The sequence below is a fragment of the Aulonocara sp. 'chitande type north' Nkhata Bay genome, linkage group LG3 (assembly GCF_057382095.1).
Source record: "Aulonocara sp. 'chitande type north' Nkhata Bay isolate Kocher_YH1m ecotype deep benthic linkage group LG3, A_spYH_male_GT1.1, whole genome shotgun sequence".
Classification (NCBI taxonomy): Eukaryota; Metazoa; Chordata; class Actinopteri; order Cichliformes; family Cichlidae; genus Aulonocara; species Aulonocara sp. 'chitande type north' Nkhata Bay.
In genome coordinates, this window is record NC_141346.1 from 10,599,959 (window position 1) to 10,672,047 (window position 72,089).

A 72,089-nucleotide genomic window follows, 5' to 3' on the forward strand; every position below is an offset into this window, starting at 1 on the left:
TCCATCTCTCTGCCTATGTCTGTTCGTGGGTCGTCTACATACACTCCACAACCGAGACAGGAGAGGAACCTGATAACAGCTGAACGTTCTTTTGTTCACACGGAAAATAGGTGTGAAAGGCAAAATTATAAATTGTTTCCAAAAAAAATTAAATAAAGCTGTTTTATTAAATGAATATATACATAATGCAAATGTGCTCATAAATGAGTTGACTCTGTGTTTTCAGAGTTAACAGATTCATTCAGCGATATTGTCTGGATCTGAAATATTGCAGGTACACGCAGAGTGCAGAGGATTTTTACACATACACTGATAATTGTTTTCTATAAGTCTCTGGGTCAGGAAGTCCAAACATGACGTCCTGAACTGGGCCTTAGAATAAGCTGAAGGATAACATTAGATAATCAAGGCAGGATGTGTTTTTGTGTCCATGTGTTTCTGATTCCAGGAGGAGCAGATACCAGGTGAGGTCGGATGTGGACGGGGAGGATTCGCAGCAGACTGCCACGTTGGATTTGGGAGAAGATAATAATATTTTGTCATTGTCAAAGTATAAAAGCTGTACAGCCCATTTCAGGGTTAGGGTTGGGGTCAAAGTGAAACTAGAAATATTTAGAATCACAATGAGTTCAAAGCGTGAGGAGGTCTGATGTTCCAACAGTGTTCAGGATGAGAATTATTACCTGCAATGCTCCAGTTTGACCTCATGGTGGCAGTGCCGTCTCACTGTTATAATGGCTACACTCAGACTACAGGAGAGAACAAGAGGCTGTACTAAAACTCTGATGTTTTATCGTGTGTTTATGACATCATGCTGACGTCAGCCTGATAATACCTGTTGATTCAACTAAACAGCCAAGGTTTCCAAGGTTCTTAAATGAACCACAAACTACAGGGTAAGAGTGAGCTGCTGAAAGTCAGATCTGTTCTTCAAAGCAGACTTTCAGTTTTATTACAAACTAAGAGTCGGATCAGCACAAATACTGACACAGAGATGGCTGCTGGCACTGCGCTGCTCTGCTGCACTTTGCTGTTTGTCCTTGTCTTCGTCTCTGCAGGTGAGATTGAACTAAACTGAGGTTCTCTCTGAGATAACAAGAAGTACAGGAGGATTATTTTCATCTGGATTCAGTTTGTCTGTGTGTGAAGGAGACACCAGGCTGGGTGGACACTTAACATCTGTAATCCAGCTGTGACAGAGACAAAGAAGTGTAATGTGTGTGTCAGTGTGATGTGTTGTAGTGTCAGGAGTCAGGATGCAGCTGCAAAGCTTCTTGTTCAGTGTATACAAACAGCTGTAGCTCCATAAAGGCAGCATGGAGAGACTCACAGTGTCTTATAATGAGAGGCTGCTTTCTCTCACACATTATGTTCACTTATTATCAGCACATGTTGTTGTTCTGTGGAAGCTAACATCTTGTAGTTTCTGACACTTTGCATGTTTAGCATGAGGCTAAAATTCCCCCTCAGTGGGTCACTGGTGACCTGCTGGATGTTCAGAGGTTCATTAAATCCAACATGACTAAAAACTCAAATGTCAAAGTGTTGTTTCCTCTTTCAGAGCAGAAAACCATCACAGCTGAGTCTGGACAGGACGTCACTCTGACATGTCGAGCTCCAAACAACAACATTAGAGTAATAAAGTGGGAGAGATTTGACCTGGGAGATGATTATGTGCTTTTGTACCAGGATGGTCTCCCTGATTCAACACACCAGCATCCATCTTTTAAGAACCGGGTGGATCTGCAGGACAGACAGATGAAGGATGGAGACGTGTCTTTGATTCTGAAGGATGTGACAGTTCATGACGCTGGAGCATACGAGTGTCGTTTCTTCATGGAAGAAACTCGCTCATGGAAGTCCATCAGCAGCCTCAACCTGATTGTTACAGGTGAGTGAGTAGAGTTGAGTGTGTGTGTGATCAGAGGTGAAGCTGCTTCCTGGTTGTTGATGTGTGTTTGTTGTATGGATGAGCTGGTGGATGTCAGAGGTAGACAGATGTTTCTCCAGCTGTTGTCTTTGTGGCTGGTAGTCTAGAGTTGTAGAGCAGCATTGTTTGGTTAGAGCAGAAACAAAGACATTTATGAATCCGTCTCTTCTTCTCTTGCTCTCTAACTCGTCTGTAAACATGTGTGGGGAAGCTCAATGTTAAAGCCTACAGCTGGAGGGGGAGGGGAGGGGTGAAGCTGGTGGTGAGTCTGTGAAAGTGAATCACAGTCAACTACAGCCCCTTAAATTGCCTTATTACACAATGCTGAGAAAGCATTCGAACGGGTGGAGTGGGATTATCTGTTTTATACTCTAAATAAATTTGGATTTGGCCCTAATTTCATTTCATGGATTCAGTTACTTGACTCCTCACCTATGGCACGTGTTAGAACAAATTTGTTATTCTCTTCTTATTTCCCACTTCTCCGTGGTACGAGACAAGGATGTCCCTTATCCCCTCTCCTTTTGCGTTATCAATTGAACCATTGGCGATTAAAGCCAAGCTGACAGCTGACAGTTGCATTAAGGGCATCTTCAGAGCTGACCAGGAGCACAAAATATCCGTATATGCTGACGATCTCCTGCTGTATATGTCAGAGCCTTTATAACACTGAATAAGCATATCCCTGCATTTATTTGGAACGGCAAAAGTCCATGAATTCGTAAAGATTTCATGCAGAGGACTAGGCCAATGGGTGGATTAGCCTTGCCAATTTTTCAGTCTTATTATTGGGCAGCAAATATTCGAAATATGCTGGATCAGTAATTTTACAACAGAGACTCCAGCTTGGCTCCAAATTGACTCATCCAATTGTGGCAAAATGTGCCTATCAGCTTTGTTGAGTTCAGCTCTCCCATTAGAACTGTACACCTATAAATGTAACCCTTTGTTGTATGACTCGCTCAGAATCTGGGTGCAATGTAAGGTTTGGGTTACACTATCAGCTCAAATCATATGTTCCCACCCTCAATGATGGATTCTGCCTTTAAAATATGGGAAGGTAATGGACTTAGAAATATCAAAGACCTTTTTGCAGATGGAATTTTTCTCATTCACGCAGCTCCTGAAGCAGTTTAATGTTCCTCGCAAACATTTTTTCCGCTATTTACAAGTTCACCACTTTGTAAAGAGTCGATTTCCTTCATTTCCAGAAGTACCTGAGGAAACTTCTTTGGATAAAATTATTAATATAAACACTCATAAGAGAGGGGCGATTAAAGAAATGTATGCTATATTATTAGATCTTCAATCTCCTTCTCTCTCCATCCTTAAAGCTCAGTGGGAGAAAGACCTTGGGATGACTTTAACAGATGAGCTCTATGTTTTCTCCATAGGGTACACTCTTCTTCTATATGTGCCAGACATGGGCTGACCCCCTGTGTAACAGATGTAAAGCAGAAACAGGTTCACTCCTTCATAGTTTTTGGCCCCAATCTTCATAACTATTGGGTGTCTACCCATACGGAAAAGATGCATATAAATCTTATAAAGTTTGTATCTGTCTTGTGTGAAGCTTGTATGAAAAGCATACAAGAGTGAAAACAGATTAAGATCCCTTGAAAATCATATAAATGAAACTTGTATGTTTTGGATATTTACTAAAACAATATAAGAAAGTAATGAGAAAGTGGCCACTTTCATGAGTAAATCATATAAGCCTTATATGATTGATTGTATGAAGTAGGCCACATCTTATGCAAGTCTTATAAGTTTTTTCTATTTCTTTTCCATATGGGTATATTTAACACCTTTTCAGACATATATAACGTTAATTATGATCCCTCTGCTCTAATCTTTGGGGTGATACCTCAAAACATCACTTTGCCAAAATACTATTCAAATTCTTTGCTTCACTCATTGCAAGGCGCCTTATACTTTTAAGATGGAAGCAGGAAGCTCCTCCCACACATGAACAGAGGCTTGCAGAGCTCATGAAGTTTTTGCATTTAGAAAAGATGAGATATACACTGGTAGGTTCAACCACCAAATTTCTTGAGGCATGGCAGCCTTTTCTAATGTACATGGAAACATTTAAAATGACCACATTGTCATGACCAGATACCATCCATCCATTTTATTTTTGTTGTTGTTGTTTGTTTGTTTTTTGTTTTGTAGGGGTTTCTTTAGTTTGTTTGTTTGTTTTCTTTCTGTTATCTTTTGGGGTATTGTAAAAACTGAACAGCAAACTACTGTATGTTCAAAGTTTTGCTATTAACATGCTGCTGTAACTGAAAATAAAATGAAAAAAATAAATAAAACTCAAATGTCAAAGGAAATAAACAAAATATTTAAAGTCAACCATTCTGATCATAATTGCACTTTGACCTTTAACCTCTCTGCTCTGTGTTGTTTCATCTTTCAGATCAGAAAACCATCACAGCTAAGTCTGGACAGGACGTCACTCTGACATGTCGAGCTCCAAACAACAACATCTTCGCTCTAGAGTGGGAGAGAGCTGACCTGAAGTCAGGAAATGTTCTTTTCCGAGTTGGTTGTGATATTATTCTAGATGACCAGCATCCATCTTTTAAGAACCGGGTGGATCTGCAGGACAAAGAGATGAAGGATGGAGACGTGTCTTTGATTCTGAAGGATGTGACGATTAATGATGCTGGAACATACGAGTGTCGTTTCCTCATGGTAGAAGCACGCTCATTCAAACACAGCTTCATCAAACTGGTTGTTGTTCCTCCAGGTGAGTGAGTAGAGTTGAGTGTGTGTGATCAGAGGTGAAGCTGCTTCCTGGTTGTTGATGTGTGTTTGTTGTATGGATGAGCTGGTGGATGTCAGAGGTAGACAGATGTTTCTCCAGCTGTTGTCTTTGTGGCTGGTAGTCTAGAGTTGTAGAGCAGCATTGTTTGGTTAGAGCAGAAACAAAGACATTTATGTCTCTTCTTCTCTTGCTCTCTAACTCGTCTGTAAACATGTGTGGGGAAACTCAATGATAAAGCCTACAGCTGGAGGGGGAGGGGAGGGGTGAAGCTGGTGGTTGTGAGTCTGTGAAAGTGAATCCTGCCGGTGCCATAGCTGCTGAAAAAGTACTTAGTGTAGACACAAAACGTCCATCAGCTTCAAAGCGTGTCAGAAAAATGTCCACATGGTGACTGATGGATGAGAGAGGTCCCATTGTTGTTGTTGTGCACAAATCATTGAACAACACAAACACTTAGAGCTGCTTTCAGTGCTGCCTGTTTTGTTACTGCACACATTTCTGATGGTCCTACAGTCCAACGTAGCAAACATCTCCCTGAAGCCTCTTCTTAGAGACCAAAGGTTGGATCAGAGCGAGCAGCTGAAAGGACACATCTATGAATGCAGTCAGAGACTTTCTCACAACCTCACACTTCATCTGGTCACATTTACACTCAGGTTCTCTGTTAGTCACTGAGATTACAGACTCGCACATTTAAAATAATCTGAATGTTGGATCAGATGAAGTTAATATTTTTTATTTCTTGAACATATGTTTAATTAGCATGTTGCTAAAGCTTTAAGTAATGCACTGGTGACCTGGTGTATGTTAACAGGTCAATTAATCAAATCCAGAATAACTCAAATGTAAGCTAAACAGCATAAATATTAAACATAAACAACATCATATTTCCCCCATGGCACAGTCCACTCAGCACTTCCTGGAGTTTCTCATTTGATCGTTCATCGACACTCATGACTTACAGAGACTCTGATCATCAAACACAGGAATAAAACAAGCAGTGAGCACAACAAAGGATTATTAAAGAAGGACTATTAACTCTATTCTAACTCTAGTAACTCTACACCAGGAAACCACCAAATCTTCTGCAAACGTGATTTTAACCAGTCAAAATGTTTTTGGATATTTATTCAGTGTAGAAACCTAAAAAGTCAGTTTTATTTTTAGATGTTTGGTTGTTTTGAACAATTATATCAAACTGTAAGTATGATGTTTGGTATATAGTATTATATATTGCATGGTATTGATATATTGCACTGTTTGAAGTGCTTCGTATATAAAAGTAGTAAACTGTGTACACAGTGTTTGGTGTGACAGAGCTGTTGTCACTGAATCACAGGTTCAGATGTTTCAGCCTCATAATAAACAAACACGTTTTCAGAGAGTCGAGGATTTGACCTTCCAAAAGTCTCAGACATGTTTTAATGAGCTCTCACAGTCTGCAGCCAAACAGGTCAAATTATAAAGAACAGCTGGATCAACCCAACATGACCTCTGACCCCGAAGCAGCTGTTAGACCTGTGTATTTGAAAAAAAATATGATTTTTTTATGGTGAAAGCAAGATTCCAGACTGCAGTTTTGGTCAGATCATGTTTTTAAATAAAAAGCAGAAAGATCAACATTAACATTTTCTCACTTTATAAATATTATGAATGATTTTCGGGTAATGGAGGAAATGAGTGTGCCGACTAGAGAAAAATCCACCGAGAGCGTGACCGAAGGTTACCGAAGAGAAAACAGATGATGGTTCCAATGAGATTGTCGAACGGAAGAGCCATAGAAGTTCCGTAGTGTGAAGGTATTTCGGCTTTTTCAAGTCTGACAAAAAACAGAGTAGCGCGCACTGTAAATTGTGCCGAAAGCAAGTCTGGAAATACAATAAAGCAGTGCATGCTCATCTCTGACTGGAAGCGCTAATTCGTCATTCGGCTTTTGTCAGACTAAAGTAACTGTTAAAACTGTTTGAAAAGCTCAGCTATACAACAAGGAGAGATTGAGAATTTCCTTTTAGTTCTCAGTTTATTTGATATTGACAAAACTTAGTCAATTTTGTCTGTTCTTCTGTTAAACAAACTAAGATTTATTTTTAGAATTAATATTTTGTTTCTAAGTGGTATTGACAATTTAGTCTGTTTTGTTTGTTCTATTTTGAAACTTAAACGCTTTAGCGGCTGCCTTTTGTGTAGTTTGCAATATTTGCCTTTATTTATCTGAAAAAGTCTCATGTTCCTTAAGTACATCTACCCTGTTGAACTTATTATGAGAAATAAATATTTAAATCCAAACAAGCTGCTGATTATTTCACATTTTACTTGTGAGCAACGGCACATTTAAATCTTTTTTTTTTTTTTTTTTTTTTTTTTTTTTTTTTTTTTCTTTTTAAATGACAAATGGCACATTTAAATCTTACAAATATAGTTATTTGGCTTATATCGTGATTAGGGGTGCAACGATATTCTTATCGATATTGAACCGTTCGATACAGTGCTTTCGGTTCGGTACGCATATGTATCGAACAATACAATTTTTTTCAATTTTTTTTTTTTTTTTTTTTTTTTTTTTTTTGTGTCCCGTTTGGATCTATAGCCATCAGAATTGTTGTCTTGAGGCCAAGAAAGATGCCAAGAGGATTTATTTTAAGTGGATCATCATATTGGTCCATTTGATTGACCTTTATTATAATTATGAATTTATTTTATTTTCAGTTGCAAACGGGACAGACATGACTGTGGGATAGGACAGGGGGAAAGAATGAAAGAAAGAGGGGGAGAGAAAGAAAGAAAACCAAAGGGGAGAAAAAAAAAGAACAATACAAAATTTGTAATTTATTTTATCAACTTTCCTTCTGACGATGCTGTCTGTGTTGAGCGTTCAGTGAATCTGCATTTGACTACTCCGCCTAGGCTCGAGAGTGCAGCCTAGGCGGAGTAGTCGAACGCAGATTCACTGAGCACTCAACACAGACAGCATGGTCAGAAGGAAGAGTGCAGGGCAAGCTAGCGAGACAGAAGTGGACCTCCCCACCCTCATTCAGATCTGGCGTTTGGAATTATTTTGGTTTTCATGTGACGTATGACCCTGAAGGTAAGCGAGTCATGGACTAAAGTAAAACAGTATGTTGGATGTGCCATGCAATGCTCAATTACATGGGTGGGAGCTAGTGTGTTAGCGCAGTTAGCTCGTTAACGTGTTGGCCGTCTAGCCCCTCTGTATAGGGTAGCTCGTTAACGGAGATTTGCCATGTTGTGGCGTTAAGGTTATTTCAACGAGATTAACCTGAAAGCACTAGTGGGAACACAACGAATATGACTGCACATTTACACCGACATCATCCTAGTGCAAAGACAAAAACAACAAGCATGCATGCTACAAACTTTAGCCGAGTCATTTAGACAGCTGTTAGCACAGGATTCTCCTTATTGGAGACCTGATATGTTTAATATGCTGCTGAGAATATAGCCCAGAAGAAAAGGATAGTATAGCTTGTATTTTGGAAAGAGACATTTCTCTGTAATAAACTCTCTTTTCCAAAGATGAGTGATTCCTCAATCAGATACAGGGCTCGCAATATCGCTAGCCCGACGTCCCGGGGCTATCTCTGCCCTGCCTGTCAGGCTATTGTAGGAAGGAGAAATATATGTCAATGCTTTTGCATTCTTTCAGAAATGTAGCTGGGTAATTATGTCATTGGGTGAGCCACTGTCAATATGTGACATATTGAAATCGTGTTTGAATTTGCGCTTGTTTTTTTGCTTTCACTTTGCAATCGTGCGAACTGTGTATAGAGAGCGACAGCACTGCTCTGTGAGTGATGATAATTTGTGCACCAATTCCTCTGACATCGTCTTATTAATTGTTAGCTTACTATGCAAACATGACAAGTGAAATCTCCCGCAGCTTAAACATGTGAGAGGTTGATTGCGCAGAGAATCGCTGAGCTTATGTGAGTGCGGCAGGATATATATTTCACTACGATGACCTGGATGACTGAGAACCTTCACAGACAGATATATATTTTAGTTCTGCTGAGCCAAATAAGACAGGTCAGGGTGAAGAAGTGACAGCCAAAGAAAAGCTTACCACAAAACGGAGAAGTTATGACAAATCAGACTTATAAGGCAAAAAGAAAGTGCAGCTTTATGGTTTCATGGACAAAAGAATTTCTGTGGCTGCAATATGACGAGCTAAAAAACAACACGCACAAGGGTTAGGGTTAAATTTAAAAACTGTACTTTTATGTTAAAATATATATTTATAATTTTAATAAATGACAAATTAAAAAGGCATGAACATTTTTTTTGTATCGAAAAAATATCGAACCGTGACACCAAAGTATCGAACCGAACCGAACCGTGAATTTTGTGTATCGTTGCACCCCTAGTGTATATGTGTATATACAGGGAGTGCAGAATTATTAGGCAAATGAGTATTTTGTCCACATCATCCTCTTCATGCATGTTGTCTTACTCCAAGCTGTATAGGCTCGAAAGCCTACTACCAATTAAGCATATTAGGTGATGTGCATCTCTGTAATGAGAAGGGGTGTGGTCTAATGACATCAACACCCTATATCAGGTGTGCACAATTATTAGGCAACTTCCTTTCCTTTGGCAAAATGGGTCAAAAGAAGGACTTGACAGGCTCAGAAAAGTCAAAAATAGTGAGATGCAGCAGTCTCAAAATTGCAAAGCTTCTGAAGCGTGATCATCGAACAATCAACCGTTTCATTCAAAATAGTCAACAGGGTCGCAAGAAGCGTGTGGAAAAACCAAGGCGCAAAATAACTGCCCATGAACTGAGAAAAGTCAAGCGTGCAGCTGCCAAGATGCCACTCGCCACCAGTTTGGCCATATTTCAGAGCTGCAACATCACTGGAGTGCCCAAAAGCACAAGGTGTGCAATACTCAGAGACATGGCCAAGGTAAGAAAGGCTGAAAGACGACCACCACTGAACAAGACACACGAGCTGAAATGTCAAGACTGGGCCAAGAAATATCTCAAGACTGATTTTTCTAAGGTTTTATGGACTGATGAAATGAGAGTGAGTCTTGATGGGCCAGATGGATGGGCCCGTGGCTGGATTGGTAAAGGGCAGAGAGCTCCAGTCCGACTCAGACGCCAGCAAGGTGGAGGTGGAGTACTGGTTTGGGCTGGTATCATCAAAGATGAGCTTGTGGGGCCTTTTCGGGTTGAGGATGGAGTCGAGCTCAACTCCCAGTCCTACTGCCAGTTTCTGGAAGACACCTTCTTCAAGCAGTGGTACAGGAAGAAGTCTGCATCCTTCAAGAAAAACATGATTTTCATGCAGGACAATGCTCCATCACACGCGTCCAAGTACTCCACAGCGTGGCTGGCAAGAAAGGGTATAAAAGAAGAAAAACTAATGACATGGCCTCCTTGTTCACCTGATCTGAACCCCATTGAGAACCTGTGGTCCATCATCAAATGTGAGATTTACAAGGAGGGAAAACAGTACACCTCTCTGAACAGTGTCTGGGAGGCTGTGGTTGCTGCTGCACGCAATGTTGATGGTGAACAGATCAAAACACTGACAGAATCCATGGATGGCAGGCTTTTGAGTGTCCTTGCAAAGAAAGGTGGCTATATTGGTCGCTGATTTGTTTTTGTTTTGTTTTTGAATGTCAGAAATGTATATTTGAAATGGGTATATATTTGTTTTTTGTTAAGTTGCCTAATAATTATGCACAGTAATAGTCACCTGCACACACAGATATCCCCCTAAAATAGCTAAAACTAAAAACAAACTAAAAACTACTTCCAAAAACATTCAGCTTTGATATTAATGAGTTTTTTGGGTTCATTGAGAACATGGTTGTTGTTCAATAATAAAATTATTCCTCAAAAATACAACTTGCCTAATAATTCTGCACTCCCTGTTAGAGATGGCACGATACCACTTTTTTATGTCCGATACCGATACCGATATCATAAATTTGGATATCTGCCGATACCGATATGAATCCGATATAGTGTTTTTTAATCAACAAAGCTGTTTTTTAAATATCTTGCTGCATTTTGTATAAGTTCATACTCAAGTTTAAAACAAAACTACACTAAAGCTATTCTGTTATACCTGTATGCAAAAAAAAATATTTCATAGTTCAGCAATACTGATCAATCTAATAAACTTAAACCTACACCATCCTCCCTATTCTGGTATTTTAAAGAGTACTTAGCATAAATATTAAGCAACCTAACTAATAGGGTTCCAACTCCCAGCAACAACAAAAATAAATAAATAAAAAATAGGGAACCACCCCTCACACTCCACCTCATGATGCTTAATCGACGTAATCAACCTTAATTTGATGCAGTATGAAAAAAAAAATGCACAGAAATCAATTATTTTTCAAGAAATATTAAATAGATTCAACATCTTTCTTCAACAAAATTGCAGACTGCACAGATGGTACCTTCCCAAAGGAAAAAGTACTATAGCTTACTAGGGTATATATATTAGACTTAATAGTCACTATATACAGTAATGGACTTCTATTCATTTTGCATCAAATTAAAACTTTGGGTGTCAGATAATTATTTATTAAAAGCTAGACATTTTAAATGAGAATAAGAAAGAAAAGTATGTCTTTGTGCCCCCTTTTCCCTGTTAATGCCCTATCGGCCCCCCTGGCTAAACTTTGCTAGATCCGCCCCTGCACAGTTACCAGCGTCAGCTATGTAGAAAAAGATCCTGGAGTAGAAAGTAATATTAAATAAATTCTAACAACAGCTTATCAAGCTTAAACGTGCTGCTGTTGTTTATCCGCTGGTTTCCTCTTTCTGGTGCAAAGTGGGCCAAAAGCAAACTAGAGACACGGACTCGCGACAGAAAAGCCGATCAGCTGATCGTTAAGCAGTTTCATGATTGAAGTAGCAGCAAGAAGAGGCAGTCGCTTGTTAAGCTTAATGCAGGAATGCTTTACAAACATTCAGAGATGGACTTACACACTTGCTTTACTTCTCTCGGGATAACTTTGTCGGAGATGAAATGCCGGGTTGCTAGCGAAGCTCCAAATGCTATCCAGACCACCGACCGGTCCTGCATGCCACAGCCGCTCTATCACGTGATGCATACTGCTCTGACGTGCTAACGTTCTGAGGTGAGTTACGGCGTGTCGCAAGTTTTGTGAGCTGCTTTCGTGATATTTAATGGATCGGATTACATTTTTTATTTTTCTCCGATATCCGATCCAGTAATTTAGAATCAGAATCAGAATCAGAATCAGAATGGGTTTATTGCCAGATGTTGAGGTTTACAACATTAGGAAATTGCTGCGGTGCTTCAGTGCAAACAATAAGAATTAAAGTGCTATGTAGAAAGAAAGATATGTGCATGAGATATACATGAGATATATACATGAGAATAAGAATTATGAGTGCTACGTAGAAAGATATATACATGAGTGCAGGTGGTGATCAGTGCCAGACATGAAATGATGCAGTGACACAGCGTAGGGTCATGTGTTAGTGGCGGGGACAGTCATGTGGTTATTGTTCATGTGTCCAACAGCAGAGGGGAAGAAACTGTTCTTGTGGCGAGAGGTTCTGGTGCGAATGGACCGGAGCCTCCTGCCTGAGGGGAGCAGGTCAAACAGACTGTGTCCAGGGTGAGAAGGGTCAGCTGAGATCCGGGCTGCACGCCTCAGTGTCCTGGAGGTGTACAGGTCCTGCAGAGATGGGAGTCTGCAGCCAATCACCTTCTCAGCAGAGCGCACAACACGCTGCAGTCTCTGTTTGTCCCTGATAGTGGCTCCAGCGTACCACACGGTGATGGAGGAGGTGAGGATGGACTCGATGATTGCAGTGTAGAACTGCATCATCGTCCGTGTTGGCAGGTTGAATTTCTTCAGCTGCCTCAGGAAGTACATCCTCTGCTGGGCTTTCTTGATGACGGAGGTGATGGTGGGCTCCCACTTCAGGTCCTGGGTGATGGTGGTACCCAGGAAGCGGAATGAGTCCACAGAGGTGATGGGGGTGTCAGTCAGGATGATGGGGGGGAGTGGGGCTGTGTGCTTCCTGAAGTCCACAATAATCTCCACTGTCTTCTGGGCATTCAGCACCAGGTTGTTGTGGCTGCACCAGGACACCAGACGTTCAACCTCCCTCCTGTAGGCAGACTCATCCCCGTCAGAGATGAGCCCAATGACGGTGGTGTCATCTGCGAACTTGATTAGCTTGACAGACTGGTGGGTGGAGGTGCAGCAGTTGGTGTACAGGGAGAAGAGCAGAGGAGAAAGAACACAGCCCTGAGGGGAGCCGGTGCTGATGGTCCGGGAGTCCGAGACATTCTTCCCCAGCCTCACGAGCTGCTTCCTGTCCGTCAGGAAGTCAGTGATCCACCGGCAGATGGGATCAGGCACATTCATCTGGGAAAGCTTGCCTCGGAGATGGTCTGGAAGGATGGTGTTGAAGGCAGAGCTGAAGTCCACAAACAGGATCCTGGCGTAGGTTCCTGGGGAGTCCAGATGCTGCAGGATGAAGTGTAGGGCCATGTTGATGGCGTCGTCTACAGACCTGTTGGCTCTATATGCAAACTGCAGGGGGTCCAGGAGGGGGGCCGTGAGGGTCTTGAGATGGGAGAGAACTAGGCGCTCAAATGACTTCATGACCACAGATGTCAGAGCCACGGGTCTGTAGTCATTTAGTCCAGTGATCCTAGGTTTCTTGGGGACAGGGATTATGGTAGAGGACTTGAAGCAGGCAGGCACATGACATGCCTGCAGTGAGGAGTTGAAGATGCCAGAAAACACTGGGGCCAGCTCGTTTGCACAGTGTCTGAGGGTGGCAGGAGACACACCGTCTGGGCCGGGAGCTTTCCGAGCATTCAGACTCCTAAACAGCTTCCTCACATCTGCTTCATGAATATGAAGAGTTGTGGTCGGAGGAGGTGGTGTGAAATCCTCTTTTGTGTGGGGTGAGGGGGCGGGTGTTGCAGGTGAACAGTTTGAAGGTGGTGATGGCTCTATGGAGGGGGGAGAGGTGGGGGAATGAGTGTCCAAAGTGCCTCTATTGTTGGGGTCGTTGGAGGTGTGAAGGCTGCCTGATGGCTCGTCAAAACGACAGTAGAAGTCGTTGAGGGTGTTGGCCAAGAGCAAGTCGTCAGTGGAGTGGGGGGTTTTAGGCTTGTAGTTTGTAATATTCCTAAAACCTTTCCACACAGAGGCCGAGTCATTCTCTGAGATCTGCTGCTGCATCTTCTCAGAGTGCTGATGTTTGGCAATGTCCACTTCCTTAGTGAACCTGTACTTGGCCTCTCTGTAGCAGTCCCTGTCTCCGCTTCTGAACGCCTTACTCTTTTCCAGCCACAGCTTTTTGAGTTTAGGGGTAAACCAGGGTTTGTCATTGTTATAACTCACCCTGGTGCGTGATGGCACAATGCTGTCCTCACAGAAGTGGATATAGGAGGTGACAGTGTCCGTAAACTCGTCCAAGCTGTTAGAAGCAGCCTTCATTGTGTCCCAGTCTGTGGTCTCCAAACACGTGCGAAGCTCCTCCACAGCCTCGTTGCTCCACAGTTTCTTGGTCCTCACGACAGGTTTGGAGAGCTTCAGCCTCTGTCTGTACGCGGGGATTAGGTGGATCATGACGTGATCAGAAAGTCCGAGTGAAGCGCGCGGCACCGCGCGATAGGCCCCGCTGATCGTGCTGTAGCAGTGGTCTAATGTCCTCTCCTCTCTGGTCGGGCATTTAATATACTGCTTGTATTTCGGAAGCTCATGGCTCAGATTGGCTTTGTTAAAGTCCCCAAGAGCAATGATGAGAGAGTCCGGGTATGTCCGCTCCGTGTGGAGAATCTGCTCTGCGAGTGCGCACTGAGCTGGTCAGTATCGGACCGATACCGATACGTAATATCGGATCGGTCCATCTCTACTCCCTGTATGTGTATGTATATATGTTAGAGTTAGTTGCTCACAAGTAAAATGTGAAATAATCAGCAGCTTGTTTTTATTTAAATATTTATTTCCCATAATAAGTTCAACAGGGTAGATGTACTTAAGGAACATGAGACTTTTTCAGATAAATAAAGGCAAATATTGCAAACTACACAAAAGGCAGCCGCTAAAGCGTTTAAGTTTCAAAATAGAACAAACGAAACAGACTACTAAATTGTCAATTCCACTTAGAAACAAAATATTAATTCTAAAAATAAATCTTAGTTTGTTTTACAGAAGAACAGACAAAACTGACTAACTTTTGTCAATATCAAATAAACTGAGAACTAAAAGGAAATTCTCAATCTCTCCTTGTTGTATAGCTGAGCTTTTCAAACAGTTTTAACAGTTACTTTAGTCTGACAAAAGCCGAATGACGAATTAGCGCTTTCAGTCAGAGACTGAGGCTACGTCCACACGTACACGGGTATTTTTGAAAACGGAGATTTTCCGTTTTCGTTTTAAAAAATAATCCCGTCCACACATAAAGGCAGAAATGAAGGAAAACGCTGCTATGAACATGCCAAAGCAGCAGGTGGAGCTAGATTCCTAACCGTGCAGAAATGTTGGCCAATCAGAAGTCTAGAAGCCTCGGTGGGAAAAAGTAAACAAAGCTGCGGCATAGAAGCAGAACCGAGTCGTATGTGTGGACGGACAGTAACTGTGTGTATATGTAAGCATTTAAACACTGCAGAGAGTAGAATTAACAGTAACAGTATTGTAGAAATTCATTTCACCGAAACAATAACGTGGCGCACAATGTGACGCATGCACCAGTTTATTGTATTTCCAGACTTGCTTTCGGCACATTTACAGTGCACGCTACTCTGTTTTTTGTCAGACTTGAAATAGCCGAAATACCTTCACACTACGGAACTTCTATGGCTCTTCCGTTCGACAATCTCTCCGGCATTGGAACCATCATCTGGTTTTTCTTCGGTCACGCTCGGTTGAATTTTCCAGTCGGCACACTCATTTCCTCCATTATGCGCTGGCTCCATTACCTGCTGGCTGCTTCCCAAACAAACACACGTGCAGCTTGGCACTTGTGCTGTACGTAACAAGTCACGTGACGTGACGCTGCGGCTGTGATTGGTTCGGCTCTGCGCTACTTAATTTGGATTGGCTGACCTTTTTAAAAAAAAAAATTAAAAAAAAAGGACAAGAGCGGCGAGGTCTATCGCGATAGCTTAATTTCTCTATCGAGTAAAAGTTATATCGCGATACATATCGTTATCGTTCTATCGCCCAGCTCTAATATATGTATTTATGTATATATATGTATATGTGTGTGTATTATGGGTGCAACGATACAGAAAATTCTCGGTTCGGTTCAATACTTTGGTGTCACGGTTCGATATTTCGAGCCCGGTGGTGCCTGTCATATATATATATATATATATATATATATATATATATATGCGCAAACTGACAGACGTATATAAAGGTTGTAAGTTGTGTACGCAGTGTAGTTTGCTTGGTGTGACAGAGCTGTTATCACTGAATCACAGGTTCAGATGTTTCAGCCTCATAATAAACAAACACATGTTCAGAGAGTCGAGGATCTAACCTTCCAAAAGTCTCAGACATGTTTTAATGAGCTCACAGTCTGCAGCCAAACGGTCAAATTATGAAGAACAGCTGGATGAACCCAACATGACCTCTGACCCCGAATGAGCTGTCAGACCTGTTAAGTAGTACTTTTTATTTTCATATTTTTTTTTTTTTTTTGGGTGAAAACAAGATTGGAGACTGCAGTTTTAGTCAGATCCTGTTTTTAAATGAAAAAGCAGAAAAAATCACTAGTATGAACATTTTCACCCTTTATACATGTTGTGAATTATTTTTTTAACCTCATCTGCTAAAACTAGAAGAGGAAATGGATTCTGTTCTGTTCTTCACTCATCACCTACCTGACAGCTGACACCTCACACCTGTTTCTCACCTGCAGGTCAGACAGGAGGATATCCTGTATGGAAGATTGGTCTGATAGTTGGTGGGATTCTGGGAATTTTGCTTCTTCCTTGTGTTATTTTTCTGATCTACAAAAAAAAGAAGACAAATATAAAAGGTGGCAAACAGGTTGGAAGTTCTGTTAAGTATTCACAGACGAACTCTGATCCTGCTGCTGTTCAAACAAAGTGCTTTCAAAGAAAGAAAGATGATCAAGGACAGTTTGGATGTAGAAATGTTATATAAACTACATTTACTTGAAGTTTAATGGACTTAAGTTAACTTAAATTAAATAAGATAGGATAGCACGGTGGTTAGCACTGTTGCCGCACAGCAAGAAGGTCCTGAGTTCAATTCCACCATCAGGCCGGGGTCTTTCTGTGTGGAGTTTGCATGTTCTCCCCGTGTTTGCGTGGGTTCCCTCCAGGTACTCCAGCCGGGTACTCTGGCTTCCTCCCACCGTCCAAAGACATGCAGCTTGTGGGGATAGGTTAATTGGATAATCCAAATTGTCACTAGGTGTGAATGTGCGAGTGAATGTGAGTGTGAATGGTTGTCTGTCCCTGTGTGTTGGCCCTGCGACAGACTGGCGACCTGTCCAGGGCGTACCCCGCCTCTCACCCTATGACAGCTGGGATAGGCTCTAGCGCCCCCGCGACCCTGAAAAGGATAAGCAGAAGTGAATGGATGGATAGAGGATAGGATAAAATAACTCTTTATTGTGATTGCAGTCATACTTAGTACAATAGTACTAAGAAATTAGAAAACTGTCCCACATCAGCACTAAGCACAACTAAACACAACACAGGAAACTATAAAGTGGATAAAAACTGCAAAAAACGTCTAAAAAGATAGATTAAAAAATGAATATTCATTGCACATTATTGTTGGCCTCCAGCTGTTTTCACTGATTAGGGTTATTGCTTAAAGATGTTCTTTAGTCTGTTTGTGCGCAATCTCAGCAGCCTGAGTCTCCTGCCAGATGGCAGCAAGCTGGTGTCCTGGTTGTGTACAGTCCCGTAGGATGCTGCATGCCCTCTTGAGACAGTGAGTGCTGTACAGGTCCTTCAGGGAGGGAAGAGGATGTCCAATTATTTAGTTTTTTGGACCATATTAATGACCCTCTGAGGTGAATTTTTATGTGCCATGGTACAGCTGGAGAACCACACAGAGATATAGAGCTCTTTTATGTTTATTTTACAAACTGTCATCCTACAATAAGAAGTTTGACAACCTCTTCAACTTTTCTTTAACCTGACATTAAGGCCAGATTTGACTTGCTTTGAATGTGCTGTATGAATGTGTGGTTTATACAGAACTTTATGATCAGTAACACTAATATATGAACATGAGTGCATTACATTAGAACTTGAAAGCACAACAGTGTGGCATTAATTATTCCAGCAGTGAGATCAGTGTTTAATCAGCAGTCAGTGTAATGAAATAATGCTCTGTTCTCTGGTCTGACCAAAGCATAAAACTCCAAACATCACTCCACTGTTAGAGCTTCTGCACTGACTGTTAAAATGATGGTTCTTATTTTTATGGCCTGACAGTGTGAAGCTCAGCTGCTCCACTCCTAGGATTTTGTACCAAAGTAAGATGGATTGTGCCTTACAAACCAAACTAGCTCCAAAACCTTTGCACTTTTTTTTGTGTTTGTGTTGTTTTACTCAGTTCATATGTGCCTACTGTACCTTCATGAACACTGTTTTCATATTTTTCTGTAAAAGAAATAAATAAATACTTTTTTTAAAAGACAAAGACAGTTATGAGTGAATTCTTTCTGTGAATAATTGAAATATAAGCAGTATGTAAGTGATAGTGATAGTTACATGTAAACCTGTTGGATGATTTTTTTTCATTGTTTTTATTACAGCTTAAACCTTTTGAGCATGTCCCTGCAAACATCTCTTTCTGAAGTGCCTTTGAGAAACTTCATAGACATCTTCCTCTGTAATTGAATGCTGTGGGTAAACATGGCTGCTCTTTGGCTTTGCCTGAAAACAGCTCTTATGTATAAAACAATGAATGAACCTGAATCTGCTGTGTGGACAGACTGATCACTGGAGATGGTTTATAGTTACAATAATTATCTGGACATGAGTTATATGCAGATTGTTTTTGTGTTCAGCTGAAAAGGGTTAAGTTTTACATTTTTTATGGATTCAACCAAAGAATGGCGAACTATGTGTTTCATGCTTAAAAGATTCATACACTTTCCTCTGTCAGCTACAAGGACAAACAGTGTTCAAAGAAAAACTTTGCAAGAGCCTCAAAAGACTGAAGAACTGCTGTCTAACATCACTTTAAAAATGTTTTTTGTGTGTGTGTGTGAGGGGGGGTGCCTGTTGGCGTTTGGCTCTGTTGCCATCAGATTTATTGTCTAAAGGCGAAGAAAGATGCCCAACGGATTTACTTGGCCAAATTGACCATCCCAGCCTTGTCCTAATGGTCTATTTGATTCACCTTTTATTGTTTATTTTCACTTGTTAAATACGGGACAGACTTGACTGGGGAAAAGAAAGAGGGAAAGAAAAACAACGGGGAAGAGGAACGGGGATAAAGGGCAAAAATCAAAAACCAACAAAATAAGCAGACAAAAAATACATATATCAATCACATGGATCACCTGTTGAGAAAAAAAAGAGAAAACAAGCAGAAGAAGAAAAAAAGAGCAACATAATAACCAACATCACGATCTATGGGAATGTAACAGTAAGTACTAAATATTGAACATTATTGTGCAGCACATAATATCGACAGCGCACAGTGTGCTTTGAGGTAGGAGCCAAAAAGGGTGTAGTTTGTGGGTGTGATCACCCGTGTGTACACCTGTGAGCATGGACGCGCTTGTTTTTAAAAGATTCCTTCATGTAATGATCTGTTAGAGGGTGTGGGGGGCCACTGCCCCGTCCTCCAGGGCATGAAGCAGGTATGGAGGAGATCAAGGCTCCAGACATCCAGAGGCCCTCAGAACACAAGAGACCAAGGAAGACCAACAGAGGGGCAGCCGCGCCACTGTCCCAGAAAGAGCTGAGGAGAGTCCCAGATGAGGGCTCACTCAGCAGCTGCGGAGCAGAAGCCAGGGGGAGTTGCAGTGACGTGCCCGTGACCTCCGCTGGCAGCCAGCTGTGCCTGAGTGACCGAGCCCCAGGCTGAGAGGCCGAGGGTACCCCACCCCCGAAGTGGCCCGAGCGAGCCCCAGGCTCCAGGCCCCGACAAGCAGCCACCAAGGAGTGAGCCGGTGTGTACCCGGACGCCCATCCCCGGACACAAAGAACCACCAACGCACCGATGTCTGAGGGTGTCTGCCACTGGCAGTGGGAGTGGTGGGAGGAGATAGGCCTCCATACCTTGGAGGGCCTGAGATGTCCCCAGAGAGGTGGCGTCTGATACCCAACCTGACATATAGACACAGACATACAGGCACACACAGATACAAACATGCTCTTATGCAATTACTCAGCACTCATCCAACGTGGAGACAGACATAAAGAGACACTGTACACACAATCACACTCCCCAAGCGTACTCTAAGCCCCAGGTCTAGGTACCCTTGCCCCCGGCGGGGGAAACTGCACCCAGACCCAGGTAGTGTTACCCTTGGGGTCGAGAGAAGCAGACTGCCCTGGCTCGGCAGCAGCAGGGAGGCCCAACATTCCAGACCCCAATCGGGCGGCCAACTCCTCCTCCTGCATGTGTGGGTGATTGTGGTGGAGCGGGAAGAGGGAGGCAGCTGGAGATGGGGAGGGAAGGAAAGGAGGGGCAAGTGGCCCCTCCTTGGGGCCAGCTCCCCTGCTGACCCCAGTAGGCACCCCATACTCTTCAACCCGCCAGGGAAAGGGGGACCCAGGCCCATCCGGTCCGGGGCCTAGTTCAGCAGCGCCGCCCGGCCCCACAGAGCCCGGGACAGCCCACCCAACCCCACCACAGAGAAAACTGCACCCACCCCGTCATCCACTCATCTTCCAGACTACACAAGACAATAGACGCCCAGGCTGAGATCTTCCTCCACCTCTCTTATATCTCCCCCTCCTGCAGAGTGAGTTCCTGAAGAGAGGAGACCTCCTGCAAGATGTGACAGCCTCCCCCACCAGTTGAAGAGCCCCCCATGAGGCTCGATGAGCCGGCGGAACCCTGCGCTAGGGCTGGGCCCCCATACTCCCATCCGCCCACAACCCCGGCAACATAACAACCGGTACCCAAGGCCCAGCCAGGGCCCCAGCCCAGAGACGGAGCACCCCTAGAACCTCACGCCCTCCTGGGCCCACCCAGGGGCAGCCAGGCTACCAGGTCAGTAACCCACGTCCGTCAGCACAGACCCTCCCCTAGCCCCGCTGCACGCAGCCACAAGGAAACCGTCACCTAAGAGCCAACAGAGCCCTTAATGGGCCATGACCGCAACCCCGGGTTGAGCCCTCCAAGGAAGATGCTCCTGGGGAATCCCCCGACACCCCAAGCCTGTCTCTACCCCCACACCAATCACAACCGCGAAGGTGGGACCAAACTATGACCCCCCCACCCCCACTAGGTGATGGAGCTGATCAAAGGAGCCCAGAGCAATTGATCTGATGTGGTGGCAGAGGCTGTATCAAGACTAATGTAATCTAATATATAATTTCTATATTGGTTAGAATTAAAATTATTTTTATTTTTCCAGTTCATGAGGACTGTTTTCTTGGCTATGCATAGGGCAGTGAAAACCATATGGGCTATAGTATAGTAGTGACATTATCTAAGCTGCCCAACAAACACACTAAAGGGGAAGTTGGAATGTTACATTTCAGACACTTTGATAAGTGTTCACATATCTTGCACCAAAACTTCTGAACTGGTGGACAAAACCAAAGAGCGTGGATGTAATTGTAGGGTGAATTGGTTTGACAGTGTGAGCAGTTGTTGGTAGACGTAAAGCCCATCTTGAACATCCGATGACCTGTATAGTGCACTCTATGTAGTATTTTGTATTGAATTAATTGCAGACTGGGATTTCTAATCAATTTAAAGGTTTTTAAGCATATCTGAGACCAGAAGTTTTGGTCTAAGTTAACTGATAAATCCGCTTCCCATTTTGCAATAGGAAGTGATATTGATTCATCTGTTTTAGAAAGCATTCTGTATATTTTGGAAAATAATTTTGGGGTTTTAAGAGTAAAAAATTGTACCACACTTGGTGGTGTTTGTAGTTCAACTTGACCCGGTTTAAAACTCTTTTTTACTATGGATTTAATTTGTTGATATGCTAAAAATCTTTTCTTGTTGATCCCATATTGTGTAACTAGTCCGTCAAATGAAATAAATTCTGTTCCTTCTAGTATATGTTCTAAATATTTGATTCCTTTACCACTCCAATCTGGAAAGTTTATCATATTATTGTTTTGTAATATGTCAGGGGTTGTTCCAGATAGGTGTACGTTTGCATGGGATTAATGAAGACTCCGTCAGTTTTAGAAACTCCCACCATGCTGTCAGAGAAGAGCTGATGCTGATGCTTTTGAAGCATTCATGTCGTTGGATATTTGAGCTGATAAATGGTAGGTCTGAAATTTCTAGATTATTGCAAAGTGCTTGTTCTACATCTAGCAAAGGTTCGTCTAAGAGGGTATGTTTTAGCCATCCTGAGATAAACTGAAGCCTGTTGACTAAGAAGTAGTGCTGAAAGTTAGGTAGTTCTAATCCTCCTTTATCCTTGGTCTTTTGTAGTGTTTTTAAGCTTATATGTGGTGGTTTATCTTTCCAAAGGAATTTGGACATACATGAATCTAGAGATCTGAACCAATCTTGTGGCGGTTTAGTTGGGATCATTGAAAATAAATAATTTATTTTTGGTAAGACCATCATTTTTATAGCGGCAACCCTTCCCATGAGTGATGTGGGTAAACATTTCCACCTAGCCAGATCACCTTCTACTTTCTTTAAAAGTGGGATATGGTTTAATTTAGTTAGATCTGAAAGCTTGGGAGAAACATTAATACCTAAATATTTTATATTTCCTGATTGCAGTGGTGTAGAAGAAGAATTATAGAAGGAGCAATTAATCGGAAGGACTGTAGATTTTGACCAATTAATTGAGTAATCTGATATTCTTGAAAAAAGAGTTTATCAATTCAATCACCCCAGAGATATTGGTTTGTGAGTTTGGAGAAAAAGTAGCGCATCCTCCGCATAAAGGCTGATTTTATGTTCCACGTTCTTGGATTTTATGCCCTTAATTACTGAATTCTGTCTAATTGCTGCTGCTAGTGGTTCAATAAAAATTGCAAACAGTGAAGGGGAGAGTGGGCATCCCTGCCTGGTGCCCCTCAAGAGACAGAAGCTGGAGAATGTTTGGTCATTTGTTTTGACACAAGCTGTTGGGGAATTGTATAATATTTTTAACCAGTTAATGAAAGAGGTTCCAAAACCAAATTTGTGTAAAGTTGCAAATAGAAATTTCCAGTTAACTCTGTCAAATGCTTTTTCTGCATCTAAAGAAAATATTGTAGTTTCGATGTTTTTACTGTATGAATAGTCTATCAAATTAAGTAATCTACGTGTATTTGTTGATGAGTACCTACCTTTAATGAAACCAGTTTGGTCAGGGTGAATTAAGAGGGGGGTTATTTTCTCTAATCTCTTTGAGAGAGCTTTGCAGATTATTTTAAGGTCTACATTTATAAGGGATATAGAGATTGACAGACTACGTGACTTTCGCACATTGCATGCCGGGTACTCGTGGCAAAACAATCAAAGCAATGCATCAAACGCAAGCATTTGCAGCACCGCAAAACGTTCATTTTCTGGTTCCAATACCTTCTTGCTTTTTCTTTGCCCCCCAAAAAAGGTATGCACAAAACGAAGGAGAAAAATGCTGGTCCGTACAAAGACCGACTTGATGAAAAGTCAAAGAAAAGATTTTAGACCAGGGGTGGGCAATCTCAATCCACGAGGGCCGGTGTCCCTGCAGGCTTTAGATGTGTTCTCGAACCAACACAGCTGATTTAAATGGCTAAATTAGCTCCTCAACATGTCCTGAAGTTCTCCAGAGGCCTGGTAACAAACTAATCATGTGATTCAGGTGTGTTGACCCAAGGTGTGATCTAAAACCTGCAGGGACACCGACCCTCATGGACTGAGATTGCCCACCCCTGGGTTAGACCCTTACGAGCACACAGAGTGGACAAAAGACGTTAGCGTGCTGCCCACTTTCACCACGCTCATATTTATAATTATACATTCTTGGAGTGAGTGCATACACTCATGAAGTTTTTAGTCACTTAAGGTCACTGCAACAAGCCCAGGTACAGTTTACCGACGGATGGGTACAGGACCTTGAAATGCACCGTGTAGAACGAAAGACCATCGTACGAACAAAGGTAAGTTCACCAGTCTCACAAATCGTCTTCATAAATACACATTTGTTAACGATTTATTAATAGGACCTTTGAGCTCAACGGTAATTAATTAGCAGTGGAAATCATTTCTGGTACGCATTACAGTGACAGTGACAATAATATTGTATGCTGTAATCGTACTGGGCAATTAGTGATACAAAAAAACTGTTTTATCCTGTGAAGTATATGTTTTTGTCAATGTACCATGGTAATAACAGAAGCGAAACGCAATATTCTGTCAGGACAATTCACTATTTATGTACAATAAACAAAGGAGCATAGCGCAACAATTTCTGTTCAGCGCCAGACTTGCTTGTAACCTATATCACCAATTATGTTAAGACAAATGACGTATTAACTACTACATAACACTGACCTTTGTGGAAAAGCTTGGAGCAGACTAACATGTGAGCCAGAGAGTTCTGGGACGTTATATTTGGTCTTTGAATGGCTGCAATCCAGGCCATCCGTCGCCTCTTTGTTACTTCGGAAACATGACTTGAACAATTTCTCTTCAACGACGTAATCCGATAACAACCGATCTCTTTACCCGTCGGCTTCCCATGGCTGTCACGCGACCGGCTATTGCAGTCAATAATACAACAGCTTCTTGCCATTTTTTTGTGTTTCTTTTTATCGCTGTGTAACTGATTTCAATTGAAGGCCTGTGTGCGCTAGTACCTCTTGCCATGAGTTCCCAGAATCCTTTGTGGTTTCACATTTTCAATCTCTATTGGACGATAGCTTGAGGGATATACAGGGTCTTTGCCTGGTTTTAGCATGAGATTAATGTTTGCGGAATTCATATTTGATAGAAGTCTGCCCTTTTCTTTGATTTCCAACAACGTTCTGTAAAATACTGGTGCTAGAATCGTCCAGAATTCTTTGTAGAATTCTGCAGGAAAGCCATCTGGACCTGGAACCTTATTATTGTGCATACTTATCAGGGCTTCCTGGAGTTCACCTGGTGTCAGTGGCGAATCCAGTGCCATTGCTTGAGTTTCTAATAATTTTGGAAGAGTTATGTTGTCCAAAAACTGATCAATTTCTTTTTTAGATGGGTTTATTTGTGGTGAATACGTTTTATAGAAAACTCTGAAAATGTTGTTTATTTGTTTCGGGTCATATACTGTGTTCCCAGATGAATCTTGAACAGCACATATAGTTGTTTTTTATTTATTTATTTTTAGCTGGTTTACTAGAAATTGACCGGATTTATTACCATGTTCATAATTTTGTAAGCGTATTCTTTGTACTAAGAATTGTTTTTTTTATCAATTATCTCATTTAATTCTAGTTTTGTTTTGTGTATATTGTTCAATGTTTCCTGATCTTGGTGGGACACGTGGGCTTCTTCTACGGATTTGATGGTTTTTTCTAATTCCTGAATATTTTTGTTTTCTTCTTTCTTTTTATGTGATGGGAAAGAAATTATTTTACCTCTCATCACAGCTTTCCCTGCTTCCCATAAAACAGAAGCTGATGTTCCGGGAGTGTCATTATAGTATAAATAAAGAGTCCATTCTTTTTTAAGATATTTAATAAAGTCTTTAAGCAGCAATGTATTAAATCTCCAGTTTTTACTTGGCATAGTATTATTCTTGTGCATTAGTGTTAAAGATACAGGACCATGATCGCTGACAGCTATAGGGTGAATCTCAGTGTCTGAAATATCCCTCAGCAGTGAGCTGCTGACCAAAAAATAATCCAGACAAGAGTAGGAGTGATGGACATGTGAGAAGAAAGTATATTGCTTACTGTTGGGGTGAAGGAAGCGCCATGCATCGCAAAGGCCAAAGTCGCTCATATACTGTTTGATTATATTTGTGGACTGCCAATTACACTGAGTTCCTGCTGTATTGAGCCTATCCATTTCTTCATTTAGTCCAAGGTTGAGGTCGCCTCCAAGAATAAGTGTGCCATCTAAGTGTAGCACCCAACTCAAGTAGCTCTGGATTAACCCTCGGTTAAGATGGCGATAGTACTCTGAGCGGGGCCCTGGGTACGTTACTTATTTTATTGGTAAACAGGAGAAACAATAGCTAACCAGTTTTAACCTTTGTACTTAGAAATCTTAATGTTGGCGGTGCCTCCACTTAGTGAAAATAAGGAGTTCTGTCTAATCTTCACTAAGAATAATGAATTTATCTAACATGTTAAACCTCTCTTTTACCTTTTTAGTAACCCTTATCACTTATAAACTCTGTAAATCATAAATATGACACAACACAAAACTTTAAATTCAAAATGTAAGATTTAGTCAAAACAAAGTATGATTTAAATTTAAAAAAAAAATACGATATTCCAAGTTCTGAAGTGTTTCCTTACAATTCAATTGGATGGTTTTTTCCTCTTCACAATTCACAGTCAATGTTTTAGAAACAACACATTTATCCAAGATATTCCCCTTTTAAGTTCAGTTCAAATTTGTAACCTTTTAGAGCTCATTTAGGCAAGGCAAGGCAAGGCAAGGCAAGTTTATTTGTATAGCACAATTCAACAACAAGGTGATTCAAAGTGCTTTACAGAGACATTAGAAACAAGAACAAATAAAAAGCATGATTTAAAATTTACTGAAACCGTTGCAGGCCTGATCGTTGCTCGGGCTCGTTGGGCCAGAAAAAACACACAAATGGCCGCTTCGCTTGATAAACAAGCAGAAAACAAAACGCACGTGCTCGTGGCTACTCACAAATCCTTCGGGCTAAGTGCGAGGACAAGCTGAGGGGCAGGCTCGGTTTGTGACCATGTGGCCTCCACTTGGCAACGTGGTCAGAATTAGCGGCATACATGGGCTGCTGAGCACACTGGGACAAACCCACGGAAATCCTATCCACAGCAGAAGGGTCCAGAGAATTCCTCTCGGTCCACTGTGCATTAGAGATTACTATTTAGTTCCATAGAGTAATCTGTAGCTTACATACTCAGCATACATAGCTAATACAGGCTCTAAAATGCTAACATGCTAACTCGCGATTAACATCATACATTTTAAGTACTTATACATTCCGTTTAAGCTCAATGCTAACTCCACATTCAGTACTCACTCATCACAGGGCAAAACAGTCCATAACAGGAACGTAGCACTTTAATTCTTATTGTCTGCACTGAAGCACCGCAGCAATTTCCTAATGTTGTAAACCTCAACATCTGGCAATAAACCCATTCTGATTCTGATTCTGATTCTGATTCTAGACTCTGCATCCACGGCTATTGTTTTGACTATTCTCCCGTTAGCTCTGGTACACAACCTCCTCCGGTAACGTGCTGCTGCCGACTCTCACTAGCTTAGTTTTTCTTTTCTTCGCCTCACTTAGATCCCGCCTTCCTTACGTCTGATTGGACAATAGGTTTACATCAACCAATGGGATAAAAACAAATACAAGATTGACAACCCAAAACGAGCTTGTAAAACAACTTGAAGCAAATACAAAGTTTTCCTTGTTTTACATTAGATAACAAACCTTTGGGTTTCTTGTAACTTTAACTCCATGAACACTTAAATTATAATTGACTTCTATTTATTGCGATTTTAAACACGTTTTTAATGCATTTGAACTCTTGTTTTGTTTTTTAAACACATATGAAATATTTACAATAAAGTTTTTACATGACAATATTTATATCCTTTTAACCTGTAGTGTCTAAAATAGATATTTGAGACCAGGCTACACCCTCCCCGTCTAAAATATTTAGATGTCCTCATCTAACGCAGGATTTTAGACTTGGGCTCAGAGTAATGCCTTGGATGTTTAGAGTGTTTTACATGATGGTTTTTATCTCTGGTGCTACTGAGGTTCAACTGTATAACCATGCCTTGGTGTACAATAGTCACAGGTTCCTCAGACTGCGTTCCAGATTTGTCATAGGTCAAACAGATTACTGGTTTCACCTCTCGCTTCGACTTTCGGCTTTTAGGTCTTGCGGGAGTCCTCAACTCCACTTCGGTGTCTGCAGCCGTATCACTGGTATCCTCCTTCCACATTTGATGGCTGACATTCCTCTTCATGAGAACTTTCAGAAGGTCCTTCCTCCAATTCCGGTTCACTCTCAAATGAGGGGGAATTATCAGAGGGAAGAGATTCTGTGTTAGGTCTGTCTGACCTGAATTCATATCTCTGAATATGGTCACTGGTAATGGTGGGGTACTGGTAGACATACTCATTCTCAGATTCGGAGTCTGGCAAGACATCAGATAATCGATCTTCTTGGTCCCGTATCTGACGTCTGTTGGCATGACGTCTTCTAGTAACTGGTGTTCTTACTCTTTCAGGTGAAACTGAGTTATCTGCGATTCTGACCAGATAACCGATTGGTAGCAGATGGTCTCTGTGTAGAGTTTTGACACCTCCAGATCCTTGTTCCGGTTTTACCTTGTACACAGGTAGGTTTGGCAGCTGTGTGATGACAATGTAAGGTATTGACTTCCATCGGTCTTGCAGTTTGTGTTTACCAGTAAGGCCAACGTTTCTTATCAGAACTCTGTCTCCCTCTTGTAAAGGTTGGTCTCTTACTCTTTGGTCATAACGTGACTTGTTCCTCAAATGGTTCTTTGTTGCATTAACGGTAGCTAGATGGTATGCTTGTTTGAGTTCTTTCCTCATTTTGTCGACGTACTGCAGGTGAGTCATCTCCGCGTCATCTTCAAGAACAGCACCAAAGCAAATGTCAATGGGTAATCTGGCATTACGTCCAAACATTAGATAGTATGGAGAATATCCAGTAGACTCATTCTTTGAGCAGTTATAGGCATGTACTAACTGGCTGATGTACTGACTCCAGTTTTGTTTCTGTACATTTTCAAGAGTTCCAAGCATTGATAGCAAGGTTCTGTTGAAACGTTCTGGCTGAGCATCTCCTTGCGGATGATATGGTGAGGTATGTGATTTTCAGATACCTAGCATAGACAAGAGCTCTTTGATAAGGCGACTTTCAAAGTCTCGACCTTGATCTGAGTGTATCCGGGCAGGTAATCCGTAATGCACAAAGTACTTCTCCCATAATACTTTTGCAACTGTGACTGACTTTTGGTCTTTTGTAGGGAATGCCTGGGCGTACCTTGTGTAATGATCAGTCACTACTAATACATTAGCAACTCCTTTGTTATCTGGTTCAATCTGAAGAAAGTCAATACAGACTAGATCTAAAGGACCTTTGCTAGTGATTTGACTGAGTGGCGACGACCGTTGTGGGAGAGTTTTGCGAGAGACACAACGTCCACATGTTTTGATGTACTGGTCCACATCAGCATTCATGCGTGGCCAATAGAAACGGTCTTTGAGGAGTTCTGTTGTCTTCTCGACTCCTAGATGTCCACATTCATCATGTAGTGATCTCATTACACTTGTTCTGTATCGATCTGGTAAAACCAGTTGTTTGTGAACTGTGCCATTGTCCAGTTTTCTCTGTCGATATAGTATTTTGTCTCTCAGTTCAAGTTTCCTGCTCTCACAACTTAACAAAGACATGTCAGGTGGTGAATTTTTGGATGTGATAAGTTGCTTTCCAGTCTGGATGGCTTATTTGACTGGTCCAATGACTGGGTCCAGATATTGAGCAACTTGTAAGTCTGTAGGAGTCAATTGATCTTCCAAAGTTGCTTTTAGGCTTACTGGAAGGACATAAGCTTCTGGAATCACGGATGTAGGAACTCCCAGTTGGTCTACTAGCCTGACAGGGGACTTAGTAGCTTCATAGATAGATTCCTTTTTACAGATGGCTTTTATTGCAGACTGTGGTACATCTGTCCATTCAGTGTCATTGGTGTGTTGTCGGGACAATAGATCTGCGTCTATGTTGTGACGACCAGGACGATATTGGATGTTGAAATCGTACGTGGCTAAAGCTTCAAGCCAACAATGTCCAACAGCATTTAGCTTTGCGGTGGTCAACACGTAGGTTAGGGGATTGTTGTCGGTTCTAACCATGAACTTAGCTCCATGAAGATAGTCATGAAATTTATCCACGACCGCCCACTTAAGTGCTAAGAACTCCAGTTGATGGACCGGATAGTTTCGTTCTGAGTCACTGATCTTTCGGCTAGCAAAAGCAACAGGCTTAAGGCCCTCAGGGTACTCTTGATTGAGCACGGCACCTAACCCGTTCAGGCTAGCATCCACATGTAAGACATAAGGTTTAGTGGAGTCTGAAATCCCAAAACAGGGGCATTGGTCAGACATTCAATGATTTTTCTGAATGCGGCTTGACAGGAGTGGTCCCATCGCTCTTCGAATGGCTCAGAAGGTTTGAGGTACGTTTTGGTTGGGTATTTGGTTTGAGCTCGCTTGTTTTTCTGAGTAGGTGGATAACCTTTGGTAAGCTCAGTTAATGGGCGGACTATGCTTGAATAATTTGCAATAAATCTGCGATAATACCCACAGAAACCAAGGAATGAGCGAAGGGTTTTCAGATCTGTTGGCTCTGGCCAGTTCCTGACAACCTCTACTTTTTCTGGATCGGTGGCTATACCATCTTTTGAGACAATATGACCAACATATTTGACTTGGGACTGACAGAACTGACATTTGTCAAGCGACAATTTCAGACCAAACTCCTCAAGGCGATCTAAGACTTTGAGGAGACGTTGCTCATGCTCTTCGAGTGTTCTACCAAAGACGATTATGTCGTCAAGGTACACTAGGACTTGAAGAAGGTGCATATCACCCACTGCCTTCTCCATGAGCCGCTGAAAAGTGGCTGGGGCTCCTGTGATGCCTTGTGGCATTCGTTCAAATTGATAGAACCCCAGGGGGCAGATAAATGCAGTCTTTTCCTTATCTTGCTCGGACATGGCAATTTGGTAGTACCCACTCCTAAGATCGAGGACTGAGAACCATTTGCTGCCTGTAAGACAATCTAAGGCGTCATCAATACGAGGGATGGTATACTAGTCGGGGATAGTACGACTGTTCAAAGTTCTGTAGTCGATGCAGATTCTGATGGAGCCATTCTTTTTTCGCACTACAACAATAGGTGATGCGAATGGGCTTCGAGACTCTTTGATAATGCCTGCAGCTAACAACTGCTGTAGGTGTTGTCGTACATCATTAATATCAGCCGGAGCTAAACGACGTGAACGCTCTCTGAAGTGGGTAGAGTTGCTAAGGCGGATGTTATGTTCTACGTCTTTAGCTAACCCCACAACCCATTCATCAAGAGAGAAAACATTACGTCTCTGCGCTAGCCTTTGCTGTAGTCTTTTCTTCCACTCTGTAGGGACAGGAGAGTCGCCTAAATTAAAGAGTTCGGGAGCTACGGTACTAGCTTCAGGTTCTAAAACTTTAGGGTCGGTGACTACGTCCACTGCATGCATCTCGGCAATAACTGTGCCGACTTGGATAGAGGTAGGTTTTTCTGACTCATTCTGTAATAGAACGATGAAACTGTTCTCATCAATGTCACTTTCACGGAGAACACCTGGCTGGACCAACACGCCGGATGGGAGTTGGGGCATGGCAGGTGCTTCAACCAAAACAACATCTTGGGGTTTCGTTCTTTTCTGCTCTACTTTACACGTGGCATAACATTTTTTTCCGGGAGCAATGGTAAGTGGCCCTGGACCTTGACATTTCACTTGCCCTATGGGATCGTCGGCTGCATGGGACTGAGTTTGGATTTTATCATAAACTGCCTGTATCCTCATGGAGCTGACTTTGTTCTCACTACCGCTATCTCTGCACAGCTGAAATAGGCGGCTGAACAGAAAAGCGTTGGTACCAACCACTACAGGGGTTTCATGACCTTGTGGGGGCTCAGGACAGACGAGAGCGAGGACGTTAAGGGGACCCTTGACACCTGCTACATCCTCAGGGAACTCTATCTCTACTACTACATACCATGGTAGGGATAGGACTCAGCTGATAGGCCCCAGATGGCTAGATTGGAAATGGGCTGTATAGGGACTGTTGGTATGTTGGCTCTATACCAATCCTCAAAGATAATGGTCACTGTTGACCCTGAATCCATAAGACCATGGCATGAGATGTTATTGACCTTAATAGGAGCTATGGATGATGGACCGATAAGACCTTCCGGTATGTTGACACTTTGAGTTGGAACATTGGTAGTATTAACTCGGGCAACACACTGATCTTGAGCGTCTGTACTTTGACTTTGTCCATGTGGGCTTCCATGCACTTGATGAATAAGCTTTTTGATTACCTTTTGAGCATTCTCCGGAGCTGTACATTTGTTTGCAAAATGGCCATTTTCTCCACATCTGTAGCAGAAATTATCTGACTCTTTACTACTCTTTGGCTTAAAGGTAGATGACTTTGGACTAAAGTCTCCTTTGGACTTAGAATAATGGCCTCTCTCTTTTGCATAATGTTGTGGCTTTACTGACATTACACTTAACTGTGTTTTCAGCTCTTTGACTTCTTTTCTTAACTGTTGCACTTCGCTGCTTGTGTCTGATTTCTCTTTTTTCTTTTCTCTGGACATCTTTTTGTGGCTTGACTCTGTAGAATGAGACTGCTTGTTGAGCTCTTTCAGCTTTTCTTTTAGCTCTTGAATTTCGGACTGAAAATCATGTTGCTGACAGCCTTTAGAGTCTGTTTCACTTGCTACTTGCACTGCATGCACATGCGGTCTCTGTGCTAGTTTTTTGAGTTTTTGTCTTGCAGCTTCACGCTCCTCTTCTTCTCGAATTTATTTGTGTAGGCTTAAAAATGTCGGGGGATCATTTCGCTTATCTCTTAGACCTAGCTGAAGCAGCATGAAGTCTGATTCAGTGGCACCTTTAACGAGTTGCTCAAGTCTTGCTTTGTTGGCTTCATCTACTTGTAGGCCTCCTTTTTGCACTACTTTGTTCAGTAATCTTTCCAGTCTCAGCAAGAAGTTAGACATGCACTCACCTTGTCTTTGATGCATAGTTCTGAATGTGAGATACAATTCCTCACCGGATTCTGAGGTTCCAAAGGTACTTTCCAATGCCTGGCCTGTAAGTAATCCATATGGTTTGCCATGGGATTAGACATGCGCACTGCTTGAATGATCTCCAGCGCTGGCCCTTTGAGACTCTCAATAATCCTTCTGCGTTTCTCCTTATCTGAGCACTCATACTCATCAGTCATGAACTTTACTTGTTCTAACCAGCTGTCTAAATTGTCTTCACCAGGAGGAGTAGGGTGGACTCCAGAGAAGATTCTAAAACGACGGTATGAATTGCTTTCATTTGGCTTGGACTGCAAAACATCACCTACCGCCCGAATGATTGACTCGGGGTTGCTGTTCCATGAGGTGCTAGGATCACATAGTCTTTTAACATCCTCCAATGTTTTCCCTTCATCATGTAGAAATCTGTCCAACTTCTCTGTGAATAGGTCAGAGTTTGTTTCTTGTTCTGCAACAGCTATTTTCCATTTACTTCCTTCTTTAAATGAAATCACCTCTGGTGGAACTTTGGTAGGATCGACTTCTTGACGGCATTCACATAACATGGTCAGGGTTTGATTATTGGCATCAAACATTTTTCCTCTTACTCTTACTGTTGGGGGAAAACTCTGTAAAAAACCCAGGAGAAATAAAGACACAATGAGACAAAGTTACTTTCTTTGCTAAACGTGTACACGGGTGAGCTGCTGAGAACAACTCACATCGTGAACAGAGGCTTGGCACTTTTTATAGGAAAGACAGTGAGAACAGGATAAGAAAATAATAAACAGATAAAATAAACAACTCCCAGCTCTCGTCAGCAGAGAGCTGGGAGAAAGCTGTGAGAGATAAAACAATCTAAAACAATATGTCCCAAAACAATATGTCTGCTGGGAAAGTCTAAAAGGATAATTCTAAACTAATCCAACCATAGACAAAGGGCATCTTTGTACATTTAAAAGAAGGTAAAGAAACATAGAATCATTTTTCCTGTAACATATTCCCTCCTGTTTTAACTTATTTTAAATGTATACAACAATTGTCTGTAAAGGTTATTTATTAAGTATCTTTAGCAATTTTTTAATTGTCAAAATGTCAGCATAGCAGAAATGTAAATCATGTGGGCTAAAGAATGAAACAAATAAAAGAATAAAAGAATTAAGGAAAATACAGTAAAAGAAAGTATAAAAGTAATAATGAAGAAAAATAATAAAACTAAAACTACAAAAAATAAAAGAAAATAAAAGAATAAGAAAACCTTATGTTGTACCTGTATAAACTACTAATGTGTTAATCAGTGCATGATCACTTGACAAGTCATTTTTAATCACCACGTCATTTATTAGCAGCTATTACAAGTTCCTCTAACAGAATCGCAACGGGATGCTGTTCTTCTTGAGGCACGGCAACATAAGCAGTCATTGTAGTTGTTATCATCTTTGAAAATCATTACTCTTAGACATGGCAACACACACAACACTAATATGAGCAGTGCTATCATGATGAGACCTAGAAGGACAAACGGCTTTGCTACAGCAGCCAGCCATGAACCGCCGAACAGCCAGTCCAGCCAGTCCAGCCAGCCTTGTGCTGTAGCTGCTCCAGGTGTGTGGTCAGTGACATATTTTTGCAGAACGGTCAAATTCTGCAAAGCTTCATAAATGTCTCCTCCAGCTTCGTATCCATCAGGGATAAACTCCTCCTTGTGATGCTGTTAGCAGGTCTAGTGTCAGTCTGTTCTGCAGCACCATCGTTCTGATGGCCTTCTGTTCTCCTGCTAAGGCCGTTCCCAGGGCCTTAGTTAAGTTGATGTGTCGTAGCAGAGCATATCGGTTGATTTCCACGTGATCCCGCACCTCGGCAACTCCAATGCCGGGGATCAAGCTCTGTAAGAATTTCACTCCTCCTCAGATGCGAAACTCTGGTTCCTTTACTGCTTGGTGCCGTCCGTGCACATCCTGTCTGGTACTGAGTCTTTGTTTGTAGTATCATCCGGTAGATAAGTGAGTAGGCAGCTCCCCCACTGCCCGCGATCCATTGTTCATCACACATACTGGCAGTTGCGCTGCGTTCAGTCTGTTTAGTAGAATTACATCAGGCAGTGGGTCTGAGGCTTGGGGCCAGGTCAGTAGGTAGGTCTGTCCGGAACAGTTCACATTTGTGGGTGATGATGACCTCCAGGTTGCTTTTGCTGGGATGCTGTAGTTGGCCTTGGACCAAAGAGTACCGTAGCCTGGATGTGTTGCCAGGCCCAACAGGCACCAACTGCGATCTTCAGGTATGCTGTATGGCCACAGGCCAGACGTCTGTGAGGATAGGGGCATATGGGTACATGCATAGCAGTCAGTTTTATTATTCAAGTGAGCTGTAGTGTTCATAAACTGCCACCAGAAGTTAGTGGCGTAGCCATGGGGAAACTTGGTGTACTTTCCTTTGTCATACAGTGTCTGCCTTTTCTTCATATAGCGTGACTTGTTGTCCCTCACGGAAGCAAAGATGAGGAGCCCGGCCAGGGTCAGGGCCGCTGCAGTTATTAGGAGCCACCACCTCATGACAACAGGACACACCCTCCTGTCGTGAGTAGACCCCCCGGCCAGAAAGGCTGTTCCCTCCACCGGGCGAGATCACAACAGTTGGGCGAGCCTGTGTCGACTGAGTTTAGATGGCCTCACTTACTCGCCTGCAGTGACTCTGATGGATCCAGGATGGTCGTTCCGCAATTTTGCAAGCGGTGGGCGTGGTGAGGAGAACCTGATGTGGTCCCTCCCACCTGGGTGCGCTCCAGTTTTTTCTTTGGAGCACCTTTATCAGAACCCAGTCACCGGGCTGTAATCTGCAAGACACTTGATAGACATCATTACATTCTTCGTTATTTACAATCATCTCTTTATTTTTCTACAACTTAGACATACATTTTGCTACTGAAATTGTATCTGCCTTTTTCACTGGGTAGATTTCTGGCCACTTTGAGAATACATCTATAACCACTAGGGCGTATTTTTACCCTTGGCATTCATTTAGCTCAATAAAGTCCATATGAATTGTGTGAAAAGGGTGATGTTTTTGACACGTCATGCACGTTCTGACAAATTGTTTTGCTGAAGTTTCAAAATTTACAGTGTAGAATTTACAGTGTAGAAATGAGAGTTGACAATACAGGTCATTCCCCCCGATGACAAATGCGTACAGCCATGAGTCACTAATGCCGCCATCTTGTGGAGAGATTTTGGCAACACTGGCTTGCCATAACACATCATTAAGTCGTTTGTCAGAACTGCATCGTGTTTTAGCCATTTTGCCTGCTCTGCTGTGCTTGCTGCTTTTTGTTCATTTTGCAACACATCCAGTGGAATCTGATGTGTGTTTACTGCCATCAATGTGATGTTTGTCATTTGTGCCGCCTGTTTTGCTGCTCTGTCAGCAAAGTTATTGCCTGTAGTTATGAAAGAGCCATCAGTTTTGTGTGCTGCACATTTACACAATGCGAGTTGTTGTGGTAAATGTATTACAGTCAGTAGGCGTTGTAGCAGGCTGGCATGCTGAACCAGTTTTCTGGTTGGTCTAATCATTCCTCTGTTTTGCCAAATTTTTTGCAAAATGATGCACAGCAGAGAAAACATACTGGCTGTCTGTATAAATGTTTATTTGTTTATCTTTGTGTATTTCACATGCGCGAATCACAGCTATCAGCTCAGCGCTCTGTGCAGAATATGAAGAAGAAAGTGGTTTTGCTTCTATTATCCTACTATCTGTGGTTACTGCGTAACCTACACAATTTCGGCCTGTGCTGTAAGGTCAAATGCTGTTCTCCTAGCTTCCACACTTGCTGATCATAAGGTGGATCTGGGCCTGGAGTTTGTTTAAATCTCAGAATGTTGTGATACTCGGTTGGTTTCTGGAAAGTGGATGTGGCGGGTGTCATTTAGCATGTACTCAGCAGTTAATTGTTGTACAGTTGTGTGGCCTGCAGCTGACTGTACAACTAATTTGTCCTTTGAAACCTGTAAGTTCGTAAGTGGCTGCCTCAAAACTGTTTTGCATTATTTCTCTGTGGCCTACTCCTACAATCTCGTGTGAAGTGACCTTCCTCTCCACGGTTGTAGCAGGCGTTGTCTCCATGTTATCTGCTGTTTCTGCGTGGCTGTCTGCAGCCTTGGTGTTTGTGACTTTGCTCGCCTCTCTGTACCTGATAGCCACCTGCGAATTAGTGTTTTAGTCTATTGTCAACACGTCAGCCTTATTTTTAAGTTACAGAATGCTTCTTCTTTTTTTTTTGTCTTGGTTTGGGAGAATAGATGCAACACTACATTTTCACTTAAGGCAGTTTTAAATAATTTGTAGTTTTTCAAACAAGTCATGGATCTCACACATTTCAAACTTTCAAGTTAGGGTTGTTTCCCATTTATACATATATATATATATATATATATATATATATATATATATATATATATATTTAACTTTGCATTGCTCACAGCTCATAGCTCACAGCTCTAAACCTAGGCATTTTTCAATCATATGCCTAATCACTATGTGTCACTGTGATTCTCAAGTATTGACACAAGTTCGTTTAAATTCGTTTCCAAAACCAACAAAATAATCAAACAAAAACAAAAACATAAACGTGTCAGGACACAAAAGAAAAAAGAAAAAAAATGCTGCCACCCGAACAAGGCAGAAGTCTGCATATGTTGGCTTTTAATAGCATGCAGCTTGTAACATGGTAGACTAATGTGCCTGTGTTAATTCAGCTCCATATTATTGTGTGAAGTTGCACTGGGTTGGGAGTGGTTTTGTGTGTGTCACATTTTTGGTGAGCCAATGGCTGGAATGTGGTTGGACTAATTAGAGGCAGGTGTACTTGATTGCACTGATACACTGGTCTACTTATAGCCCACACTACAAACACTGCTGTTTCGTTTTGTCTCTCTGTGCAGGTATGTAATGTGACGAAATCAGATATGTTTGGGATGGATGGGTTTTGCGCTATGAATTTTATATTAAGTGTGTCGTTTTGTCTCTCTGTGCAGTCCAGGGCCTATTATATGCCACAGCCTAAAGGCAGCAGAGTTGCAGAGGCTTGAGTCACCACTGACTATATGCTTGCAGGGTGGTGGGTCTCCAAGGACAACTTCTAACCCTGTTAAAGGCAACATGTGGAGTGCAACTTGGCCGTGTGGCATAGCTGGCTCTGGCCTTGGGACTGTGTGTTTTTATACAATTCTTAAGTGGGACACTGGACTGTTTTATCTTTTATCTCTTGATATATTTTTCGTCAATAAATTATCTTTTAGAATTTTATTGACTGTCATCTTTTTGCCCATGACTGAGACGGTTGGTCAGACCTAGAGTCTTTCTTCGGGTGTGTTACAGCAGCTTCTGCCCTCAAAGAAACAAATAAATAAAAAGAAAAGAAAATGTGGAGCATGCTCATCAGCTTAGCAGTGTCTACATATTTAATTCAGCTTCTCAATCCTGTAGTTTTAGCTGTTGTCTACAGGGTTTTGCTTATTGGTTGTTATTATAGGTGTGCTCTATATCTCAGCAATGTGTCATTCTAGAATGATAAGTTTCAAGCTGGTCAAGTGCCTCTATGCACTTCATTAGTTTAGTTATTCTCTGTATTGTCTTCATCTCACATGTCATTACACTGAGTTTCAGCAAACCTTAAGCTTGATGCAGACTACTGCTTAACAATTATCCACCTCACATCATAACCGATTAAAGTGCCTCTTCATATTAATATTATGTCATTGTTAATATTATCCTCTTTGTCTTATATAACAGCAATAGCATATTATATTTTATTAGTGTGTACCATTATACTACTACTGAGCCAATTTGATAGTTAGGATCATCTTATTCAGCAAACAGATAATTTAGAATTCATCCAATCTGCGGTCACATTTGTTCTCTCTGTTGCATGGCGGACCAGGCAGTTCTATTATAATGTATTATTTATATTTTATTTTGTATCCATCAAGGGCTTCAGATGACCTGCAGAATCATCCTTTTCCCAAGATGGAGACAGTTACCTTTTCACACACTGTCCTTGGCTGAACAGTGACACAGCCTTAATATACTTTATGTTATTAAAATATTTTCGTGTGAATTATTTGCTTTATATTCATTTTATACATTGTGGGCATGGTCATCATGCCAACTGTGCTTCATTGATAATATCACTTTACAGGTTGTTATCCTTGCTATTATTAATTTCAAATACTCTAAAGATCATTTCTACTGTAATTTTCCCTTTGTTTATCTTTATTTCGTACTTTCTATATTTATATCTACTCAGTGGGGTCTGTTTTCAACCCTTTTAAACTACTTCAAACTACTTTGATCTCTAGTTTTCACTTAATAAGGGATTATTATGTTCTTCCTGATATGGGTGTTGCTGCAGATGCGGCTGCAGCAATGAGTGTTGGTTTACTAAAAGGATTGTGGGCACTGCACAGTGTCTTGTCTTCTGGTTTTACTAAACTGGCAGTTGAGTTCTGTTCTTCTGACTGTTTATATTTTGTTTTCTTAAATCTCTCAATTTACAGACACTGTTTTTGTCCGGCGTCTGGACTTTTCTTTTCTTACCACTGCTCGTCAGCAGGAGTGAGTTTTAATTTCACTTACTTGATTACCCATCTCATTTATGTATTTACTTATTTTTTGTTTAAGTAATATATACACGATACAGCTGCTATCACCTTCGCTGGTATTAGAGACGAGAGTGGTTGCTCACACGCCCTTCTACTTTCGGACTATTTCCGAAAGCGGTGTGAACTTTACGAGACGGAACTCGACCGTTCTTTCAACTCACCAGCACGTCAGTGAACAGCAGTAAAAGAAAAACACAGTAGGAGCAGCTCAGCCTCTTATTGGACCGTGAAAATTCAGCTTGCTCCGTTAATTAAAACAATACACACACACATTCACAGCTTCGACGCGCGCGCGACCGGAACCCTTATAAGGGGAGCTCCCAGAGCTACTTACTCCCTAGACCCAGTCTAGACCCAGCTGGGGGAGCTACCCAGAGCTCCAAAGCTACCAGTCGACGAGCTTCCAAAGCTTCCAGTCGACGAGCTATGCTACCAGTCGACGAGCTTCCAAAGCTTCCAGTCGACGAGCTATGCTACCAGTCGACGAGCTACGCTACCAGTCGACGAGCTTCCAAAGCTTCCAGTCGACGAGCTACTTCCGCTATTTTAAATTCCCTGAATTCAAAATGCGCTTTTACGCAAGATTGTGTCAGTGTGTCTGTATCTACCTGGTCAGTGTCGCCGGGTCTGGTCCACCTCGATCAGGCCCCACCACCGTGGGTCGCTTTCTAAGACGTTGGCCAAGACCCGAATTTAAACGCTCTTGGACTTTTATCACACACCTGGTGTGTGAGCTGTCGACAGACGAACAACGTGGACTGGTCACGGAGATGGGACACGATGGAGGCGCTCCGGCTCTCGTAGGACCAAGAAATGTTGGGGGAAAAACTCTGTAAAAGACCCAGGAGAAATAAAGACACAATGAGACAAGATTACTTTTTATGCTTTAACGTGCGCACGGGTAAGCTGTTCAGAACAACTCACAACGTGAACAGAGGCTTGGCACTTTTTTATAGGAAAGACAGTGAGAACAGGATAAGAAAATACAAAACAGATAAAATAAACAACTCCATATGTGGCGCTAGTCTCGTCAGCAGAGAGCTGGGAGAAAGCTGTGAGAGATAAAACAATCTAAAACAATATGTCCCAAAACAGTATGTCTTTGCTGAGAAAGTCTAAAAGGATAATTCTAAACTAATCTAACCATAGACAAAGGGCATCTTTGTACATTTAAAAGGTAAAGAAACATAGAATCATTTTTCCTGTAACAACTGTCCACATTAATATATATTTTCTAAAATGCATTCATATACATTTTCATATGAAGGATATATTTGTGGGTCACATTTGGAGGACCCTTTGTTTCCTTGCGATGATAAAATTGGTCTCCAAATAAGTGCTTTTCAGTTTAATTAATATCGGGCCAAATGACAACAACATATTGTCTCAAAGCACTTTCTTATTGTAAGGTAAATACTCTACAGTAACAAAAAGAAAACAAAGAAAACTCATCAATCATATGACTCCCTATGACCCTGTGGGGACTTTGGAGACAGTTGGGATGGAGAAACTCCATTTCAACAGGAAGAAAACTCCAACAGAACATGCTCAGGATGACTGAATAGAGAGAGGACAGTATTAGCTGGTACTCTCTCACACATGAGCACCTCCAGAGACCTAATCCAGGGCAGGTATGGAGTTATTGGAGAGACAAAGTGGCTGATGTAATCTGCAAAAGCCAGATCTGTTGCATTGGAGAGACCCTGGAGGGAGTCCTTATGGCGATGCTGAAGAGAGGGAGGCTTCACTGAAATCCCTTCCTGCTGTTACGGGGCGATTGTGGCTCAAGAGTTGGCAGTTCATCTTGTAATCGGAAGGTTGCCGGTACGAGCCTCTGACGGTCTTGGTCGTTGTGTCCTTGGGCAAGACACTTCACCCGTTGCCTACTGGTGGTGGTCAGAGGGCCCGGTGGCGCCAGTGTCCAGCAGCCTCGCCTCTGTCAGTGCGCCCCAGGGCGGCTGTCGCTACAATGTAGCTGCCATCACCAGTGTGTGAATGTGTGGATGACTGAATGTAGTGTAAAGTGCTTTGGGGTCCTTAGGGACTAAGTAATGCGCTATACAAATACAGGCCATTTAAGGAGAAACAATCTGCGACTTCTGATGCATGTGAGACTAAACAGTCTGCTGAAAAAGATGTAACAGCATTGAAATTTCCTGCTCTCACTGCTGCGGTAAGAAAGCTTCTGTAAAAGGAAGAAACATCTGGCTGAAACAGGAAAAAACACCATTAAAATCCCCTTCTGCTAGGGCAACACCCAAGAAAAAAAACACAATATGTGGGGCGCATCTGGCTTCCCTAAGAAGCCTAAGAAATAACAGTTTCAGAAGTGTGGTCATTATAAAAGTGTTTGCGGATATGAGATTATCTACAGATTAAAAGGCTGGGCGTGGGAAATAAGATTGTATGTGCCTGTCAGCCTGTGGATATTATTATATTTTGCAGTGAAGAATTATTTTTATTTTTTTGAGGGGGTGGGTGGGGGGGGGGTCTCTACTCCTCACCTGTTTGGTTTTATTACAATTGGTTTTCATGTAGTGATTGTACTTAACTGTATAAGGCTGATTAGACATAAATATATAATATAAAAAATATAATAAATATAAAACAGATGATATGTAAAATCTAATTTTGCCAAAGTGTTTAAGATACCTTTTTTAAATTATTATTTTTTTCTTAAAGAAATCATACATCATGTGCAATTTTATATGTCATGTGTAATTACCATTGTAAATATTCTAAAAAGCTTGGACAGAAAAGCATCTGGACTTCTTTAAGTTGCTTTTTTTTTTTTTTTTTTTTTTTTTTTTTGCCTTTCCCGTTTGGCTCTTTTGCCATCAGAATTATTGTCTAAAGGCAAAGAAAGATGCTCAACGGATTTACTTTACCAAATTGACCATCCCAGCCTTGCCGTAATGGTCCATTTGATTCACCTTTTATTGTTTATTTTATTTTCACTTGCTGAATATGGGACAGACTTGACTTGACTTGGAAAGAAGGGGAAAAAGAAAGAGGGAAAGAGAAACAGCTGAGAAGAGGGACGGGGGAGAAGGGCAAAAAACAAAAACCAACAGAATGGGCAGGGAAAAAAAAGAAAAACAAAAAAAAATGCATATATCGATCACCTGGATCACCTGTTGAGAAAGAAAAAGGAAAACAAGCAGAACAGAACAAGAGTAATAGAATAAACAACATCACAATGATATATGGGAATATGACAGTAAATACTAAATATTAAACATTATTGTGCAGCACATAAGATCAACACAACACAGTGTGCTTTGAGGTAGGAGCCAAAAAGGGTGTAGTTTGTGTGTGTGAGCACCCGTGTGTACACCTGTGAGCATGGACGCGCTTGTATTTAAAAGGTTCCTTCATGTAATGATCTGCTAGAGGGTGTGGGGGGGCCACTGCCCCGTCCCCCAGGGCATGAAGCAGGTATGGAGGAGATCAAGACTCCAGACATCCAGAGGCCCTCAGAACACAAGAGACCAAGGAAGACTTTAAGTTTCTTTAAGTTGCTTGAAGACGCTTCACCTCTCGCCCGAGAAGCTTCTTCAGTTCTAGGATCAAATGGTGGAGAGTCCCAGGTTTAAGCCATGTGGGAGTGTCCCCCCAAAAGGGACAGTGGACCCCTTAATAATCTTACCAGTTTAGATTAGTTTGTATGTTTTTTCCCTGCCAGCAAATAAAGCTGTGTTTTGAGTTCACCTCCCCGAGTCTGTGAGTCCTGCATTTTGGGTCCAACTCCTGCCTACCGCACAGCGATTCATGACAGTATCTGACATTAAAAAGTGGTGTTGTGCCATCTCTAAAACATAATATATGAGAGAAGGCATGTCACCGAATCTGGCAGACTGTGTGGAGTTTCATGAATGAACCCAAAGCAGAAGCTTGGAAATCAAAGCTTAATGTAATAAGTAATGTAGTAAGAGTGAGCCATTTATTTAGGGTGAAAGGGATACAAAGAAAATCCCTGAGGAAACTAAGGCAAAACTGACTGGGAAAACTAAACTAACAGTAAACATATGTATACCTGAACATGATGCACGTAGAACAGAAACATGAAAAACTGAGCAGACGTCCTGACAATGAAAAGATTAATACAGAAGAGAGTAATTAGGAAGAGTGAAAACATCTGGGAAAACAGCTTTGATGAACAGACATAAAGACCCAGAGAAAGAAACACTAAACACAGTACTCAACACTGTCAAAGTAGAAGAGGAAACAACTTGTCACAGAAGCTGGGCGTGAGGAATGCTCAGGGAAACTAGATGTACACAACAGGAGGAGACATAAATAGAAGAAACTTGGAAACAGTTACGGGAAAAACCACAACTAACCCAAATAATAGAAAACTAAAACATTCCAACACAAAGAAATCAGAAAAACACCATGAACTCAAAATGCTGGATCAAATGACAAAGAACTACGAAATAGCAGGCCTCTCGTTATCAGACACTCAGTCTCTGCATGCTGCATTTGCTTTCACTTTTTATTGAGATTAAACAGATAACAGTCCAGACGGAAATCTAATTAGTCCACTCTTCATTTCCCAACATCTGTTCTCTAAATCTCACACGAGCATTGTTAAACAGAGAGCCAAACAGAGAGCCCCACTTGAAAACTGGTCCCAGAGTCTTTGACACAGGGTTTTCATTTTTTTGGTCTTTTTTTCTCTATTTTTCTACTTTCGATCACCTTTTGAATATGGCTTTATATTTTGTTTTGATTTTCTATTTTCTGTTATTTCTTAACATTTTTGTGTCTGTCATGTGTTAGATTATAATATTATTTTATGCCATGTTATACCCCTAATTAAAGATTGTGAATTATTATGTAGTTTTAGTTTGCATTATTCTCCTGAATTAGAAGAAGCTGATAACTATTGCATTAGTTAAACTGATGTGCATTATATTAAACTGTTGACTTATTGTGAATGAATGATATTGTTTTATGATGCATTATACTGCTGAGTTATAAGAAATACTGTTCGCAGAAAATTATTGTCTTATTTGTCTGATTAGAAGAGAACAGAATATACTGGAGTTGTCTGCCCCATCTCAGCAGGAACAGATAAACAGGGAGCCAAGGTCGTAGCTTAGGCGCCGTGTGAGAGAAAGCATGTGAATGTTTAGGCTTTTTATGATAAGGTGGAGGCACCAGAGGCTATAAGAGTTTGAGCAATACTCCACCATTTTGAGATCTGATGCTGTCTGCATACAGTTTCCATCTCCCACGTGTGTGATCATTAAAATCATCGTTTGACTCAACCCGACCGGACCAGTGTTGTTATTGTGGTTTTTCTCTTGTCTCCATCCCCAATATTTTTGAACCTTAACACATGTCTGTGTGTTAAGGCCGGCAGGAAGAGAGGACCCAAAATGCAGGACTCACTGAGGTGGAAGTAATTCAAAACACACAGCTTTATTGCTGGTAAGAAGCAGAACAGAAAGACAGAGACAGACTCGTAAACAGCATAATGACGTCATGGACAAACAGAGGGACATACGGGCAGAGAGGACTAAGCACAGGCAACCTAAACCAAACATAAGGGCAAGATAATAAAACCTAAACCAGAAATAATCATCATCGTCATCAACATCATCAACAGATAACTAAAGAATCAGAATATAATTGTAATCAAAACAGTATCACCAGAGAATAACGAATCCACAATGCAAAAATAAACCAAAACATAAGAAACTCAAAATGCTGGGTCGACCCGACCGTGCCTTTTGTTGTGGGCAGTCTGAGGTACACCTGTGCACTACTCATGATGTCAGATCAGCATCCTGATGTGGCACACCTGTGAGGTGGGATGGATTATCTCAATATGGCAGATGTGCCCACTACCACACATTTGGACTGATTTGTGACCACTGTTTGGGAGGGATGGTTATATTGTGTATCTGGAATGAATTTTAGGTCTCTACGTCCATCCCATGGGGAATGGGAGCAGTAACAAAGGTGTTGCGTTTATATTTTTGTTGAGTGTATGAACTCTGCAAATATCAGTCTCTTACAAAAACCAGGCAAAGACCCTGTATTTCCTTCAAGCTATCGTCCAATATCCCTTATTAATGTAGACCTTAAAATAATCTGCAAAGCTCTCTCAAAGAGATTAGAGAAAATAACCCCCCTTTTAATTCATCCTGACCAAACTGGTTTTATAAAAGGTAGGCACTCATCAACAAATACACGTAGATTACTTAATTTAATAGACTACTCATGCAGTAAAAACATTGAAACCATAATATTTTCTTTAGATGCAGAAAAAGCATTTGACAGAGTTAACTGGAAATTTCTTTTTGCAACTTTACATAAATGTGGTTTTGGACCCTCTTTCATAAACTGGTTAAAAATATTATATAACTCCCCAACACCTTGTGTCAGAACAAATGACCAAACATCCTCCAGCTTCTCTCTTCTGAGGGGCACCAGACAGGGATGCCCACTCTCCCCTTCACTGTTTGCAATTTTTATTGAGCCACTAGCAGCAGCAATTAGACAGGCTACAACAATTAAGGGCATAAAATGTATAGAAATATAGAACATAAAATCAGCCTTTATGCAGATGATGTTTTACTTTTTCTCCAAAACTCACAAACCAATATCTCTGGGGTAATTGCATTGATAAATTCCTTCTCAAGTGTCTCAGATTATTCAATTAACTGGTCGAAATCAACAGTTCTTGGCACAGCTGGCTGCCGGCAGAGCCTGCGGGCACGCCACTGCAACCCCCTCTGGCCTCTGCTCTGTAGCTGCGGGGTGACCCCTCTCCTTTGGGGCTCTGCTCAGCTCTTCCCCCCCCATTTGGTGGTCCTCCTCGGGTCCTTGTACTCTGGGGCCTCTGGATATCTGGGGCCTGGATCTCCTCCATACCTGCTTCATACCCTGGTGGACGGGCCTATGGCTCCCCACACTCCCTAGCAGATCGTTACATGGAGAAACCTTTGGAATACAAGCATGCTGATCCACACAGGTATGCACACAGGTGTACACACGGGTGTTCACAGACGCGGACTACACCTTCCTTGGCTGCTGCCTCAAAGCACATTGTGCGCTGTCTATCTTGCGTGCTGCACAATATCGTTTATTATTTAGTATCTACTGTTATCTACTGCTAGCTAGTTTATTGTGATGGTGCTGTTTTTTTTTCTTATGTTGCTCTTTGTTGTTTGCTTTCTCTTCTGTTTTTTTTCCTCCATACAGGTGATCCAGGTGTTTTGTTTGTTTGTTTGTTTGATTTTTGTTTTTTTTTCTCTCTTCCCCCCCTTCTCACCGTCTCTTCTCCCCTTTGGTTTTCTCTCTCTCCCTCTCTTTCTTTCATTCTTTCTCCCTGTCCTATCCCACAGTCATGTCTGTCCCTTTTGTAGCAACTGAAAATAAAATAAATTCATACTTATAATAAAGGTCAATCAAATGGACCAATATGGCAAGGCCATGATGATCCACTTGGTAAAATAAATCCGCTTGGCATCTTTCTTGGCCTTAAGACAACAATTCTGATGGCTAAAGAACCAAACGGGAAAAAAAAAAAATGACTGAAAGATTATTAGGCTTTGTTTTGAGTTTTGTTCAAAAAAGAATGACTTCATATAGGGAAAAATATATATCACATATGCAGGACACCTTAAACTTGTTTTTTAATTAAGCAGCAAGGCAGAACAAAATCAGGGCTGTATCAAGACACGAGGACTAAACCCCAATTCAACCAGACCCAGAACTGATCCGGAATTAAAACAGGACTACAACAGTAACCAAGACAGAACCAGAATCAGAACTAGATGATAGTAGCACTAAAAATCAGCATAGACCTGCACTACACTTACTTTTTAATTCTACCAAAGTACAATATTTAGATTCAGAAAAGTTTATATAATTATTTAGCCTTGTTGTGCAAACAAGCCTGCATAACTTAATAAATGTAGAATTTGAAAAATAACAAACCTAAAAAGAAACACTAGGTACGAGATACATGAGTACCTATGATACGGTGATACTTTTGGTAAACAACCATTTGACTAACATGTGTGTCTCACCTGCTCTTGTTCTTGCTCTGTCGTCATTCTCCATCTCTCTCTCTCTCCCTCTCTGCTCCTCTCGCTCCCTCTTTGTGCTGACAATCATCAAATATACAGTTGAAACCAGATATTTACACACTTTTCAGATATAAACACTTTTTTAATTGTAACATTAAATCAGACTAAATGTTTATATTTTTAGATTGATAAATATAAAAAACATATTTGTTAACTTTAAGAGTAAAGAGAGAAACTATCTGTATTTCTTAATTGTAAATGGCACCAAATTGTATTCAAAACTGAGCCACACTCATGGAGCTCCACAATTCTTTTCCTGGTGTTTTGGTTGACATCTCTTGATTTTCCCCATGTCAAAGAAACAGGCTGTGTTTTGCCTTATATGCATCCACAGCTGTGCCACCAGTTTACTAACATGGACTCTACTAACCTATCAGAAGCTTCTTCAGCTCAGAATGGAATCGTCTGCAGTTTTCTTATTAATTAACAATAAACTTAGTGTATATGTACTCCTTAATATGATGAAAGTGATAAAAAAATAGAAGCTCTGTCTGTCTTTATTCTGACATTTAACTAATTCAAAAGATATTTCATTATTTATTTATCCAAAACAAAACAAGTTTACTCTAAATTGATGTTGTACAGTAAAAAAATGTTCTTGTGTTTTCCATAAAGTGAATGTAAATATCTGGTTTAAACTGTGAATATACTGCTGTGTATTGAAGTTCCTCTTGTTTTGCATAGAAATATACTGAACAACATACAAAGCATAATATATAAAATACTACCAGAGTTTTTTCTTTGAAAGAAGCCCATGTCCATTCTTGTATATCAGTATTATTTAGGAGATAGAAGAGGAGGTACAGGAGATAGAAGCCACTGACATAAAGACAAGAAAGGTCCTTACCATGCATGGAGGGTTTCACCCCAAGTCCAGCACCCTGAGGCTGTACGCTAAGCGGAAGGAAGGGGGCCGGGGACTGGTGAGTGTCAGCACCATAGTCCAGGATGAGACAATGAACATCCAAGAATACATTGGGAAGATGGCCCCAACTGACCGAGTGCTCAGTGAATACCTCAGGCAGCAGAAACCCAAGAAAGAGGAGGGAGACAAGGAACCATCATGGAAGGACAGGCCCCTGCACGGTATGTACCACCGGCAGATAGAGGAGGTGGCTGATATCCAGAAATCCTACCAGTGGCTGGACAAAGCTGGACTGAAAGACAGCACAGAGGCACTAATCATGGCAGCACAAGAACAAGCTCTGAGTACAAGATCCATAGAGGCTGGGGTCTATCACCATAGCTGGACTGGCCATCGGGCATACCGGGCATATGCCCGGTGGGCCGCTGGCAATTTTTTGTTTTTATGGGCCGGTGGATTTTTTTTTTTTTTTAGGAAGGGTATATATAATGAAAGGTGTTGGATTGGCCAATTGGTCATGATCGACTCTGGACTGGACCAATTACAGCCAAGGAGGCTGGATGCACCCTCCCCCTTGTTTAGCAATCACGTGATTTTCGCGCATTACATGCCGGGAACTCGTGGCAAACCAATCCAAGTACCGCATCAAATGCAAGCGTTTGCAGCACCGCAAAATGTTCATTCTCCGGTTCCAATACCTTCTTGTTTTTTCTTTGCCGCACAAAAAAGGAATGTACAAAACAAAAGGAGAACAATGCCTGTCCATAAAAAGACAGACTCGACGAAAAGACAAAGAAAAATACGAGGAAAAAATCAAAGGAGTGAAAGGGTCAGACCTTTACGAGCACACAGAGTGGACAAAAGACGTCAGCGTGCTGCCCAACTTTCACCACGCTCATATTTATAATTATACGGTTCTTGGAGTGAGTGCATACACTCGTGAAGTTTAGTAACTTCAGGTCACTGCAAGCCCAGGAACAGTTTACCGACGGATGGGTAGAGGACCTTGAAATGCACCGTGTAGAACGAAAGACCATCGTACGCACAAAGGTAAGTTTACCAGTTTCACAAATCGTCGTCATAAATACACATTCATTAACCGTTTATTAATATAACCCTTGAGCTCAACGGTAATTAATTAGTAGTGGAAATAATTTCTGGTAGCATCACAGAAATGTAGCAGTGACAATAATATTGTATGCTGTAATCGCACTGGACAATTAGTGATACAAAACAACTGTTTTACCCTGTGAATAAAAGTATATGTTTTTGTCAATGTACCATGGCAATAACAGAAGCGAAACGCAATATTGTGTCAGGACAATTCACTATTTATGCACAATAAATAAAGGAGCATAGCGCGACAATTTCTGTTCAGCGCCAGACTTGCTTGTAACCTATATCACCAATTATGTTAAGAAAAATGACGTATTAATACTACAAAACTCTGACCTTTGTGGGAATGCTTGGAGGAGACCAACATGTGAGCTGAAGTGTTCTGAGACGTTATATTTGGTATATCCAGACCATCCGTCGGCTCTTACTTCGGAAACATGGCTTAAAAAATTTCTCTTCAACAACGTAATCCAATAAAAAAAAAAAAAAACGATCTCTTTACCCGTCGGCTTCCCGTGGCTGTCATGTGACCGGCTATTGCAGTTAATAATACAACAGCTTCTTGGCATTTTTTGGGTTTCTTTTTATCGCTGTGTAACTGAGTTCAATTGAACGCCTGCGTGCGCTAGTACCTCTTGGCACAAGTTCCCAGAATCCTTTGCGGGTTTTACCCCTGAATGACGTCACATTTTCAATCTTTATCCTGGTGGGCCGGTCTCTAGTCAAAATGCCCGGGCCGATTTTTTGTCCCAGTCCAGCCCTGTCTATCACACCAGGCAAGACCCCAGGTGCAGGCTGTGTAAAGATGCCCCAGAGACAATCCAGCACATAACAGCAGGGTGCAAGATGCTAGCAGGCAAGGCATACATGCAACGCCATAACCAAGCAGCCGGCATAGTGTACAGGAACATCTGTGCCGAGTATAACCTGGAAGTCCCGAGGTCAAAATGGGAGATGCCTCCAAGGGTGGTGGAGAATGACCGAGCTAAGATCCTGTGGGACTTCCAGATACAGACGGACAAAATGGTGGTGGCTATCCAACCGGACATAGTGGTGGTAGACAAACAGAAGAAGACAGCCGTAGTGATCAATGTACAGTAAGACAATATACGCCCAGGCTGAGATCTTCCTCCACCTCTCCTGTATCTCCCCTTCCTGCAGAGAGAGTTCCTGAAGAGAGGTAAGCTCCTGCAAGATGTGACAATCTCCCCCACCAGTTGAAGAGCCCTCCAGGTGGCTCGACGCACCGGCGGCACCCTGCGCCAGGGCTGGGCCCCCATGCACCCACCCGCCCACAACCCCGGCAACACACCAACCAGGACCCAAGCCCCCGAGGCCCGGCCAGGGCCCCAGCCCAGAGACGGAGCTCCCCCAGAACCTCACGCCCATGCCGGACCCACCCAGGGGCGGCCAGGCTACCAGGTCAGTAACCCACGTCCGTCAGCACAGACCCTCTCCTAGCCCCGCTGCACGCAGCCACGAGGAAACAGTCACCTGAGAGCTAACAGAGCCCCTAACCGGACATGACCGCTAACCCGGGTTGAGCCCCCCAAGGAAGATGCCTCCGGGGAACTCCCCGACACCCTAAGCCTGTCCCTACCCCCACACCAATCACAACAGTGAAGGCGGGACCAAACTATGACCCCCCCCACCCCCACTAGGTGATGGAGCTGATGTTCCCACTGCGGCAGCAACTCATGAGGCCCTGGACGCCTCCTCCCATTAGAGAAGAGGATCTTCAACTATCACCTTTCTAGAGCCCAGCTGATAGTGGAGGGTGCCTTCGGTATCCTCTCCTCACAGTGGAGGTTGTATCGGCGCTCCATGGAGCTCCTTCCTGAAATTGCGGAGAAGTGTGTGAAGGCAACGTGTGTTCTCCACAATTTTCTGCGCTGTTTGGACAAGAGAGGGGCAACTGCTGTGAGAGGTGTGGCACCTGCTGTGGTGGAGCCGTTGCAAGGCCTGGGTCATGTAGCAGCAAACAACTCCTCCAGAGAGGCTGTCCTGGTGAGGGAGAAGTTCATGTCCCACTTCTCGGCAAAGGGAGCTGTGTCTTGGCAGCCAAAAAGAATAGCCTGTTTGAAGTCCGAGTGACTTCCTCACAATGGCTCTGTGCCACCCACAAACCTCTAAAGAGCGTTCCTGCCTTTTTCAAATTTTCTTAATAAATGGAGCTTGCCTCCAAAATAAACTAATTTTTCTTTATGCTCTTAAATAATTGGTCTTCACTATGTTCCTATGGGGTGCAAATGTTTGGGCAACCTTGTTAATAGTCATTATTTTCATCTATAAATCGTTGGTTGTTACAATAAAAAATGTCAGTTAAATATATCATATAGGAGACAAACACATTGATATACAATAAATATTTATTTCATTTCTTTTTTTGTGGTGCCAAATTTATGCACCTGCCTGATTTTGTTTAAACAATTATTGCACTTTCTGTAAATCCAATAAACTTAATTTCACTTCTCAAATATCACTGTGTGTGTCTGTTGTTCAGTTTCTATGCCATATGTTAAAACAAGATCTAGAGTGTGATTAAAGTGGTGGGTGGGTTCTTTTACAGTTTGAGAGAAACCAATTGAGTCTAATAACAGATTAAATGCCATGTTGAGGCTGTCATTTTTAGCATCTACATGGATGTTAAAATCACCCACAATAATTATTTTATCTGAGCTCAGAACTAAATTAGATATAAAGTCTGAGAAATCAGACAGAAACTCTGTGTAAGGCCCAGGTGGACGATAGATGATAACAAGTAAGACTGGTTTCTGAGTTTCACAGCTGGGGTGGACAATTTTAAGCATCAGGCTTTCAAATGAATTAAAAGTCTGTCTTGGTCTTTCATTAATTAATAGGCTGGTGTGAAAAATTGCTGCCACACCGCCCCCTCGGCCTGTGCTTCGAGATTTCTGGTAGTTAGAATGACTCGGGGGTGTTGATTCATTTAAACTAACATAATCATCCTGCTGTAACCAGGTTTCTGTAAGGCAGAGTAAATCAATTTGTTGATCAATTATTAAGTCGTGTACTAACAGAGACTTGGAGGAGAGAGACCTAATATTTAATAATCCACATTTCACTGTTTTACTCTTTGGTTCAGATGTGGATACTGTATTGTTCTTTCTTTGTGATTTTTTATGTTTAAGTTGTTTATTGCTGGTTTTTAGTTTGTTTTTTTTTCTGTTAGGGAGCTGATACAGTCTCAATGGAGATGGGTTTTTGGGGGGTAGCAGGAGGAGAGAAGCTGCAGAGAGGTGTGTAAGACTGCAACTCTGCTTCCTCAACACACACTCAACTCTACTCACTCACCAGACGAACACTGAAGCTGATGATGCTGTTCTTCCATGAGCTTGTTTCTTCCATGAAGACAAGACACCTATATGTTCCGGTATCAGCAGTGTTCACATCCTTCAGAATCAAAGACACGTCTCCATCCTTCATCTGTCTGTCCTGAAGATCCACACGGTTCTTAAAAGATGGATGCTGATCTTGTGGAATAAAATGACCATCCCAGTACAAGAATAAAGAGCCTGATGTCAAGTCAGCTCTGCTCCAATGTACAAAACAGACATTGTTGTTTGGAGCTCGACATGTCAGAGTGACGTCCTGTCCAGACTCAGCTATGATGTTTTTCTCGTCTGAAAGAGCAAACAACACAGAGCAGAGAGGTTAAAGGTCAAAGTAAAAATTTTCTTTATTTCCTTTGATATTTGAGTTTTTAGTCATGTTGGATTTAATGAACCTCTGAACATCCACCAGGTCACCAGTGACCCATGATTTATACCAGCTAACAAGCAAACTGACACAGTTACAGCACACATCACTGTGTTACTATTACTGCTGATCCTGGACTTAATTTTTATTATGACTGACTAACAAAACCTGAGTCTAAAGCAGCAGTTTAAACCTGATCAGATGAAGTGTGAGGTTGTGAGAAAGTCTCTGACTGCATTCATAGATGTGTCTGTTCAGCTGCTCGCTCTGATCCAACCTTTGGTCTCTAAGAAGAGGCTTCAGGGAGATGTTTGCTACGTTGGACTGTAGGACCATCAGAAATGTGTGCAGTAACAAAACAGGCAGCACTGAAAGCAGCTCTAAGTGTTTGTGTTGTTCAATGATTTGTGCACAACAACAACAATGGGACCTCTCTCATCCATCAGTCACCATGTGGACATTTTTCTGACACACTTTGAAGCTGATGGACGTTTTGTGTCTGCACTAAGTACATTTTCAGCAGCTATGGCACCGGCAGGATTCACTTTCACAGACTCACAACTAGAGATGGCACGATACCACTTTTTTATGTCCGATACCGATACCGATATCATAAATTTGGATATCTGCCGATACCGATATGAATCCGATATAGTGTTTTTTAATCAACAAAACTGTTTTTTTTTAAATATCTTGCTGCATTTTGTATAAGTTCATACTCAAGTTTAAAACAACAACTACACTAAAGCTATTCTGTTATACCTATATGCAAAAAAAAAATATTTCATAGTTCAGCAATACTGATCAATCTAATAAACTTAGACCTACACCATCCTCCCTATTCTGGTATTTTAAAGAGTACTTAGCGTAAATATTAAGCAACCTAACTAATAGGGTTCCAACTCCCAGCAACAACAAAAATAAATAAATAAAAAATAGGGAACCACCCCTCACACTCCACCTCATGATGCTTAATCAACGTAATCAACCTTAATTTGATGCAGTGTGAAAAAAAAATGCACAGAAATCAATTATTTTTCAAGAAATATTAAAAAGATTCAACATCTTTCTTCAACAAAATTGCAGGCTGCACAGATGGTACCTTCCCAAAGGAAAAAGTACTATAGCTTACTAGGGTATATATATATTAGACTTAATAGTCACTATATACAGTAATGGACTTCTATTCATTTTACATCAAATTAAAACTTTGGGTGTAAGATTCGGATAATTATTTATTAAAAGGTAGACATTTTAAATGAGAATAAGAAAGAAAAGTATGTCTTTGTGCCCCCTTTTCCCTGTTCATGCCCTATCGGCCCCCCTGGCTAAACTTTGCTAGATCCGCCCCTGCACAGTTAACAGCCGTCAGCTACGTAGAAAAAGATCCTGGAGTAGAAAGTAATAATAAATAAATTCTAACAACAGCTTATCAAGCTTAAACGTGCTGCTGTTGTTCAGCCGATGGTTTCCTCTTTCTGGTGCAAAGTGGGCCAAAAACAAACCAGAGAGACGGACTCGCGACAGAAAAGCCGATCAGCTGATCGTTAAGCAGTTTCATGATTGAAGTAGCAGCCAGAAGAGGCAGTCCTCCATATATCGTTTGGTAAGCTTAACGCAGGAATGCTTTACAAACATTCAGAGATGGACTTACACACTTGCTTTACTTCTCTCGGGATAACTTTGTCGGAGATGAAATGCCGGGTTGCTAGCGAAGCTCCACATGCTATCCAGACCACCGACAGGTCCCGCATGCCACAGCCGCTCTATCACGTGATGCATACTGCTCCGACGTGCTAACGTTCTGAGGTGAGTTACGGCGTGTTGCAAGTTTTGTGAGGTGCTTTCGTGATATTTAATGGATCGGATTAAATTTTTTATTTTTCTCCGATATCCGATCCAGTAATTTAGGTCAGTATCGGACCGATACCGATACATAATATCGGATCGGTCCATCTCTACTCACAACCACCAGCTTCACCCCTCCCCTCCCCCTCCAGCTGTAGGCTTTAACATTGAGTTTCCCCACACATGTTTACAGACGAGTTAGAGAGCAAGAGAAGAAGAGACGGATTCATAAATGTCTTTGTTTCTGCTCTAACCAAAAAATTGCTGCTCTACAACTCTAGACTACCAGCCACAAAGACAACAGCTGGAGAAACATCTGTCTACCTCTGACATCCACCAGCTCATCCATACAACAAACAAACATCAACAACCAGGAAGCAGCTTCACCTCTGATCACACACACACTCAACTCTACTCACTCACCTGGAGCAACAATCAGGTGGAGGATGATGCTTTTCTTCCATGAGCGTGTTTCTTCAATGAAAACACGGCACACGTATGTTCCACTATCAGCAGTGTTCACATCCTTCAGAATCAAAGACACGTCTCCATCCTTCATCTGTCTGTCCTGCAGATCCACCCGGTTCTTAAAAGATGGATGCTGATCTTCTGGATCAAACTGACCATCCTGATACAAAAGCACATATTTATCTGTCAGGTCAGATCTGCTCCAATGTACAGATTTGATGTTGTTGTTTGGAGCTCGACATGTCAGAGTGACGTTCTGTCCAGACTCAGCTGTGATGTTTTTCTGCTCTGAAAGAGGAAACAACACAGATCAGAGAGGTTAAAGGTCAAAGTACAATTATGATCAGAATGATTGACTTTAAATATTTTGTTTATTTCCTTTGACATTTGAGTTTTTAGTCATGTTGGATTTAATGAACCGCTTCCACAGAACAACGTGCTGATAATAAGTGAACATAATGTGTGTGAGAAAGTAGCCTCTCGTTATAAGACACTGTGAGTGTCATTCCTCAAACTATGCACATCACACTGACACACACCTAGACCTCTTTGTCTTTGTCTCTGTCACAGCTGGATTACAGATGTTTAATCCACACAGTCTCCATTTAGCCTTGTATCACTTTCACACAGATTATTATTGACATGTTAACAGGCTGATACTCTTCACTCATCGTCAGTTTCTAACATTAAATCTCACCAGCAGAGACAAACACAAAGACGCTTAAAAACAGGAAATAAAAGCAGGCTAAATTATTACTTAATTATATTTAATATTTAAAGACGAATCGTCTTTCCTTTGTGTCACAAATTATAGCAAAAAATATTTTTAAAAAAGGACAATTTCAGGTCATCCCAGCATAAGTTAAATTAAATAAATGATGACAACTGACATGTGTTTTTTATCATCAGTGTTAGATGATTTTACTGTTAAAGCTGTTTTTCTTTGTTTAAACTCTCTTAGATAAAATCTCTGTTTCTCACCTCTGATTGGAACAGAAAACTGTGATCAGACTGTGAATACAGTCCAGTGATTGAACCCTGAGGGATCAGTGCTGTCCTGCTGTCACATAGAAAGTCAAGACAGATGTTTTGAAGTTTTTAAGGACACTTTCTGTAAGTCAGCATTTCAGGCCCGAAATACTATAATGCAGGCAGCAGATTTTTCAATTCAATTTAATTCAATTCAATTCAATTTTATTTATATAGCGCCAAATCACAACAACAGTAGCCTCAAGGTGCTTTATATTGTAAGGTAGACCCTAAAATAATACATCAAGACATCCAGAGCAAAACCCAACAATCATATGACTCCCTGTGAGCAAGCACTTTGGCGACAGTGGGAAGGAAAATCTTCCTTTTAACAGGAAGAAATCTCTGTAAGTAAAGTAAAATTTTATTTATATAGCACCTTTTAAGATAAAAATCAGAAAGTGCTTTACAGAGGCGGAAAACAGACATTAAAATCTAAAACAAAACAAAATCAACCAAAAGCGAGTTTAAACAGATAGGTTTTTAACAGCTTTTTAAAAAACATGACTGAGTCCACAGATCTCAATCTCAAATGGAGCGAGTTCCAGAGTCTGGGAGCCACTGATACAAACACTCTGTCACCTTTTTCTTTTTAACCATGTATGCGGGACAACCCCTGGTCACACGACCTCAGGGACATGCTGGGGTGATAAGAAAGAAGAAGATCACTTAAGTAAGTTGGAGTGTTACGTTCCCCTGAGGGGTCTAGGCGTTGAGGGGGAAGTAACAAAAAGTGTCCGGGTCAGAAAAAGGAGACAAGGAGGCATGAGGGTTAAATCAAAAAGCTTTATTAACGTAGCTCAACTAAAAGAGACGGACAAGCCGCTATCACCACAAGCAAAACTCAAATGTTAGTCAATAAAGCACAATGTAAGTCAAAGTCAAAAAGAATGCAGCACGCTAGCTGACAACCACAAGACCACAGCTCACTAGCTGTAACCACACAAAATGGCACTCTGGCCCAGAGCTCACCTTTCTCTGGGCTTAAATTCCTTTAATTGCTGATGGGAGTCAGCTGTACAATAGAAAGAGGTGGCTCCTAAGGCAGGAGAGCTGGTAGGACACGCCCACACAGGCACCTTCAGGCGGAGGCCCTGCTACGGCCCTAGCAGGAGCTACACCGTGCAGGGCCCTATAAGTCATGATTATGATCTTAAATTGGACCCTGAACTTGGCAGGGAGCCAATGCAGTTGAATCAGCGGGGGAGTGGCATGGGAGTATTTGTGATGTTGTCAGAAGCCTAGCAGCAGCATTCTGAACACCCTGCAGTCGTTAAAGGGAGGCATTACTTAAGCAAGTAAACAAGGAATTACAATAGTCTAAGCGAGATGATGAAACAAAAGCACTTTTGTTTTCAGTAGAAGTTTTCTCAACATGGCGGCGCGTGCACACGCAGCGGCTTCTCTCTCTCCCAAACTACCTCATAAGACTTTGTTGTTACACTATCTCTTACCGTACATTACTAAATCTCCATTTGCACTATTTGCCTATTTGCACTACTCTGCCTGGTTTACACTCAATGTCATTTACCCATTATATTGTATATTGTATAGCTTTCTTGTTATATGTAAAATTGTATTGTATTTATTTATTTAAATTTTTACTTTTTAATTATTTTACTTGCATTTTTAATCACTCTTATATTTAAATGTTCATTTGCTATTTTATCTAGGGATTGAGAGTAACGTAGTTTCTATTCTCTGTATGTCCTGTACATGTGGCAGAATTGACAATAAAGTTGACTTTGACTTTGACTTTGAATAATCATTTCCAATTCGGAACGTGACACAATGGGACTCAGCTTAGCGATATTTCTTGGTAAAAACAAGAGCGAACCAAGTATTTAACGTGTGTTTCCAGCATCAGAGCTGGATCAAATGTAACACCAAGGTTCCTAATGGATGATTTAATATAAGAAGCAAGAGGGCCTAGAATTTTACCACGAGGGGAACAAATTTCTCAGGAGCAAAGACAATGACTTCTGTTTTATCAGCATTTAGTTGAAGGTAATTACCAGCCAGCCAATCTCTAACGGAATCTAAGCAGGACTGCAAGATTTGGAGCTTAGAAACATCAGATGGCCTAAAAGAGATATACAGCTGAATATCATCTGCATAACAATGATATGAAATATCAAAGAAAGAGCTAAGAAGTTGCAGGAGAGGGAGTAAATACAACAAAAACAATAATGGTCCCAAGACAGAGCCCTGAGGCACCCCAGAGGCAAGAGAGCCGACGGAGGATCTGAACTTAGAGGTAGCCACAAAGAAAGATCGATTTGACAAATTGGATTTAAACCACTCCAATGCGGTACCCGATACACCCACCCAGTGGTTTAATCTATCTAACAAAATAAGATGATCAACAGTGTCAAAAGCAGAGGTCAGATCCAGCAACATCAAAACAGTGCACTCTCCAGCATCATAATTCATCAAAATATCATTAGACACTCTAAGAAGTGCAGTTTCGGTAGAATGAGCCTTACGAAAACCAGATTGAAATTTATCAAGAACGTTGTGTTCATCTTTTCTTTCACTGCTCAGGATACTGCTGTCTCTTGATATCCATCTCGTTGTTCTGCAACTGCATTTCTTGTCTTCAGGGAGATATTGTTGGAGCTTGTGTGGCCCAGATGGAAAAAAAAATCATATTTACACCAATGATAGATGTAACCGGTGTGATTCTGCGTTGTGTCTGATAAAAAAGGTAAAAGAAAGAAAGACCTCCAAGTAAATAATTTGCCCACTCCAGCTCCTCTCCCACAGGGGAATTGTAGAAAAAGGGCGGCATTTATTTTTACATTAAACATAAAATATGCATTTACACGTATTTGACATAAGATAAAACAAAAACAACATGAAATCTGACATACCTGATAAAAAAGGTAAAAGAAAGAAAGACCTCCAAGTAAATAATTTGCCCACTCCAGCTCCTACGACCAAATACAGACAGTGGGGAAGAGGATTAGCTCAACCCACCACAGCTCCCAAGCTAGCAAGGAATACATATTCATGCTATCATTTATGGCGCCTAAAACACATTTATGACACACACATACTACACACTTATAACATCTTACAAAAACAGGCTCAATAATGACAATAACTGAATTAAAATCGCAATCATAAACATCAGGGTGGTTAAATATGAATTATGTGTGCTTTAAGGTGCTGGAAAGAAATGACACCCACCTCTCCCACAGGGGAATTGTAGAAAAAGGGGAGAGGCAAAAGGGGTACACTGTATTTATAGTATTGCACCAAAGAAGAAGAAAAGAATGAGGAGGGGCTCTAACTGATAATGAACACAACTACAGGCTTGGAGGTCCTAAAAGTCAGGTATAAAAGGAGAAGTTTGGGGGTTTAGAACACATTTTGTGTAATTATAACAATGTTATTTATGACTCTGTTACATTCACCCCCCAAGAATTACACAAAATCCTAAAGGGTACACCAAAAAAAAAATATAAACCCACAATAACAGATACAGTGGCCTCAAACAAATTCACATCGCATATACAATGAATTAGATCAGCAACATAGCTTCCTCCAAGGAGGATAAGAGACCTGAGACCTGCTCGGCGCCTAGCAAGATCCCAGGACTTTCTATAGACAAAATGAGGTGCCATTTACACCACACAAAACAGGCCATAATATCTATGGGCGTCACTATCAGACTGCACAGACTGACAAAATACAATGAACTCTGTGCCTGTATTATTCTTTTCCAAAAACAATAGCAATGAAAAACATACAGAAATAAGCAAATTCGCACATCAATAACCGCTGCTTGAACAGGTTCAACACCAAGGAGTGTTTCAAGTTGAGCCATTGATTCAATCAAGCGACGAACTGGTTTAATGATTCTACCAAAACGTGTGGTAAGTCCTTGATCCACGTCCACATTTTTGGGTTCAAGAGAATGAAAAGTGTGGGACGGGAAAGCAGCAGGGGAGCCTGGGGAGGCTCCATCACCAGCCAGCCCACCAAGATCAGAAACACCCATTATGGGAGGGGTCCCATGAACGCCATCTTCGACCGGGTCAGCGGCAGATTGCTGATGGATCCATGATAGTGTGCGGTCATCACACTCGCCAATGCTGGAGACGGAATCCACAGTCCAGGTGGCAGGAGGTACAGCTCCTGTGCCCCCAAAAGATGTCACAGACCCATCCAGGTCAGACTCAGCGGGGCCACTGACAACGCTCACAGCAGGCTGTGCAGCATCGTCATTCAGTGTTGTGTCCAAGGGCAAAAAGTTAACTTGAAGGAGCAGGTTGCGATGCACCACACGCTCATGACCTTCTTTGTCTCTGATACGGCAGATGTGAAGAGCAGGATCCAAGTCAACTACCGTGTACACAACAGGTTCCCATTTGTCAGAGAGCTTCCTTTTTCCTCTGACTCCCTTGTTTGCCAACAACACCTGGTCCCCTAGTGAAAGAGGCAGACCCTTCACTTTTCTGTTGTACTGGTCAGACTGGTGTCTCTGCTCCATTGTGCTGTGTTCCTGGGCTCGGAGCATGGCAGAGCGCAGGTCATCCATCAGTGACTTGACATAGGTATCATAGTCACAAATGGTGTCATCATGAAGGACATCCCGAAACATGAGGTCAACTGGCAACCTTGGCACCCTCCCAAACATCAGGTAGAATGGCGCAAAGCCGGTGGTCTCGTGTGCCGTACAGTTATACACAAACGTCATGGACTGTATCATCTGCGGCCATTTCTGCTTACATCTGGGGGGGAGGGACCGTAACATGTTTCCAAGGGTGCGATTAAATCTCTCTGTGGTACCATTACCCATGGGGTGGTATGGTGAAGTGTGGGATTTGGCAACGCCACCCAAAACCAGAAGCTCTGCAAGCAGCTCACTCTCAAAACTAGCTCCCTGGTCAGAGTGAATGCGCTGAGGGAAGCCATACACACAGAAGAATCCATCCCAGAGCTTTTTAGCGACTCTCTTAGCTGTCTGATCCTGGCATTGGAATGCATGTGCTAATTTTGTGAAGTGGTCAGTAATCACAAGGACATCCACAGACTTGTTGTTGCTGTCCTCAGCTGACCAGAAGTCAATGCACACAAGTTCCAGTGGAGCACAGGTCTTAATGCTTTCCAACGGGGCCCTAGCTGCTGGCTCTGGGGTCTTGCTGAGAACACACCTGCGGCAATTTCTCACATGACCGCGCACATCCTTCTCCATATCATACCAGAAAAAAACGCTGACGAGCCAAGGAGAGTGTGCGAGGTTGACCTTGATGACCAGCATTGTCGTGTATGCCAGACAGCACCACTTGTTTTAGGGAGTCAGGTACCACAAACTGGAATCTCTTGTGTTTGGTCAGTGGGTCCCTCACGACTCTGTAGAGGACACCATTGAGGAATGTGAGCTTATCCCATTGTTTCAGGAGCCGCAACGTATGTTGGTTCTCATGACAGCGCTCACGTCTGGAGGGTCTGCGCTTATGCTCAACATAGCGGGCTACTCTGGAGATCACAGGATCCCCTGTTTGATGAGACAGGAGATCAGCACGGGACAGCGCATGAGTAACATCACAGTCAGGTGGACTGAGGGAGGTTAGGTGACCAGCGAGGAATGTTGCACGCTGGCGAGAAGCAGACTCCCACTCACAGAGCGAAGACATGAGAGAAGACACGTCATCAGTTGACAGAGACACATCAAGCACAGCAGAGGGTGGAGCACTGCGTATCGATTGAGGTTGACAGGTCAAACGGAAGGCATCTTGGACACTGGCATCTTTCACACCACTGACTTGCTCTAGCAGCTCAAAGTAGGGCTCCGACAGGAACCGCTGGGCCAACGGCCTCACAAATGGTTCCCTGCTCAGGGTGTCTGCCACAATGTTCAGCTTTCCAGGAACATATTTGATCTCAAAGCAGTATGGTGCAAGCTTAGAGACCCAACGCTGTTCACAGGCATTCAGCTTTGGCTTAGTCAGAATGTATGTGAGAGGATTGTTATCAGTCCAGACAGTGAACCGATGACCCTTGAGCCAGTGGCTGAACTTATCGCACACAGCCCACTTCAGAGCCAAAAATTTGAGCCGGTGTGCTGGGTATTTGGCCTGACTGCGGCTGAGAGACTTACTAGCAAAGGCTATAGGTCTTGCTCTCTCCTCACCAGCTGGCACCTGGGATAAGACAGCACCCAGCCCATCCATGGAAGCGTCAGTTGAAAGGATGAATGGCCTCTCAAAATCAGGATGTGCCAGCACCGCACAGCTGAGGAGTGCACCTTTGAGTCCCTCAAATGCTTTCTCACAAGCAGGAGTCCAATCTTGAGGGGTGAGCTTGCGAAAAGTTCCAGGTTTCCGACTCCCATGGCAGCCTTTAGTCCTCTTCTGACCGGCAGTTAGAGCAAAGAGTGGCTTCGCAATACGAGAGCACCCTGGAATAAAATGCTGGTAAAACATCACCATGCCAAGGAAGGATCTCACTTTCCTCTGAGAAGGGGTGCAACCGTCACCATCCATAAGGTCAGTCTTCTGAAAATTGGCGATAACCCTCACTTTATCCTGATCAACCGAGACACCACCAGCATCCACGACATGACCCAAAAACCTCACAGAGCGTCTGAGAAAGTGACATTTTTTCTGCGCCAGCTTCAGATTGCTGGTCCTCAGGCGAGAGAAAACAATCTCAAGACGTCTTAGGGCCTCCTCTTCTGAAGGCGCAAACACCAGCAGGTCATCAAGATAACACAGGAGGCTGGAAAAGTTCAAATCACCAAAGATGCTGAGCATCATCCGCATGAAAGATGCTGGGCTGTTGCATAGACCCTGGGGAAGTCTGTTGTACTCATACAGGCCAAGAGGTGTAGTGAAAGCAGTGTACCGTCTGTCAGACTCATGGAGGGGAACGTTGTAGAACCCAGATGTGAGGTCCATGGTGCTGAAGAAAGCATTCCCACCAAGGGCAGCAAGACAGTCAGCCTGATGGGGCAGTGGGTGAGCATCCTTAATGGTTTTGGCATTGAGCCAGCGGAAGTCAGTGCATATCCTCAAGTCACCTGACTTCTTCCATACCTACGTATTTGCCCTTTAAGTTCACACGTGACAGAGATGCCTGCAAGCCAAATTACGGGGCATCGATCACACACGCGATATAAAAACCTGTGAGTCAAAGCGCAGGGCACAGGATTCTGGCACACAGCTGCAGAGAGGAGGCGGGAAAACAGCGGCAGCAGAAGGAGGAGGGGTGGATCGCGGATTGGCGATGTGACGGGTCACGGCACCAAGTGTAACCGGTGTGATTCTGCGTTGTGTCTGATAAAAAAGGTAAAAGAAAGAAAGACCTCCAAGTAAATAATTTGCCCACTCCAGCTCCTCTCCCACAGGGGAATTGTAGAAAAAGGGCGGCATTTATTTTTACATTAAACATAAAATATGCATTTACACGTAACATATTTGACATAAGATAAAACAAAAACAACATGAAATCTGACATACCTGATAAAAAAGGTAAAAGAAAGAAAGACCTCCAAGTAAATAATTTGCCCACTCCAGCTCCTACGACCAAATACAGACAGTAGCTCAACCCACCACAGCTCCCAAGCTAGCAAGGAATACATATTCATGCTATCATTTATGGCGCCTAAAACACATTTATGACACACACATACTACACACTTATAACATCTTACAAAAACAGGCTCAATAATGACAATAACTGAATTAAAATCGCAATCATAAACATCAGGGTGGTTAAATATGAATTATGTGTGCTTTAAGGTGCTGGAAAGAAATGACACCCACCTCTCCCACAGGGGAATTGTAGAAAAAGGGGAGAGGCAAAAGGGGTACACTGTATTTATAGTATTGCACCAAAGAAGAAGAAAAGAATGAGGAGGGGCTCTAACTGATAATGAACACAACTACAGGCTTGGAGGTCCTAAAAGTCAGGTATAAAAGGAGAAGTTTGGGGGTTTAGAACACATTTTGTGTAATTATAACAATGCTATTTATGAGTCTGTTACATAGAGAAGAGAGAGTATTTACTCTCTTTATTTTATCTGTCCACATCAACAAAGCGTCATATTTCCTATGACCTTTGAATGCACCTCTCAGTTCACCCCACACCTAGCTCTGCAACCAATCAGAGCCTACCCAGGCTGCATTGACCCTGTCAGCCAGGAAGTGAGGTGAAGGTGCATGGAGCTCCCGGGTTTTTTCTCATCTCAGCAAGAGGAGTGGAGGCATCTACTATTCAAACCGAGAAATCCACGGACAAAAGAGAGAGAAAACTCAGAATTGAGAGGAAGGAAAGCCAGCATACTTACCTGCTAGAAGTCCGGAGTCGAGTGGCTGGGTGAAGGAGAGAAGCAACATCGAAAACACGAGTGTTATTCCGAAGGAAAAAGTTGTAGAGACTTACCGTCGTGATTACACTAATGCTAGCTCGGTGTCTCACAGGCTAACCACTCACCTTTCATCCGGAGAGCTGCTGTAATTCCGACACCAGTGTGTGTTGGGCTTTTGTGAAACAGAGCAACGGTGAGCAACATGTTTCTTAGCCGCTCTAAAGCTAATTTTTGTCAGTTCACTGTGAGTTTAAAGTAATTGTTTTGAAGGCAGGACTGTGATGCAGTTTTCTGCCTCGCCACTAGATGGCGCGGCCGATTGTGAGTAATGTTTTGACTGGGATGAAAAATGGTGTTCATGGAGGCAGTGTGAATCACAAGTTATGCTCGGGAGCAGATTATGTGGGTTCATTGAGAGTGTGCGTCCATAAGACTGGTGAGTTACAGGATATTTCTTGTGTAAGAAGCTTAGCCTGTATGTTTTATTGCTCTGGACATCCTCTGTTTGTACATTTTCTATAAGCTAAGTTATCGCTAAGCTAAGCGGGCTAAGCTAAGTTCGCTTAGGCCAAGCTGAGTTCGGTTTGAGTTGGTGATTTGTTATGTGTATTTGCCTTCTTTAGTTGGCATCATAAGTGAGTGGGGCACAAGAGTTAAGTGATGGGAAGATGTTTATTTTCTTTGTTGCCAAATATGGTTCAGACTATAAGTAAAAGCCGCCAGCTTATTAGTAGGGCCTATAAGACAAGTATGCGGCTGTAATATGTTATATGGTGATTATTGTTGTCTATAATTTGATTGTAATTTGTGTTCTGTTTTTCCATTCTGTTTGTAGAACCACACACATACCCACACCCACGCTAAATCTGCCATTAAAGAGCTGAACGATCATCCCCTGTCCTCGTTATTTTCTGGAAGGTCATAGTGGCACTTGGCACGATCTGATATCCTCGTGTTGGTGTTGTTCCCAGATCATCATACTAAATGTTGTTCCAGGATCAACATTGCAAGTGACCAATCAGAATGTTGTGACGTCATACTTTTGCGACTTCGGGAAAAACCGGCGTAAAACAAAAAACTGTACTTAAGCTGCGAGAAACCGCCTCTGTCTGCCAATCAACGGACCCTGACCCAAACCCTAACCCTAACCGTAACCCTTTAATAAACAGTAAGCAGAATTGATATTGTCCTTGCAACATTGGAATTTCATAAATGCACGAATGGCTTGGCGCGCAAAAGAATAACGTCACAACAATGTGATTGGTCACTTGCAATGTTGAACCTGGAACAACATTTTCATGATGGTCTGGGAACAACACCAACACGAGGATATCAGATCATCCGTGGCACTTGACCTGTGCACACCCTGCGATCACCACCGTAGAACTGAACCTCATATCAGAAATCATCATAACAGTAATCTAGAGGGTAATTTGTAGTGCATTTCTCTCTCACGAATAGGCCTATAGTGTGGAGAAATTAAGCACACTGCTTTGATGACTCTGAACTGAACTCACATGTATATTTTGTTGCTTATTTGCACATAGTTCTGAATTTGTTATGGTGTATTGTATTTTGAATGTCAATGGTTACTTACCATAAGTATTGTTTAATTAATGTTTACATGAATAGAGAAATATTTGAGCAACTTAAATGTTTAGTTCTCATATTTGATATACTTAAAAATTGAATGTTGTACAACATAACTGTGAGATATGATAAGATTTAAAATGTTGATGCAATGAATATGAGGTTGATGCAATATTTTGATTTTACATTTTAACCTTAAACAATGCATCTGAAACAGACTGATTAGAATGTACATTTTATGACCTGGATTATAAGTCAGGTTTTTGGAGAGGATGGAAAAGTCCAAGGACCAGGACGATATTCTGATTGTGATAGATGGCGAGGCAACCACTTTGAGGACGATCTACCCCAAAGAAGATACACACCCACACACTCATACATTCCAGTTACACTCACAAGGACCTTTGAAGTTGGCTATCGCCAGCTTAACTCTAAATTCTTAAAGGGCCCCAACGAGTACTTTTATTTTGTTTGAGTGTGCACACTATTTATTTTATTTTATACTTTATCTGTACAAATTTGACAAATATCTGTTATACCTTGTAACAATACAAGAGTGGCTACTCAAAAGTTAACATTGTGTCCAGGTCATTATTGCTGCTGAATACTTTGGCTCCATACGAATTTGGTGTCTTCTGATTCTGGCCAGGGTCTTATTACGAGCCCGCGTAATTATTGCGCTGTAATTCACCTTTATACCTTAAAGTTGGTTACACTTGTTTTCTCAGGGTGACAAACACATAGAAGTTAAGCTGTAAAACAATTCAGCCAAAACTTGGCTTGAGCGTTTCTAATGATGTTAACCTATAATTTTCTTCCAACTGCTGCACGTGGAAAATTGATCAGGGTCTGCTCTTCACCTGCAAGTGACACACTGAGACATTTTGATCATTGTTCTCACTGCTTAAAACAACACTTGGGTTGTTTGTCTTTCAAATATGACAGGCTTAAGTAAAATCGGAACAGGCAAATGGTACATGGAAGGAGAGATGTTGCTCCTTACATTGCTAACCTTTTCAAGAAAGAAGGAAAGAAAATTTTCACAGTCTTCAGTCAAAGAAAAAGGGGCAGTAGCAGCAGCCGGGGCAACAATTTCCCTAATTGTGTCAAATAGAACCTTAGGGTTACCTCTGCTCCTAGAGACTAGGTGTGAAAAATAAGCAGCCCTTGCATCACGAATTGAAGCGTTAAAAGAAACTAAAAGGTCTTTTAAATCAAAGAGATGAACCTGTAGACTAGTCTTTCTCCACAAACGCTCAGCTTTACAACAGACACGCTTTAAACAGCGAATGCTGTCATTTATCCAGGGCGAGGGTTTTGTAACAAGGTCTAGTCTAGTTTTAATAGGACAAATATTATCGATAATAGAAAGACAGTAATTATTAAAAAGATTTGTTAATAAATCAACATCATTAGAAGCAGGCAGAACCACATTAAAAACGTCAGAAAATTTAGCAGCAGTAGAAGAATCTAAGACGTGCGAGCTAAAAGCACGACGCTCAGGAGGAGGAGGCAAATAAAAAGACAAATTAAATATAATCCCCTGATGGTCCGAAATAAAAATATCCTCAGAACTAATACAGTTGATGGTTAAACCAATAGTAAAAACAAGGTCCAGAGTGTGCCCTGTGGTGTGGGTGGGGCCAGATACATGCTGTGTAAAATGAAAAGAGTCCACGATGCTAAGAAAATCTCTGGCAAAGAGGTCAGAGTCATCATCAATGTGCATGCTAAAATCACCAATTATTAGCAATTTGGACAACTTCAAGATGGAAGATAAAAAGTCACTGAATTTCTTTAAAAATTGACTGTTAGGTCCAGGTGGACGATAGACTACAGCACAGTAACACGGATCTTTAATTCCAATTTTAACCAGCTGTAGTTCAAACGTTGACATTTTTTCAACCATCAATGAGCGACAGTGAAACCAATTTCGATACACCACAGCCAGTCCTCCGCCACGATCAGAAGTCCACGGCCGACTGACAAAGGAGTACCCGCCCAGGCAAAGTTCGATAAGGGAAGAATAGTCACCATCACGCTTCCAGATTTCAGTTAAAAATAATAAGTCCAGTTTTTTGGAAAGAATAAGATCGTTCAATAAGAACGTCTTATTTGTCATAGATCGGGTATTGAGAAGCGCCATGCTCAACGAGGAATAACTCAAACTATTACCGACACTGACCCGCTTTAGGGGGCGTAGAAACTGGGGGTTCGATCTGTAATGATCATAGATACCGCTCGCTGTTGGGGCAGCGGGCCAAATAATAGGAGAGTCTGGATGAACACTCCTAAGGAAACACGATCTCATAAGTCCAGGCTTTGCAAAATACAGCAGGGACGGGGGAAACAAATTCTCCTCCGAACAGGCAGTCTGAGCACAGGTAACCAGAAATGCTCAGCGTTGCTTACCCGCTAATCCTCATCTGATGAGGAGTCTATATTTCACCTGGACACCTGCTCTTTTACCTCTCCTCCTCCGAGATTTGCGTGGAGCCAAAAGGGTGCTGTTGGCGACATCTGTCAAATATCCAGACACCGGCGGCGGAGGAGGGAAGAAGCCTTTGTATGAAGGAGCAATATCCAGGCCCAGCATAGAGGAGCGAATAGACAGTAGTGTCAGACGATCATAGATCAGGGCAGGCAATACATCAGAGTAGAGCTGGGCGATAGAACGATATGTATCGCGATATAACTTTTACTCGATAGAGAAATTAAACTATCGCGATAGACCTCGCCGCTCTTGTCCTCTTTAAAAAAAAAAAGAAAAAGGTCAGCCAATCCAAATTAAGTAGCGCAGAGCCGAACCAATCACAGCCGCAGCGTCTGTTACGTACAGCACAAGTGCCAAGCCGCACGTGTGTTTGTTTGGGAAGCAGCTAGCGGGTAATGGAGGAAATGAGTGTGCCGACTAGAGAAATCAACCGAGCGTGACCGAAGAGAAAACAGATGATGGTTCCAATGCCGGAGAGATTATCGAACGGAAGAGCCATAGAAGTTCCGTAGTGTGAAGGTATTTCGGCTATTTCAAGTCTGACAAAAAACAGAGTAGCGTGCACTGTAAATTGTGCCGAAAGCACGTCTGGAAATACAATAAACTGGTGCATGCGTCACACTGTGCGCCACGTTATTGTTTCGGTGAAATGAATTTTTACAATACTGTTACTGTTAATTCTACTCTCTGCAGTGTTTAAATGCTTACATATACACACAGTTACTGTCAGTCCACACATACGACTCGGTTCTGCTTCTATGCCCCAGCTTTGTTTACTTTTTCCCACTGAGGCTTCTAGACTTCTGATTGGCCAACATTTCTGCACGGTTAGGAATCTAGCTCCACCTGCTGCTTTGGCATGTTCATAGCAGCGTTTTCCTTCATTTCTGCCTTTATGTGTGGACGGGATTATTTTTTAAAACGAAAATGGAAAATCTCCGTTTTCAAAAATACCACGTGTGGACGTAGCCTCAGTCTCTGACTGGAAGCACTAATTCAGCTTTTGTCAGACTAAAATAACTGTTAAAACTGTTTGAAAAGCTAAGCTATACAACAAGGAGAGATTGAGAATTTCCTTTTAGTTCTCAGTTTATTTGATATTGACAAAAGGTAGTCAGTTTTGTCTGTTCTTCTGTAAAACAAACTAAGATTTATTTTTAGAATTAATATTTTGTTTCTAAGTGGAATTGACAATTTAGTCTGTTTCGTTTGTTCTATTTTGAAACTTAAACGCTTTAGCGGCTGCCTTCTGTGTAGTTTGCAATATTTGCCTTTATTTATCTGAAAAAGTCTCATGTTCCTTAAGTACATCTACCCTGTTGAACTTATTATGGGAAATAAATATTTAAATAAAAACAAGCTGCTGATTATTTCACATTTTACTTGTGAGCAACGGCACATTTAAATCTTACAAATATAGTTATTTGGCTTATATCGTGATAGATATCGTTATCGCCTGAAATGAAAAAAACATATCGTGATATGAAAAAATCTTATATCGCCCAGCTCTACATCAGAGACAAGGAAGGAGAGCAGGACAGTCAAAAACAGCAGCATAACAGAGGGAGGGAAACTGCAACCAGCAGCGGCAAGGCCGAACACATGCGCCATCATACCGGAAGTAGAACCAGGCTCGGGGAGGGGCGGCCATCTGCTGTGACCGGTTGGGGTGGGAGAAGGAAAACAGGATAACGACATGCTTTGGAAGAGAGACAGATTAATAGCAAGTATGATTCAATGCAGAGAGGTGACTGAAAAGGAAAAACGCAATGGACCAATTCCCCAGCCGGAAGGCACAGGGACCAAACTATCTCATCCTATGCGTAGAAGCCTCAACGCATAGGAAGCATGCTGAGGGGATACTAGGGTATGCACCCCAGCCTGCCGCCACTCACCAAGGCCACCTCCAGACTGAGACAGAGTCCAGCGCCTCTCCAATTGACTGGTTCTAGAGCCCAAGCCATATGTTGAGGTGAGCACGACTATGTCTAGCCAGTACATCTCGACCTCATGCACTATTTAAGGCTCCTTCCCTAATAGAGAGGTGACATTTCATGTCCCAATTTCTAGTCTTGGTAGCGAGGGATTGGTCTGTAAGGGGCCTCCACTCAAAGCTGCCACGTGGCACAGATTGAACCCAACCCTAAAGGTGCCTCCTGCGGGGGCATTGAGTTTCCCCACACATGTTTACAGACAGGTTAGAGAGCAAGAGAAAAAGAGACGGATTCATAAATGTCTTTGTTTCTGCTCTAACCAAACAATGCTGCTCTACAACTCTAGGCTACCAGCCACAAAAACAACAGCTGGAGAAACATCTGTCTACCTCTGACATCCACCAGCTCATCCATACAACAAACAAACATCAACAACCAGGAAGCAGCTTCACCCCTGATCACACACACACTCAGCTCTACTCACTCACCTTCAGGATCAACAACACTCAGAGAGATGCTGTTGATGAGCTGCCAACAGACCGTTTCTCTAATGAAGATATGACACTCATATCTTCCAGCATCATTAATCGTCACATCCTTCAGAATCAAAGACACGTCTCCATCCTTCATCTGTTCGTCCCGCAGATCAGACCGGTTCTTAAAAGATGGATGCCGGTAATCTGGAACGAAATGACCATCCCAGTACAAGAATACATCGCCTGCTTTCAAGTCATCTCTCCTCCATTGTACACCTCTGATCTTGTTGTTTGGAGCTCGACATGTCAGAGTGACGTCCTGTCCAGACTCAGCTGTGATGAATTTATAGTCTGAAAGAGGAAACGACACAGAGCAGAGAGGTTAAAGGTCAAAATACAATTATAATCAGAATGATTATATTTAAATATTTTGTTTATTTGCTTTGACTTTTGAGTTTTTAGTAGTGCTGTCAAAATTAAAGTAAATTAATTCGCCATCAAGTTCAACGCAGTTAAAATTTTTAATGCAATTAACCCATCTGGAGTGGAGAATGACTCAAAATCCCTGAAATGTTTCTGTCAGCGGATTTCGGGCAGTTTGTCCTAGT

At 42.0% G+C, this 72,089-nt stretch overlaps 1 protein-coding gene across 1 annotated transcript; it reads left to right on the plus strand.

Annotated features, from left to right (window-relative positions):
• Positions 1-583: 583 nt before the first annotated feature.
• Positions 584-51,696, plus strand: LOC147333925 (CD226 antigen-like). Its single transcript, XM_086285852.1, has 4 exons — positions 584-1,058; positions 1,562-1,891; positions 4,353-4,685; positions 51,329-51,696. Exons 1-4 carry the CDS (start codon positions 878-880, stop codon positions 51,694-51,696), a joined length of 1,212 nt encoding a protein of 403 aa, XP_086141978.1. The 5' UTR covers positions 584-877.
• Positions 51,697-72,089: the final 20,393 nt, after the last annotated feature.

Bases quoted from the DNA above. Each gene is read 5' to 3' on its own strand.
- LOC147333925 (XM_086285852.1), top strand. From the start codon at position 878: ATGAACCACAAACTACAGGGTAAGAGTGAGCTGCTGAAAGTCAGATCT. The intron at 1,059-1,561 runs GTGAGATTGAAC...TTCCTCTTTCAG, and splicing joins CCTTGTCTTCGTCTCTGCAG to AGCAGAAAACCATCACAGCT. The intron at 4,686-51,328 runs GTGAGTGAGTAG...TCCTCCCATTAG, and splicing joins ACTGGTTGTTGTTCCTCCAG to AGAAGAGGATCTTCAACTAT.